We start from the raw sequence: 64,356 nt of genomic DNA on the forward strand, positions 1-64,356 counted from the left end.
ATGGAAGACTAATCTACTGGAAACAACAATATTGATGATAGTAAATTTAAGGAAAAATAATTCCGGGGCCTCTTGCGCCTCCTGTGACTGCAGAAATAAATAATTCAGCAGCCAATAAACCAACATGTCACTTTTAATATCTTCAACCTGCTTCTTTACCGAAAGCACGTGGATGAGAAGTTAGCAATTTTAATTTAAGTTAGATAGAACGAGGGGGGGCGGGGGGCAGAACATACATTAATCTTAAAATCAAACTGTGTTTAATTTTCAGGCTCTTTTTTTTCGAGCCTGCAGAACCTCAAGCTGGCTGCCACTTGAATTACCACCTTAATTCATCAGCAGCGCTACATTTATCATAATTATTCGTTGGACGAGCGGGTAATTATTATTATCGAGCGAGTGTAGGAGAGCAACTGGTTGACGGGCTGGTGTGTGTTTAAGTGTGACAGATTGGGATGAGGGGGTTAAAACCGTTGGATGGAGAGGGAGAAGATGCAACTAATCAAGAGGCACAGTGGGGATAGCGGGTGGCGGAGGGTCACTGGAGTCGAAGTGACAACGATCGCGTTTACTACACAACGTCACAGCGCGGATTTAAGAGCCGCCACAGTCACATGTTCACTGAGGAGGCATATGTGCTCTTTTTGTCTGTGGATTAACCCAATTTAAATGCAGAGCTTGTGTTGAAAATTGTCAGAAATCGAAAAACAAAAAGTTTTTCATTTAAAGCGAACCCTGCTTCTTTTTCTTTTCTGTGGATGCGTCTATATAATTTGTTTACATGAATTTAAAACAAAGAGATATTCGTTTCAGCCATAATCAACTTCCAGTTTTTCACTTAACTAAACAAGCAATAACGAGTTTAATTAAATTTCTAAGTGACTTGTTGCAGCTCTGATGCCCGTGCTTTGTTTGCCTTCATCTGAGAGGGCCGCGGGGGTCGTATAGTGGTAGGGGCAGCTGGAGGCGCGTTGGAAGTTTTGTGAGAAGCGACGTGGGTCTTTGGACAACCAACACGGTGTAAACTGAGCTAATATACGTGCAGGGGGGGAAAAAAACTCACATCTGCTCTCTGTTATTTTGGAACAGGTATCCGGTGTAACACGGAGCCCACGGAGATCAAAGAGAACACGAGGGGCGCCTTCGGAGCGACATCAGTTTTCAAAATTTTCTCCAACTTCAGCCCTCAGACAAACATTAGCATGATGTCGTATCTAAAGCAACCACCTTACACTGTCAATGGCCTGAGCTTAACAACCTCCGGGATGGACCTTTTGCATCCATCAGTGGGTTATCCAGGTGGGATTCGTTTTTTTTCCCCTGAGAAATAACTTAAATAATGCAAGTTTTCTTCAAATGCACTTTTTCCCTTCAAAACAATTAAATCAGTCTGACGTAAACAATAATAATGCACCCAATATGTATTTTTTTCCTCCTGTTTGACAAATTGGTTGATTCTGAAAACTGAATACTTCAATATTAAATCTACATTTTATTATTTTCTATTTAGAAAATTAGTAATTCTGTATTTACTAATACAGAATTACCTTATTTACATTTTAAAATTTAAATATTTAAAAAAATAATTATCTACTCTATTTGAAATAATTATCTACTTTATTAGATATAATTATCTACTCTTTCATCTTGCACTCAAGATGAAAGGTTTGTGCGTAATTACGCACACAAAAACAAAATGTGCGTTTAGATTATTTCAGTCGCAAATTAATTTTTTAGTTGGGTATCATCTATCTTATTCACATCAGTAAAGAAGGTTCAGTTAATTAATATTTCTGTTTTGCTGCAGCCACGCCACGAAAACAAAGGCGAGAAAGGACTACTTTTACGCGCGCACAGCTCGACGTTTTGGAGGCGTTGTTCGCCAAAACCAGGTACCCGGACATATTCATGCGCGAAGAAGTGGCGCTGAAAATCAACTTACCTGAGTCCAGAGTACAGGTGAGCTAACAAACGAATATAAGATGGAAGAAATTTTTTTACGGTATTTCATAATTGTTTTCAATAACAAGCTACTCTGCCATATTTAAGGTAACACATTCTGTAAATGTCTGCGAATAACTGTTAGGGATAATTAAAAATAATAATTTGTATTCATTTGACATCCTATAACATAAACACAAGGGATGAAATTTAAATTTTAGTGACATGTATTCTAAATTGGGCAATAGATGTGTTGATTTATGATTAATATGTAGCAAGACTAACATTTATTTATGTCTATCTTATCATTGTAGAGAACAAGATTTTGTGTTTTACTTGTTTTTAGGGAAAATAATTGTATTGTATTGTACTCTTCTTTTTTAATGATTTAATTAACTTAATTTCAGTTTAATCTCTGTAGGAAATATACAATTATAAGTTTGATATAGAGTTGCAAAGTTTATAATGTGTCATGTTATAAATTATGAAGCCAAAACTATCTGTTGGCTACATAATTTTTTTTATTTTTGTTCTTCCACTGCATTTGGGAAAATGTATAATTTAGCTCCATTTTTATTTTTTATTAATTCGCATTTATATATCTTATACGGAAAACAAAGCACAGATTTATTATTTAGAAATAAAAAAGAAACAAGGAAATAGGAAGATACCTGCAATGTTTATCAAACTAAATTTAGTCAAAGCATAAACCGTTGTCTACTTTTACAACAGTTTTAGGTGGGATCACCAACATGTGAATAAAATCTTTTTCCTTTTTTTTCTATTTTTAATTATAATTTCCTTTTCTATGTTACTTCTAAAGGTTTGGTTTAAGAACCGGCGGGCCAAGTGTCGCCAGCAGCAGCAACAACAACAGAACGGCGGACAAAACAAGGTGCGACCCCCAAAAAAGAAAAGTTCCCCAACCAGGGAGGTGAGCTCGGAGAGCGGGGCCAGCGGCCAGTTCACGCCCCCCACTAGCACCACCACAGTCCCCGCCATCCCCACCAGCACCGCCCCGGTGTCCATTTGGAGCCCCGCGTCTATTTCTCCTCTCTCGGACCCCCTGTCTACCTCCTCTTCCTGCATGCAGCGGTCCTACCCCATGACCTACACTCAGGCCTCGGGCTACAGCCAAGGCTACGCCGGGTCGACGTCCTACTTCGGGGGCATGGACTGCAGCTCTTACCTCACTCCAATGCACCACCAGCTGTCGGGGCCCGGCTCGACTCTCAGCCCGATGAGCACGAACGCCGTCACAAGCCATCTGAACCAGTCTCCGGCGTCCCTCTCCACCCAGGGCTACGGGACGTCCGGCCTGGGCTTCAACTCCACGGCAGACTGCTTGGATTATAAGGACCAAGCGGCGTCATGGAAGCTGAATTTCAATGCCGATTGCTTGGATTATAAGGATCAAACATCCTCATGGAAATTCCAGGTCCTGTGAACAGAGCAGTGACGATCACATGAGACGCAGTTCAGCCATCCTTCAATAAAACTCAACATCAGACTGGTTGAGCCTGGCTGCGCTCTCCTTTTTTTTATCCCGGTGGTCTTCGGTACTCCTAAAGGAGAGGTTTAATTTATTTTAGCACTGGCATATAGATTTTCCCCCTTTCATTCACAACTTGTAGCCCCTCATCCACCTCTATCATTGCGTGCCTCTGTGCGTAAAAACACCTGTTGAGGACAACCGCAGCCACGGAACTAAAACTTCAGTGAGTCCTGCTGAAGTGCAGACCTCTTTAAAAAAATGAACCTGCTGGCAGAGAGACATGAGGATACTGTGTGGACATGGATGCACTACTTTATTTAAGAAAAAGTGTTTATAAGGAATCAATATGTAGTTTCTAAGAGACAATCAGTGTGCGTCTTAAATAAATGGTACATAGGTGTTTTTTTTATCTGTGCTATAGCCTTCGAAACTGTGATCTGTTGTATTGTATGCAATTTGTGAGCCCCCTCTCGCATCAGACTCTCTGCTGTGATTTTAATAGATTTTTAACTTTTTTGGGACAAAAACTGAGCTAAAAGTAAAATTCAAAGTGACACAGAGACGAGATTTTTGTTTTCTGCAGGCACATTATGGAGGGTTAGGCCATACTGGAAAAGACTCTCAGCTGCTTGCTCCCCCCACCCCTCTACTGATCTGATTGTGGATCCTTCTCTCGGTCCCCCAAAGAGAGTGTGACCTCACCGCTGAAAAGACATGAATAAAGATCCTGTGGGCTTACTCTTCTACCAAAAATACATGTGTGTGTATGTGTGTGCGTGTGAATGCGTGTGTGGGGAAAAAAAAGAAACAGCTGTGGATACTTTTCCAAGCAGGTTTGAGTCACAAGGACTGTTCAGCTTTTATTATGCTGTTGAGATATTTGATATATTTTCTGGGGGGAACGGAAGTAGGTCGCCGTTTTGTTGGTTTAAATGCACAGTTTCGCTTTAATTGGGCCAGTAATTGCCATCCAAGTGAGTAATAATTACACTTGTCAGTTTCAACCGAGCTCTGTTTTCTCATGCATATTTTATAACCTCTTGATCCAACACATCTGAAATAATTACATGTTACAGCATGGGGCAAAGAGGCGTTTATTTCAAAGCTGATTTGTAGTTTAATTTGCTCGTCACCTTCACTGCTAGGATGCGTGAACTAAAAAGGCATTTATCAATTTAACCAACAAAACGCAACATATTACTTTCATTAGTATTTTTTGTTATTATGATTGAAAGTCGAATGAATCATCCCGGGAGGCAGAGTGAAGTTAAACCAGGGCCGCTGGCAAACATAAAGTCCAGAATCTAATCCACAATTTTATTTTTCACATATAAACTACATAAAAATGAAAAAAAAAAAAACAGAAGGACTTCTCATCCAAAAAAAGGCTTGTCATGATTTATTTGTAATATATTGCAAATTAGAGTGAAAAAAATATTTTAGCTACATTGTAGATTCTAAGGTTGATGAACTTCCATTTAACGTTTTAATTAAAATAACAGGCTTTCATCAGCACAAACAGTCCTGTACATAATCCTTTAGTCTTTTCTTATTCTTTTATATCTTTCATCCAAACTGCCGTGTAATCTTTTTAAAATAAATCTCCAGGGACCTTTTGTACTATGACAACTTGTTGAAATGCTCACGTTTTTATCTGGAAATTTTACCGGGTAGCATTAGATATATTTTCAGGAGTATCGTGAGGAACATAATGTTCTTATTCAAAGAGTGTGCTTTGAACTTACGAAGAACAAAATAATGGTTATCATAGGCCAGTGTAAGCAAGGAGAATTTACAGAAATATCCAAGAGCATCCATAATATAAAACACGATGGTTCATCTCAAAAGGAGACATTCACTTCTCAAACAAGAAATGCGGTATTAATTAATTAATTAATTGTCATCAAATATTTTTTTGTTTTTTTCAGTGTAAAACCACTTTTAAATGTCCGACGCTTATTTCCCCGCCTTAATCATCCCATTCCCATCTTATTACATATGAACAATATGGTAGTAAAGTTGGGTAATTAACCATAATTTTTTAAACTAGATCATGTCAAAATAAGCCATGTCTCTTGAAAGAGCAAAAATTAAACTTTCAAGTGATACAAAATGATACTTGGAGCAAAACATAAAAGATGGGCTGTATTTGAAAATACTGGACACTGCATTCTTTGAAGGAGCTAAAAATTCATATATTTTACTATATATGCTAATATATACAGTACAGAGACCACTCAATATAGGAATTTAAATACTCTTGTTTGGAGAAACAATAAAAATCTTCAGGTAGCACATTAAAACCTAAAGCCGTAACGGAATATAACTGTTTTATTACAGGGTAACTTTGAGATGAAAGATATACAATACAGACCAAAAGTTTGGACACACCTTCTCATTGAATTCAATTAGAAAGTGTGTCCAAACTTTTGGTCTGTATTGAGTACAGACCAAAAGTTTGGACACACAGTTGTGTCCAAACTTTTGGTCTGTACTGTATATCTTTCATCTCAAAGTTACCCTGTAATAAAACAGTTAAATTCCGTTACGGCTTTAGGTTTCAATGTGCTACCTGAAGATTTTTATTGCTTCTCCAAACAAGAGTAATTAAATTCCTATATTGAGTGGTCTCTATTAACTTTTCATGTAAAATACGTTCCGCCACTTTATTCAGACACACAAAGGTACCTGGATGATATTTGTTGTGTTGCATTGGTGAGAAACATTTGCTACTCCAACTGAGTTTGTTCTTTTCTCTGTTGCTCTCGAGTCCATACTTCAGACTATAAAGTCCGTCTGGGTTTGGAATCCGTAATGAGTCTGCACAACACTGCAGTGCGCTAATTGTCAGAAGTCCAGCATTCAATTAGCATCCTTGACTTTGCCAGTAATCTCTCTTTCATTGGAGTCTCCGCTAATTAAAAGCGTTTCTTGAAATAATCATCGTTAAAAAAATACACTCTGATTCCACCCCTGCGTGGTCAGGAAAAAAAGGAGTGTGTAGTTGTGTGTGCCAAAAAAAAGGGCTAAATATGCAACAGCCGGTGTGACCTATACCAAAGGGTATAGTAGATTATTTTCAGGTGTTGTCCCACTAATTTGTACTACTTTTTTTCTCAGTTAATGCGCAACAATCAACCATATAATTGTAACAACTCAAGTCTACGTTTTAAAGTGCACAGATATGCACCGTTATGGCGCTAAACAATGAAACTATTGAATTTGAAAACAATAGGTTAGACTGAGAGAGGTCTGCATATTCATGAGATCACGTCTGTGCAGTGTCAACAACCCCTCTATACAAATTCCAGGAAGAAGAAAAGTGTTAAATAATAGACTGTAGGGTCGCTTTTAAATGTCACCCTTCAGACTAAGAAACGTGGAAAAACAGGAAAACACTTCAGCACACACAAAAAAAATCTGAAGATGCAAAGTGTGATTAACTCTATCTGGATTTAGCTCTCCTTTTAAATCATTTTTGAACATGCAAGATCCACAAATTCCCACTAAAAATATTAATCAAAATAATAATAAACCAACATTTACAACATTTCCATAAACATTTACAAGCCGGCCAGAATGATAAGCAAACATCGCAAGTGCTCAAGACAAGATAGGGTAACATATGCACTAGTAACAGACATTCAAAGAAAAACCTTAAAAGCTTGAGAGTTATGCTAACAGTCATAACTCCAGTCTAATCTAATAAGCTAAATTGGTGATAGTTTGCACCAATACTGTTCCAATTGATTATGATTTTTCTTTAATTTTCTATTTGCATGCTATTAAAAAAAAGGTAATGCAAGGAAAATCTGAACGTAGATGGTGGGCTAATCTCGAAGTGGACCCATTAGGCCAACTTTGCAAAATACATCCTCACCATTTTAAAATAAGACTGCACTCACAGTTAGAAATCACCATGCTGGTTATAAGAAGGTCTAATGTTTTCAGAGTCTATAAGTTAAAATGATTGATAATCCAGCCTTCAAACATGCTTCATTTACACAATGAGTTTTAATCAAAACCACAAGATGAAGGAAAGCAGAAGCACAAGATGGAGCGTAATGTTTAAATGGGGATAGCTTGCAAGATCTAGCAGGTGCAAAGTTTTTTTTTCCTTCTGAGCTGTAATAAAAACCCTTAAGAAACAGAAAAATAATTTTCTGCTAAAACACAAGTTGAAAATATTTGATTAAACATTTGAAGTAATCTGGGACGGCTTGTTGAAATGAGAGAAATTAATTTAAATGCTATCAATTAAAACAAGCTCAATTAGATCAAAATGAACTCATCAATCTCAAAGCTGCTCCACTAGCCTACTTTAATGTGCTTTAAGGAATAAACAGTCTGATAAAATATCAATAAAAGAAACAGGATGATGATATGTAATATGTGCCAATAACTCATAGGAAATAATATTAAAAAAATAATATTCTAATCCTGCAGTATCCCCTTGAATGTGCTTATCCAGGCTTAGTCAACATTTTTTATTTAAATTATTTAAGTTTGTGACATCATCAATGAATCTGATAATCTTGTCAAAGATTACATTAAAAGGGTTTTGTGCAGCCTACATAATAACAGATTTAGATGTTTAAAAAAATGAAGTCTAAAGAGATTTGAAGTAAGCGCTGTAAAAAGCATGTTATTTTAATTTCTCAGACTGCTCACACAAATCCACGGATTTACACAGATCCAGAACTGATAATGATACCAGCAGCTTGACTAGCTGGAGGTCTGATGAAGCACAGGGGCCACACAGTCACAGAAGTAACAACATATCCTGAAAGAGAAAAAACTCTGGGTGTCTTAGGGTTTCCTTTTTACAACATGCAGTTATTTATGGGAATATGCATGCAACTGAGGAGGCAAGATCCTTTGGAAACACTTCTACACTTAGCAAATGAAAAAAACAGTCTCTCCAAATATGCCCAAACATTTGGCTTATGATGTTCATAAGCCCCACAGGACACAGAGGGCTTATCAGTTCATTAGCCACTTGATGGCCTATTTCAAGTCATAGCTAGTGGGAGGAGGCCGATGGATGAGGATATGACCATCCATTACTGAGGCACATTTTTGTTAAGCTATTCAGAGTTGGAGAGGAAAAAAAAAAACCTCAAACCAATAAGAAGATTAGTGGACCTTAGCATATGTTTAAAAAAAACAAAACAAAACATGATGTGTTGAGTCACGACCGAGTTAGTAAAAGCTCCTACACACATCCATTGATTTTTCTCCAAAACAAAGTGACGTAGAAATTAAATATACTGTACATATTTACAGAACATTTGCCTGCTTTTAAAACTATTCTCAAAAAGATAACATCACAGATGATGTCATTTGGATAATTTTAAGCATGCCATTATAAATATTTCTCTGCAAAATGTAAAACCCAGACGTAAGATATTTTGGATAATGGATAACACATTGACCTAATGGTGTTGTCCTACACTGTGCAACATAGAAAATACACGTGCTAAAACATTTAAGGTGTAATCACCACTAAGTGAAGATTAATAGTCACTAATGCCTGTAAAGTCCAAAATGTTCCATACACATTAAATAGACTACATTTAGCTTCAGCCTGTTTATTTCACTTTATTTTCATGTTTATGTAATTAACGACAATTGAAGCCTCAGATTGGAAGCAGGCAGTCAGTTTGCAGAATTATTTTCATTTAAATTAATTTTCACAGCCTCCTTTGGTCAATGAAGATGAAGATGTAGCGTGGAGATCTGGTGAGTTTGCTCAAGTAACTGCAGCTTCAAACTGCTGAACTGTTTTAGCAGATGTGGGACATTGGTGTATCAACATTCATAGGTTGAGAACTTTACACAACAAAGGAAATATTTTAGCTTTTAATTTTATCTTCTGCAAAGAAATGGCATGAGCAAAAGAGATTTGGCATCACAAGATGGCTGTAATAATGAGACTAGCATGTTGATAGACTCAAAGACACTTTCAGTCAATTTAGTCAAATGTCATCTCAAGGTATTTTACAAAACAAACAGATAAAATTTGAATAAGAAATATGTAACGAATTCAGTTTTATCACACAGACAGATTCAAAGCTTGTGAGTTCAAATTCAATCCCAGTTATGACAAAATCCAGTCACGTTTCGCATTTTGTGCCATCTCAGAAAAATCAGCTGATTGCATCACGTTTCTGACTTCACAACAATCCATTTTCCTGAACAAGCATATTCAGGAAAATGACAATGACAATCAGTCATTGTCCAAAGTCAATGATTGATTGGATTGAGTCATTGACTTTGGACATTCCCTTATATCAAGCATGGTTGTGAAAAGAAAAAAAACCTCTAATATGAAGAATCCCACAGCAGAGCTTCACTCTGACTAGTGGTTTTAAAAGAAGTAATTAATGATCAATTCCATCAAATTGCTTTTTTAAATCTTGGTTTATCAATTTAAATTAATGTTAATTCGGTCATGTCAATACCTTCACCCCCCTGCTACCAATTAGACTCCAGGTAGTGTCAAGCGATGAAAATAAGTATTATTTTTTGTTTAATTCAACATTTCATTGGTTGTTGTACATCAATGAACAACAGGGGCGACATTGTACAAAAAGCAATGGTTTGTGGCGTTTGCTTTTATCCTGCATGCATTGAATAAATGAAAGAAAAAATCTTTGTCGTACAAAAGTTCCAAACTTGGAGCTTTTGCACCCATGTGACTGAGATGCGTTTTTGCCAGCAGAACTACACCCTTATTTCTTCTATAGTTTCACATATTTCCTTAAATATCTAAGTAAGTCATCCTTAAGTAACCGTGTGGATATATGGGGTGACCACTCCACTGTTTCAGATTTACAATGTGCAGAAGATCAGATGCTGAACTGTCCATATGTTCTCTAAATGTTTTATACAGAAAAACATTTAGAATATTACATAGTAACATTTGCTTTAGATGATCTGTAGGGCTTTGTATCAGGATGCCTTCCACACAGTGAACGTCTTCTCATATTGTCACCCAAACCCCTAATGCTGGTAACACGTTAAGAATCTCCTGACTGACATGAAATCTTCTCAGAATAATCAAGTCTTATTCTCATACAGCCAATTTGACAGTTTGAATATCCTCCTCTGATTAGTTTTACCTCTTTTAATCCTCCCCACACCCCTCCCCAGCCTCCACCTGTTAGTCTGGGTCTGCATGCGTGTCTCCCTCTCTCCTGGGAGCATATGGCTGACCCAGGGAGTCGTTGAGTGTAGGGACAGATGCAGCCTCTCCTCGCCTGTCCACCCCCTCCCTCTCCACCCACCACGACCAGCCCTTCCCTCCAACCCACCTGTTTAGGTCACAAACCAGGGGGATGAGTGCTGTGCGCGTGCCACACCAGCGGCTTGGCCACCGCTTTGTTATCCAACCCAAGACAAAAGGGTGCTCAGGGAGGCCTGCTGCCTGCCTGGGGGGAACACAATGCCACGATGCTGGCAGGCCTCTGGACCCAGGACCGTCCATCACGTGCCCGCTTTATGCGAGTAAGCGTCAGGGGGCATCTGTTGTGTGCATGTGTGTGTGTGTGTGTTTCAAAACTTAGGTATTATGCCAGAGGAGAGGGCAGCACACAAAGAGTTTGGATTGTGTATGAGGTGGAGGGTGGTTACTTAAAAACAATTGCCTCTTTTGTAATTAAATGAGGTCCACACTTAAATTCATTGTAGCCTTTGTTAGAATAACAGTTCAACTTCTGCTGCTAATGAGATTCATATGAAGCTACTTATGCAGATATTTTATTTATTTATGCTCTTAACTGAGCTAGCATTTGAGAAATAAACTGTAAACCTGAGGTAGTCGTCCTGAAGACATGCATTCACTCAACATAAATTATAATAGAAGTCCTCTTTAAAATATTAACCAACACTATCTTTGTTGCTGATTATTTATTGCTTTAATGGGCAAATGATTTGGTTAATAAATCACAACTGTCCTCTGTGCACACAATTGTGAACCATTTAATTTTAATTCACATCTAAAAGTTACATTTCAGCTAAATGTAAAAAAAAGAAGCATAAATATTGCCTTATGAAAGTATTCACACACTCTGAATCTTTTAAAATTTTGTCATGTTATGTCCACAACCCTCAACTTAAGAGTTGTGTTACTGCCCAACAGAAAATATGGGCATTAACACAAAATAAGCAATTGTACTTATTTTATTGTGTAGTTTTAGGATGGTGTAATGTATGACTTCTTATTCTGCTGTGTTGATATTGTCATATGTCTGTGGTTAAAAGTTCATCTGGGGATGTGTATTGCACATAAGCTAAAGTTATAAATGTTGTAGTGCTTGGTATTATGTATACTAAACACTTGTCCCCATTCAAATTAACAATTAACAAACACACAAGGAAAATAATACTTGGTTTTAAAATGTTTTCAAATCAAACTTTAAAAGTGTAGTGTTTATTTTCACTCAAGCCCCTTGCCGCTGATGCCCCAAAATAAAATCCAGTGCAAACCAAAGACTTTCAGAAGTCACCTAGTTTATAGTCCACTAACGCATAATTCAATCTGTGCAGCTATTCTGTGAAGGCCTCAATAATTGCTTAGAGAACATTAGTGAATAAACAGCATCACAAAGACCAAAGAGCAAAGCAGAAAGGTCTGGGATAAAGTTGTGGAGAAGTTTAGGACCGGGTTAAAGTGTAAAACAACGTCCCAAGCTTTGAACTTTGATCTCTGTACAATTTGCCATTTGTCAGCTGAAAAACTAGAACTCAACAGCAAATCTACCAAGTCATGGCTGTCCAATTGAACATGAAAGACAGAACAAGAAGAGCATTATTCAGGGATGCAGTCTGTAGGTCCACGGCAACTCTGGAGGAGCTGCAGGGATCTAGATCACTATATAAGTTCAGTCCATTTACCATTTACCATTACTATATGTAGCCCAGGTGGGATAATCTGTCAACAGGATGCCAGTTGAAGTATCTGGTCTTTATGGAGCTGTGACAATCATCACCCTGAGCACACAATTCCCATAATGAAGCATGGTGGTGGTAGCATCATGTTATGGGGATGTTTTTCTTCCACACAGATCCTGATTAGAGTTGATGAGTTGATCCATTAAGCTAAATCGAAGGTAATTCTGGTAAAAAAAAAAAAAAAAAAACATTCAGGACAATGACCCTAAACTTACCCTAAACCAGAGCAACAGTTTAGATCAAGCCATATCCAAGTGCTACAGTCCAGGTCCAGGCCTATGTCCATCTGAGGATCTGTGGCAAGATTTAAAAATCAACTTTATTTACGCTGTATTGCATGAAAAGAATTAGAAGATTTTGGCAATGCTGTTAGAAAGCTCAAAGGACATGTATACTTTTAGATAGAACATATTGACAAGGTTGTCAAGGTCAATTCTTTTTCCAAGCAAATCACATGTAGAAGTCTGCACACTTTCCACACATGTCACATCCAAATCAAGAGTCAGTCAACAGATTTATTAAACTTAGACTCATTAAATGGCTTCATAAGTCAATGAAACCTGAACTTCACAAACGGTGTGTTGCCCTAAACAGGCTAAAGGCTCTCCCTTGACTGGTCTGCAGTGATTTAATGAACTCCAGTGGCAAAGAAACACACTCACACAGCAGGGATACTGAGCTCAGGTCACCAGGGTCAAGACATGCCTGTCCAGGTCCCCAGGATCATGACCTCCACGTCAACAGTGAAAAATAATGTAACATAAGACATGATTCAATCTGTGACGGGACAGAGATGGCATCTGATGACCCTTACCAATCTATTAGATTGAGTCTAGTCACCTTTACTCTCAGTTAAAACTCATAACAACCACATAACTGCAGTTTATTTAGGCCATGGTGCTAAACGTATTATAAATAACAAAGATTTTACTCAACATATTAAATAGGTAAGAACAAAAACAGTGGTTTACAGTATAAAATGTGTTTTACAGCTAAAGGTTTTGTCTGACAGGAGGAAATACATTGTATGCATACAGTAAATCTTTAAATTAAGCAAATACAAACATCTCATAGTATGTGGAGCTAATGATTCAATAGTTTCCAAAATGAATAATTTGAGTCTTCAGGATGACCTCTTCCTCATGCAGAGGAGATTTGAGCTTTCTTATTCTAACACATAAACATCAGCCTTCCTTCAATTCTGATCAGCCTTTCTGTCCTTACTGAATAAAGTCATTGTCACAGCATCATACTTCACTGGAGATGATGCGTTCAGGGTGATGTGCAGCGTTAGTTTTCCTGAACACTTAGAGTTTTTGCATGTAGGTCAACAGGAGACCACCATAAACCACATGTTCAATTAGGCTTGAGCCAAACTTCGAGTGGTAACCTCCAGAGTCACCATTGGTAAGGGCTTCAGAGAAAAGCTGCATTTATTCTTAAATTTAATTACAGAGATGGACTTTGGATTCATAAACAAGGTGACGTCTGAAGGCCGTTGGCTACACTGGACTTTATTTAGGGGCGACAATATCAATATTTGCAAGCTTGTTTTCTTTTCCTTTCACTTTTCAGTTATGCACTGCTTTTTGTTGGTTTATCACCTTAAATTTCAATAAAATACATCAATATTTGTTGTCGCAAGATAAGAAAATGTGAAAAATTTCTACGTTTTTACCACATTAGTGATGCACTGTATTTGACCTACTTAATTTTCCGGTCAAAACTGAATCAGAGTCTTTGATTAAAGACGTTTTCGCTTTGAGAAATATCCATGTGTGTTTTTGTTTAGTCTAGACAGTATTACATCATGCTGGCAGGAGTGTCTGCATGTTATTGTGTGTATTGTGGCTTACTACAGCGTGACATGCTCTCTCAACAGGCACGGTTACACATGGCTTGTGGCACCCTGACCTACAACTCCCCCTCTTGTTTGTCAGCGGTTGTTTGGCCTACTTTCATAAAGACAAATACGGCCATTTGCTTTGTTTTGTTTTTTGCATTTCCATGAAAATGGAATAAACAAGTGGCAGGGAGGGGGCACCTGGCACTTCCTTGTTGGTGGTGGTATTATTGTCTTAATAGAAATGAATAAATACATGAACACAGACAAAAAAATGAGGCACTGAATTTTTTTTTTAAGTTAAAATACTCCTAATAAAATATTACTTGTTTTTAAGTAAAATATAAGTTAAATATTCATGTCCTCTTTAGTTTTTTTTCAATAAAAAGATGATATGAATGTTATTTTTCTCTTTAACTGAACTGGCAGACACCCAAGCTGAATCAGCCCTCCCGTTTTTAATCAGTCAATGGACAGTAAAGAAGCTACAGTTCATTAATGAGTATGCTCCATAGCCCTTTAAGAGTCCTTAATTAGTGGCATATGACACTAGTCCGCCCACAACTTGAAGCTGCCTGCTGGGAGAAAGGGGGAGGCGTACTGGGGGAGGGGAGCAAGGTCCTACTTTTACAAAAATCCATCTTTATAATATCAATAAGAACCTCTAACCCCTCACGAATTATCAGTTCAACCACTTCATTCAAAGAAAAAAGAAATAATTGTCTGGACACAAAGAACTCGATCAAATAAAATTGATTGGGTCTTTGAGCGAGTGTGACAAGGACGGCCTGTAGCAAACACACGTGTGATTGAAACACTTTAAACGGGTGTCAAACAAGCAGGGACGTCGTGTTTGACTTAAATTACCAGCAGTCCCACAGGAGGCGTGCAGAAGCGCTCCCCGGGGCCCGGCGTGCGTGCAGAATACAAACAGGGGGATTCACCACTGACCACCGGGTCAGCGCTGGAAGAGAGACGGGTGTTGGTTGCTCCGGTGGGATTTGGCCACATTCCTACAGCAGCTTTTTTAATTTGCAGGACATGATTCCTCCCTCCCTTCCTCCAGGCAAGCGCAAACAGAACGGAAAACCCTGACAGCCACAGTTGCTTTGACAGTGTGTGTGTGTGTGTGGAGGGGTGTGCGTGTGTGTGTGTGGTGGAGGGGGTGGGCTGTTGTTGGGTCCCAGATGGAGTAATGGGGAGTTTAGCATCAGGATTACAAAGCAATAGTGTGGCTGTGAATGGAATAGTGATTACCCCACGCTATTTCTGGTTACCTAACAACGTCGTTCCTCAAGATCATCATTGATTGAATAATGGAAATCTACATCATTATTCTGTTCTTTTCTGGTTAAAATCAAGAAAATCAACAGGTGCATCTCAGTAAATTTACCTATAAGTGCATTTATCTCAGTAACTCATTTTTAAAAATCTTTGAATTTGAATGTTTGCAGATAGGAAAATTCAAAGATTCAATCCCTCAAAAAATAGAAAATTACACAAGACTAATAAAAATGATCTTAATAAAGAAACAGAGAAGTTTTTTATTGTAGAAAGGACCATTATGAAGTTCCTCACTACACCCACAGTGCCTCAGAAGAGTCAGGCTGTAGCTAATGTAGTGATTCATTAGGTCTCTTCCAACCTGGAAGAGGTCTAACCCAATATTGAGTGCATGTACTGTATAGTACTTGGACATATTTTTCAGAAGACACACATTTCTGTATTAAAAATACTTATGTGTTTAAAATTTCAATTTTTACTGAAGACTGTGTTTTTTTATCAACTGTAGGTAATAATCGTCAAAATAAGGAGAAATAAACGCTTAAAATGCATCAGTTTTAGTAGTGTGTTAGTATTGCATAACGTATAATGTATGTTTTTCAAGTAGGCTCCCCTCCATCTTTCCTCTACCAGGATTCTGGACAAATCAGACACTAGTCTTGCCTCTGAACTCTATTACCTCGACTCCCTTCTTCCTCCCCAGGCAAGACAGCTTCCACAGGTCCAGCTCCAGCACCGCCAGCCGGCTGACCAGCTCGGGCTGATTGAAATGTCAGAGACAACAGCTCCTCTAATTAAATTCTCCAGGTTAATCCCCGCGGATCGCCACACCGCACTCCCCAGCAGGGGCCCTCCAAGGAGACAGGCTGCAGAAGCAACAAGCAAACATTCAGGGCTAAATATGATCACAAAAAGTAAACAAATGGGAAAATATTTGTGAAAAAAAACTCAACTAAACAGACATGGCTTGGTGAGAAATTAAAACTGAAACAAACTGTTGAGTGGGCAGGGTTTCAGCAAGATGTATGGGCAAGCATGTCAGAAGAGGCTGTATTCATAATATCTGACCAAGTATGTTCATTTTTAGCCCTGTTAGATATTTGACAGCAGTAAAAATGTCTGAATAGGGAATATATTGCTGATGAAGCATTAAGCTACAAGATACTTTAAAAATAAACCTCAGCTGGAATAAATGGGTATGCATGCAGCCATATGCATTAAAGCTGTAAGAATATTTTACTGATAGACTGAAAAAATCATCATGAAAAGACAGTAAATCTCATCGACAGAAGAGGTAAATGGATGATGAAGCTGCATGAAAAGCCAGAATGGAGATGTTTTTTTTTTTTGCACATGGTGGGTGTGGTGCTGGAGATGTGAGCGTATTACACACTGTGGGCGTGCTGCGTCACAGACACCACGCGCCTGCGTTGTGGCTTCGCTCAGAGGTGTAATGCCTGATTAGGGGATTACAGGAAAGTGCTTCTTTGCAGTTCTGTGAGAAACAATTATTAACATGTTGGTGTCTCTAATCCAGGATAAACACAGTTTTTCAAGAACAACAGAGAGTCTTTCTTTCCCCCCTCCTTAAAAAAAATTCAGTCTTTAAACCCTGTAGTCACTTGAACCCCAAAGCCTAACTAATACAGCAGAGGAGACGGGCCGTTCGCATGGAACGCCATCATTACAGAGGTTCTGCTCATGGCGAAGACACGGCTGGCCAGCAGATCCTTCAAAAAATACGAGGGGAATCCAAATTTAGCTTGGGGAGAGGGAAGCATTGTGCTGAGCACTGCATGTTGAAAGGGCATTAGACTGAAACATGTTCACAGCCTGTAATCTTTTATTTGTCTGTACACTTGTTTCGTGTAATCTGCTTTCTAGTAACACAGAGATGATTTTCTGGGTTTTGACGGTGAACCAGTGGATGATGGAGCCAGGTGGGCTGCCATCCCACTGGGTCAGGTCGGTGCTGCGCTGAATTTTAACGTCTGCGTTTGTCATACATATTTATTTAAGCCTGCTAACCTGACTGCAAGGCCATAACAACAGAAATGCAGATTTCAGTCATGCATGTATTTCTTTAATCTATTAAACCAGGGTTTGAAATTTGGATCGATACAATAAATGAGCAAAAAGATATAAATTATGTCAGTATCAAAACTACTATTTAGTGCAAATTATGTGTGATAAAAGTCAAGCAGGAAGCAATCTACCCACTGCTGATGCCTGAGCCGTTCCTGCACACATGCACTTTATCATTTCAGTGTTGCCTGTGGCTCTGAACTACAGCACATCAAAACAACTTGGAAGTTTCATTTCTGATATCCCTGCTGAAGCTGCTGACTGTCCACAACTGTCCACATCCCCACACTTTGAAGAGGTAACCGCCTTTCCGTGAGCTCCTCCGAAAACACGATGGATCCACCCATGAAATGACTGAATTAATCAAACCTTTATGCAATCTGCTCTGAACTGCGGATTAATTGACAGGTCTGAAAGATTAAAACACTTCAGAATGCTAAGTCCTGATCAACATTAGTTGCACACATGGAGACAAAGAGCAGAGAAAGAGTTCACATTACTCAAGTGTCTTCATTGGACTTTTAAAATGATTTACAGTCATATTTTCAGACATTTGTCAGATTTAATTTCATTGTACAACCATGCAGATCATGTAGGTCTTCTGATAAAACCAAAAGTAAGAAGGAAAACCAACAGTGAGGCATCATTTTATTATCACAGCCCGGATCTGTGCAGCTTCCTAGAAACCTGAAAGCAACCGAGAGCACAGAAAACAAACCTGAGATGTTCTTTCAGTTTGAATTTTAGCTGATGTTTAGTTTATTCTTAGTTTAAATCTTACTTTAACATACTGATTTACCCATTCTATTCTATCTACAAATTTTATTGCTTTTACTGCAACAATTTATTAAAATTTATATTAAAAAAATGTCCTCCCACTGGAAATAGGACATTAATTTCCTAGTTAATTAAATAAATTTGTTTATTCATCTATTTTTCTTATTTTTTTATGATTAATTTAATTCGTCTTTAATTTTAGAGTCACTATGTAAAGTGCTCTGTAAATAAGATGTGAAGTGAAGTTAATTTATATTTTTAAACGTATTTATTTATTCATTTTTGTGATCTTGGTTTCAATATGATGAACATCAGCTGCACACATGAAGTTGTATTAATGAAAACCGATTTACCAGTTGCTTGATTATTGATTATTCTCTGATTGATGTGAGAATGCTCCAGCTCACCTTTCCATGTGTTTCAAAGAAGAAAGAGGGAGACTGCGAGGTGTCCTAAAGGTGCTGATGTTGGGGATGTGTTGTGCCCATCTGGCAGGGCTGGGTTTAGTCCTAATCCCAGACTCCTAGCAGGGAAGCCCAGACTGTTGATCACCGGCCCCCCTGCTGCTTCCTCCACACGCCTGACCTCCTCATAGGGTCCCTGGTGCGAGAAAACAAAACATCTGCAGATAAATGCCACAGCTCTTTTCAAGATGAGTTTCTCCCTAATTGCTAAAGCAAGAGTTTCGGTTCAAAATGTGTGTCTCAATAGGAGACACAAAACCGTAGAGAAAGCCAGGAGAGGGCCGTGACCCTGAAACCAAAATGAAAATACATAACCACACACATGCAAAGCCATATGAAATAACTCATTTATCGCACACATAAACTAGAAATAGAGTAAATATATACACACATAATTACAAAAACATAGACAGATAGGCAAACACACAAAGACACCCAGAAGCAGTCACCCAGCCATACACACCACACACCTAATCACTGATAATCCCCCAGACACACACACTCACACACGCACATGCACACGCCATCATTATGTTTATCACTGTGAACCAGCCCACCGACACCCATCACTCTAATTCCATTTGTCTGTTTAGATTTGTTTTGCTTTAATCCTCCCTTGTTTGTGCACATCTGCAAGCACTGCAGCGGCGAAGACCCAACCACCGCGGCGGCGACAGAAGCTCGCAGGGAGCGCTCTCCCTCCTGACATCCTGCTCCCCTGTAGCTCCAGCCGCAGAAGGGGCAGACAGGCATATCTCCATGCCCAGGGAGGAAGCTCCCCGTCCCAGCCACGGAGTCGCCGCCAGGCCCGCAGGCCTCCATAATCGCTGCAAACAGTCAGACATCCAGTCACACAGGCTCTTACACCAACACAACATTATAGGCTTTTTACACAGTATTACACCACATCTTATTATCCCATTCAAGTCCCTCTATTAGCTCAATTGGATGGCGGGATTTTCATTTGTAAATTGGGGGGATTTTAGATTAGCTTGTCTGTCAGCGAAGGAATGCCCCCTGAGACTGAATTATGTGACCAATCACGAATCGACGCAGAAGCAAGTAAAGCTTGAATGGACAGTGTCATGCAACAACTCTACCCAGACATAGGTAGAGTAAAAAACTTATCTTAATCTGGTGGAACAATGTTACAGCACTGAACATAACTATCAACCATGTAAAAAAAAATATAAGTAAATACATTTCTAGTGGGGCAATTGGAGTGGAATTTAAAACCAAAGTAATCAACCCATGCAAATACATTAATAAAATTATGCGTTATAAAGTAGAATGACACGAGGAATACGTATTGAGAAGAAGAAGAAAAAAAGGAGGGAAAATGCATAGAAAGCCAAGAAATCCGACACTATTCAGAAAAAAACCTGCCCCCTGTTAATATAAGCTAGTTTCTCATTATTTAACTATTGTACTATTGTATCCAAATTTAGGGAAGCAAAAAAGCTCTCTGAATATCTTCTTGCTGCAAAACACCTGGATGGTGTTGGTTACCGATATTTTTCTTAATGTTTCAGATGTTGCAACTATGAACCCAAAGTGGAAAGAACATCTATTTCAACATAATGCGCTGAGTCACAGTTATCTCCACGCACACTTGCTGCGTAAGTCTCCACCAGTGAAGGAGAAGCAGAGTAAACATTGTTTAATGTCTTATAGATGCATAATCACCTCATACTGCTTTCACTCTAATTCAGCCGAGGTGCCTCTTGATGCATAATCCACACATATGAGAAGCACTTTTCCATCATGGTAAGGTCAGAATATGAAGGTCATACAAGCTATAAATTTACAGTTGATTTTTTTTGTATTTACAGTCAAGTCCAATTTGAATTGTATATAAATAAAAATATATTTTTATGTTACATTCAAGGGAACATAATCTATTTAAACATCATGCTACTAGCTTCTCCACATGGAAGAGATCTTGTAGTTTTCATTAAAAAGCGTGTAATAAATTTCAGTAGGTATGTTCAAATATTCCCACACTATTGTGCTATATTTTATATAAATTGATATATGGATTCATTTGTTTAGATTCATTCATTTATATGGATCAATTTAGTTGCTAAAGTTGATGTGTTAAATATTTTCTCCCTCTGCAAAAACACAACTAACTGCTAATTATTGATAATCGAATTAATCCTGATGGTTCAACAACACTTGACTTCTAGTAGCTCCGTAGATGACAATACGCAGTGTTGGTTTCACATAGCATATAATTTTCAGGTCTAATGGGGAGCTAATAAAGAGATAAATATTTGCTTGTGCACACACCTAGCAGCAACATTATGCAGAACTGATGCTGGTTGGTTGAAAGGAGACGAATGAATTTCCTCCTCTTGCTCCTCAGGCCCTCCATTCAGATACAGAGTGAGAAAAGGAGGGAAGAGGCACCTCGAGCTACCCGAGACACCCGGCAAATTATGAAAATGTCTCTCTGTGTCCTAAATGGAGGCCGAGCTCTTTAATGTGGCACAAAATTAGAACCTGGGGGAGGAAGTGTGGCCCGCTTGATTGGCGAAACCCCTCCTGGCCTAGTGGAGTACATCACCCCTCCCTTCTCAAAGCACACAAGATATTATCCCATGCCTAGTGGCGCTCTCTTGTACTGGGGAAAGTGGAAGACCCCGGAGAAACCCCAAGGGTTTCCATAAAGGTGTCTAATTTGTCAGTTTACTCCTCAATTATTTAAATCGATCTAAAGGGAGCAGAGAATGAGTTTTTTTCCACCTCTTCTCAGTAAAAGCAAAGAGAGACCTTTCTCCACGGTAGCCATTTTCAATTACGCTCCGCACCGCTGTCTTTGATATACAAAAGTGCTGTAGCGGAGAGGGGCTGTATCAAATAAACAAATGTGTGTACACAAGATAACAGCGGGAACTTGCGGATAATATTCGGTTTGCCATGAAGAAGTCAAAGTTATTTCACATTTCAAAATTGGCAGATTAAACAAACTTTATGCATGCGCGCTGAAAGTACACAACACAGTACACATGCGGGGAGGAACTCCAGACTAAAATGTTGTGGTTGACATGCATTTGCACACATCTGGTTGAGGATAAAGGATATATTGTACTCCTCTCTTAGCGCCTCACACCTCTCCCTCAAATCAGCTCCTCTTACCCAGCAGGAGAACCCACTTGGCAATGCCATCTCCCAGTGAGGAAGACCACTGGAGGTATGCGAGGCCGGCGGCCAGAGATTACCAAGAGCTTGAAGATTGATCCTGGAAAAAAAAACTGGATGTGGCATTCCCAAACCCCTGACCTCTAATCCTTCAGACATCAGCCTCTGTTGTTTGGTTTGATTTACTGTAGGGGAGAGGTTGTGTGGGCTGAGGAGGAGGAGGAGGCTGTGAAGGTAGAGGGGTCTTAAGGTGACCTTATCACTTACAAGCGTCTGGTGCAGGTAAGCAACAAACTGTGTCCATGTCTGAAAAGTTTTCCACAGAGATACACCAGAAAGATATACCAATAGTGCTGTTAATTTCCCTATTTAGCATATTTTATGTAATATCATATAATAAAACAACATAAAGCAGGAGACAGTTGCAAAGTGGAATGAAAGGATAAAGCAGACAAGTCAGAGCTAAGGTTGTAGAGAAGGGAAAACACAAGGAAATGGATGATTGTCACTGGAGTTTGTTTAGTGGGATGATAGTTAAGGGGATCAAACCTTTCTTAAGATGATTTTTTTTCCAGTAACCAGGTGGAAGTAGAGTGAAGAACCAGAAAGATGTGGGGATAGAGGGAGTAAAAGGCAGGATAATTCTGGGAGAAGACATGCTAAAAGCTGCAAAAAAGTCTGAACCGAAGATTCACTTACAGCCAATGTTGTAAAGCCCAGTATGTGTTCAGAATGTTCCAGATCTAAATTCAATTGGGAATTTGTGGCAAAAACAAAAAAAAAAACTGGTATTAACAGAGGCTCTCCGTCCAATCTTATGGAGCAAGAGGTACTTTAGGAAAGAGGATGTAGACCGGGAGTTCTCGATTCCCTTTAACTACCTCTACAGGGAGCTATGCAAAGATGTGAGCTGTTGAACATTAGCATAGCCACTTAAATACAGAAAGAACACTTGACAGGCCCAAAGTAACCCAAACACAAGCAGATACACAATGGAGAGATGTGCAAACACCTGTTCAAATAAACCTGAACACATACCGGGCCTGGTATACAAAGACTATCCACAACACAAACAAGAACATGTAACTGGAGAGTGACAGCAAACTGAAACTTGAGACAAATCAATCAGGACAACACAGGCTGATGTTAATAAGCCTATTTCTAGCCAATACACATTGATAAGTTGAGAAAGAAAACATTCCATTCAACCAAACCAATAGGTTTTGGAAAATCCTGCAATTTTGTTAGAAAGAGTAGAATACCAGCAAGCAACCTTTAGCTAAAAATATGTAAAGTTCAGCAGAAGTAATTTGCAACCTTCACAAAGATGGGTGGAACCTGGTAAACATCCTTGAAACAGGTTTCTCATGCTTAGAAAAGGGATCTTGAGGCAAAGTTTTTCAGAGTGTAAGATTCTGTGAAATCTGTTGCCAGCTTAGTATATCATGCCTCTCACACCCTCTATTCTTTTCCCAAACACTAACCAACACACCCGGCCCTCCGCCTCTCTCCACTCCGAGCTTCGATCCAGCCCAGCCAGGGAGAGGAGTGGAGATAGGCCCAGTCGCTAAAGCTGTCTTTTCAGCCCCTGCTCCCGCTCGGTCTATCTGAGATACACAGCAAGCGGAGGTGTCGCTTTTCTGCTGGCTTTTCGGACAGTATCTACTTATAGACGAGAGAAAAGGAGAAAAGAAAAACAGAAGGGGTATTATCAGGGAGGGATGAGAGCAGCAAAGGCATTTTGTCTTTTTATTCCCCTCCTAAGCCCTGGGCTTTGCTCCCAATCCGATTGGTCGATACGGCCAAGGATGTAAATGAAATGCAAAGAGGAATAAGGCTGGCTTCCCATCTCCAGTGTGCCCCCCCCTCACTCCCCTCTTTCTTCGTTTCACTCCGTCTTGCACTCTGGTTGTTTACGGTGTTGTGTTTCTGCCTCCCCATTCACAGACATGCAGCCGCCCCTGTTTCCGTCTCACCCTCCTCACTCTGCCATGCCAACCCCCCACCACCACCACCTCTCTCTACCCTGCCTGCTGCATCCCTGTTCACTCCTTGGCTCGGGCTCGCAGCTCTTATCTCTTCAGACGCCCCACATTCCAGCATTGCTGTGGCTCCCTGCCTGCATCCCTGGTCACGGCGATTCCACGGGTTCCCACAATCCTCGGCAGCTTGCTGATTTAGGGTGGGCAACTGACTCTCGGAAACAGGGGGGAGAAGGGAGGAACGGACGGGTGAGAGGAGAAGAGGGGCAGGGAAGGTGGACAGGAACAGAGCAAAGCAGAAAATTATAATTTCACACTTTCATTTTCTTCTACTGTCAAATCTGCTCCTTTTTAAAGACAATAAAGAGTACATAAAAAGTGTATCTTTATTCAAACATTTTCATCTTTGAAGGAGCGAAACTATTCATGCAACAGCATGTCTAATGTCATCATCCAATCATTGACAGACACTAAACTGACCTGCAAGCAGAAACGGCAGATTACATCTTGAGAAAACCACTCTCGTACTCGCTGTCCATCGCTTTCCAGTTGTATCTCGAACAGCTGGAGAAATAAAATGCAGCGCTGACCAAGAACACAAACATTAAACGTAAACTGAGGAGATGGATCTGTAGATTACATCAGAAGTCATGCAATCATGCTTCTATATTCTCTCAATATGATCAATTTTTAGTGTTAGGATGCTTAAAAGTGAAAAAATCTAAAATTATTTTCACCAAAGTATTTGCTGGGCTTGAGTGATGTCAGGCCGATTTGAGCCTACCATCTTGGTTTACTACCATGGTTTACAGTTTGTCTTTAGTGGGGCTTTGAATTCAAGTCAACTCCCAGAATGGATGATTTAAGTAAAACACATTTTTTGTAAATATTTTTTATGATTTGTAATTCTTCCTAAGAAAGGAAAGGGGAAAAATATTAAATCTGAAAATTAGATTTAGTATGAAAACACTCAAGATTTTCTTTTTGTCATATTTATGTGAATAATAGTACATGCAAATAACTTTTCATTAAATAACTGACAACTGGAAACCAAGATTAGAGAGTCTCCACACTGTGTTACTGTTTTAAACAAAAATAGATTAACTAAATGCAGTTGGACTGCACTGTGCTGTAGCTGCTGCCTTGCAGCAAGATGGTTGTAGGTTCTCATCCCGTCCAGGAAGTTTTTTGTAATTCCGTTTTTATTTCCCAAGCCTCCTCCAGGTCAAAAAATATACCACTTGAAATTGCCCTGACGTAAATGAACGAGTGGCTAACTGGTTTCTGCAGCATTTAGCAGGCTGAGGATGTAATGCTGTCATATGAATCAATGTGCTCAAGCAGAATCCTATGTACAACGTGAAGGACAGCGGACTACCTTAATGTAAACAAACGTAAGTCATCAAAACTAGCTGGTTGTTAATTTTTATTTCTATTAGAAAAAACAGTTTTCAACCATACTTGTCCTGCCATTCATAATATGGCAAATATACTGATGTTTCTTCTGTGGTGTCTACTTTTATATGTGCATGTTTTAAAATGTGAAGCCTGTAATCGTTTGTCTTTATTTTAAAATAATAGCAAAACCCCTGCTGTACGTGATGTCGCCTCTGGTCCCAAGATAAACAATTAGTGACTCATGGCAGGAAAGCAAATGTGCTTCTTACATTGCAGTTCTTATACAGAGATCAGAGTCGGGTAAAACCTATACCAGACGGTCAAAGCTTTACAAAAACTAGACTTTGGAAACAGACTCGTTATTCAGCACATCTCTAAAAAGAGTCTTGAAAAATTTACAAATTTAGTTTGTTTTCAATCCTCTCTCTGTCTGTGTGTTGGCTTTAATAAAAGTGGAGAGCAGCCTATCACACTGTTGATGCATGTCCCTGGAGTTAGCATGAGTGCACCTCTCTAATGATCAAAACATACTGCTTTTCATTATACCAATCTGTTTATCAAATTTGTTTACGTGCCTCCCTGGCAGCTAAAACAGCTTGAGTGCAGATTTAAGCGTGTGTACACGGAAAAATCAACACACATGCACACCCCAACACACCTCTAAAAGGGTCTTTGGCATTGTGACATTTCATATTTCATTTAAATCCAGAAGGGATTAAAGCCCCCCTGTTAGGAAGGAAAAGAGGAAAAAAAAAAACACTTATTGAATCCATTAGTTTTAAACATTTAAAGGACCATCGAAGACAAACCGATGGAGGGATAGAGAGGGGTGTGTGTATGGCTTGTAATGTGTACTGAACACTGCATGGCATGGCACGGTGTAAGTCTGCCCTAGATTAAACAACCGTTTTAATCCCCCATTTCTGCCCCTTAAATTGGGTTTCCCTCAATCTCGGCCTTGGCATCCTAATGTGAGAAAAAGAAAACTAGAGCAGAAGCCGGGGCAATATAATCTGCACGTTAAAAGCTCTGAGAGCAAAACAGCAGAGAGGGGAAAAAAAAGACAACAGAATGGGTTCAGGCATTGATTGAGGTCAGAAAGGCTTCTTCAAGTCCAGCTCCTTTTCTCTTTTGGATAGATATTTTGTAGGAAATGTGGCTGTGAGTTTGTATGCAAGAGTTATGTTTAAAAAGGCAAGAAATTATCTATCAGAATTTCTCTAGAGTGCGTTTCTGACCAAAATGGTAGCATGAAGGAGAAATTTAGCCACTTGATCTGCATCACATTGACTCAGATTTAACACACCTTGCAAAAGTCTTGAGCCACTCTGCTCTTCTTCATAATTTGCTTCAAAAGGTTGACTGGTCTTGATCCAGTTTTTTTAAATTTCTGGGGAATTTTGCCACCTATAAACTCCTGTTCAAAATTAATCTGTTCCAATTTTTGATACCCATCGATCTGTGTATATGTGTATGTGAAATGTGGTTGCTATATGAATAACTCTCATTCACATCTAAAACTAACAATGTAGGTGACCCTGAACCTTCTGTATTTGTGGTGAAACAAGGTAGTGGCAGTGTCATGCTATGAGGATACTTTTCTTCAGCAAGCACAGGGAGTTGTCAGACTAGATGGAGGTAACTGAGTACAAATGAACAACACATTTTCAGAAAATTTCTAAGATTTTTTGAAAACCATGTTATCATTTATCTTCTAATTTACAATTTTGCAACACTTTGTTTATCTGCCACATTTCCATAAAATTTCTGGTTTGTGGCTGCAATGTGAAAACCACATGAGATATGAATGGTTTTGCCAGGCTTGCATCAACTTTGATAATTATGTAAATAACACTAAACCTTGTTTATTCTTCTATTTTTTTTGCTAAAGAACAAATTTGAAAAACTCAAAATAAAGTCACAAAATTAAACATTTAATGTAAAAATACATGATAATTCCCACAGCAGTGCACTTTCATCAAGTTTGGAGCAAGCTCTTGGCATCTCAGCTCCATGACGGTTTTCCAGGACTCCATCATAGAGTTTGTTTCCGGCTCTGGCGCAGTCTGTCTCTCTCCTTGAGCAGGTGGGAAACGGCTGAGCGTATGACCGCCGCCTGGGGATCGGTGGGCTCTTTCTCCAGGTAGAGACTAAAGTGTTGAACGCTGCAGGTCAGCAGGTGGTCTGGACTGTAGCCCCGTTGGGCTGAGCGGAGCAGCCTCTCACATGCCAGAGCCAGGTTCTTGTCCCAGTTTGGAGGGTAATCTGATTGGGCCTCAACAATTTCTTTATACAGCTGCAAACAACAAAGAGGTGTGTGAAACTAGTGACACATTAGACGCATGTTTAATAAGCAGAGTTTGTACACAGTAAAATTCAAACACTTTCAAGGTAAGTTCTCAAACATTTCCAGCACCACACTTTGAAGATTAAAATAACACAAATGAGCTAAAAGAAAGACTACTATATTTCATTTATTACTGTGACAAATAATGCTTTGTGATGGTATTCTGCAGCAAGGATAAGGTAAATTAAAATGTAACTAAATTTGATGTATACACCTTTACACCTGACTGGTCCAAGAATAAAACACAAATTTCAATAACTGTCTTTAAGGTATAAAATATAAGTTAACCTTTATTTCAATTACACAGATCTGTAACTCTCTATTAAATATTCAAAAATAAAGTTTTTTTGTTGTTTGGTAAATAGAAATAATTTTGGTAACTCTAAGTAAGCTAAAGCAAGAAAAGTTTAGTCTGATCTAACTTCAAACAGTGAGAAAAAAATATATTTTTATTAGATGTATGAAAGTATTTGGTTTCAATTGGAAGTAATGTTTTCTAAATGTAGGGTTTTAATCAAACATTAGGCTGCACTTCATTACAAAACTGTCCAAACCTTGAAAGCACCTAAATGAAATTCAAGCATTTTCAAGGATCTCAGGCACCCTGAATAAGGTCAGACTCACAGTGTAAGACAGCTCAAAGAGACGCGCTTTCCCCTCTCCCTGCGTCCTCTCTGCCAGGTCAAACAGAAAGAAAGCCGTCTTCATCCTGAAACAAAGCACGGCGGCTCAGGGCTAAGTGCTGGATGGATGAGTCATGCAGATCCACGCTTCAAACGCACCACTACGATGGAGTGATTTATGTAGATGCAGCCACCGAACAGAATGTACATGTAGATGCTCTACCGCACAAGACTGGTTTATGGAGATGTCGTCGGGACATAGCATGCATCGTGACGCAGCTTTTTATTTGCACTATACTGAGACGTCCATATATTGTGTGAAATGTTTAAACATACCTCGCTTGCCACATCTCCTCGTTAGCAACGCGCTCCCAGGACGCAGGAGGAAAACTGTTCAAAGTCAAGCAGATATAGTTTATTTAAAACAGCTCCAGGCAAAAGTTTATGCGCAATTCCTGTAGCGATAAATGATAATGTTGCAGGTTTTAAGAATGCATCAACATGAAATGACTGAGCAACAATACCAGCTAACACATTAGACATGGGGTTAAACCACATCTTTCTTCGCTTTCCCGTGTGCAGACGCTTGACCTCTTTTTCAAAAGAATATTTTAGCAGTAAGGTCTCTCGGCTAATATTTGGCTTGTGGGCATCTGCGGACACGCTTGTCGTGAGGGCGCGGGAAATAATGTCACAGTATTCAGCCGTGGATATGTGAGTGAAAGAAGGGCTGCTGGCAACAGCAACAGAATATGGAGCTTTGACTAATTCCAGTTTTGACACAGTTATTGACAAAATGCAATAAGGAACTCATTATTTTTCATCTTCAGTCTCATTTCAAATGGCTGAGGGCCTAATGTCTTGCACTGGTTGCATTCACAAAGAGGAGGATCGCAGCATGGAGAGCGCCGAACGAAGTCAATGTGAGGAAACCCTGCATGAGTCTGAAGAAGGGAGACCACAGAGAGAAAAAGTAGCAAGCGGATTTATTTCTAAAGATTTGTCTTTTTTTGTCAGCAGCAGCCCTGCAAAAACTACACTTTGCTAATATTTAAGCCCCTAAGCATCTCTGACACAGGTACTGACTGGCTTTATGGCATAAAAAGATTTCAAAACTGAAAGACTTTTCATTTTACCATTCCTGCCAGTTTTCAAACACATGCCTCGTTTCCACCGAGTGGTATGGCACAGGTCGGTGCTGTTCGGTACGTATTTTGTCCGTGTCCATTGTAAAACTGACCTGTAATGCAGCATTCCTGGGTCTGTGGGACAACGGTGTGGTACAGTTCGGGTGGAGGCGTTTGGGTTAAACACCGCCTGCCCAGTCCACCACCAGCTGGACTCGTTCTCCTAAATAAAAAATGAATCAAGCCACACCTATCTGTGCTGTACCGCTTAGTGGAAACGAGGAATTGAGTGATTCAGTGTTATCCCTCCCCCTCCTGTTGCTGTGCTCTACTTATCAGATGGCTGAAAGAGAGTTTCATTATTTTTACCAAATTCAACATGTTATGGATTCATTATACAGACTGACATATTTTAAGCAGTCATTTCTATTCATTTATAATATTATGCCTTCCAACTAACGGAAACCTAAAATTAAATGTCTCAGAAAATAACCAATAAAAATATTTTAATACAGAAATGTTGGATCATTGAAAACTATACAGCCAATATGTTTAGAATGTGGTTGGAGCTTCTTTTACATGAATTATTGCATCTGTGGCCTACGACCTCCAGCTCCTCTCCATTGTTGGGCTCTGGTGTCTCTCATCTTCCACAGATTCACTTCTTAGTTTGGGTCAGGTCAGTTTCCTGTCCTATCAATCACAGCGATGTTATGGTCACTAAAGCAGGTATTGCTTCCAGGTCCTGCTGGAAATCAACATCTACATACAGTTTGTCAGCAAAGGGAGGAACAGTGTGTTCTGAGATTTAGTGACTTTGGACCACCAGCATCAGATGGCATCAATCCTGAAAAATCCAATCGGTCAGAGCTTAACACACGGATGATGTAGCTTTAGTCTCCGATACGTCTGTGTGTGATGGTCTTAGACTTTGTGAAACTTCCCCAACACTTATATTGGGTTTATTTCACAATCCTCTTAAGGGTGCAGATACCCTTTTATTAAAGCACACTTTTTCCTTCCACTCAACTTTCCATTAATTGCTTGGATATAGCAGTTTGTGAACAGACTGCTTCCTTAGCAATGACTTTTAGAGGCTTACCCTCCTTCTGGAGGACGGTGGTGAATGCTTGACAATGGTCAGCAGTATTTCCAGTTATGGGGTAAGACGTGCTATGACATTTATGTCATAAAATAGATGTTTTTTATTGGCTTTATAATATTATAAGCTCCTGAGAAATGTTGTTTTCTGAGAATTTGGGGTTTTCAAAAGCTGTAAGCCATCAAAATTTTATAGAAATAAATGCTTAAAATATATGACTCTTTGTGTAATGTTTCTATACATGGGTTTCACTTTTGTTAAACTTATTTACTGAATAAATAATAAATAATAAGTAATATCATTTGTTGATGATCAGATTTATTGAGATGGAATCAGGCAGGTATTTTTGCTTTAGTTTGAGAGTAACAGAGTAACAGACAACTGTGCTGTAACGAATATTCAACATGTTAAATTAATTTAGCAGCAGTGGAGATAGCTATTGATTTTTGTTTCAAATAAAAGCAATTAGATCATGTCATACAAGTATGTCTGACTTTTTTGTGTAAATACAGTGATGCAGTGAAACTGTGGTACCATTAGAACAAACTCTGTGGTCATAAACATGGTTTTCTGTTGTTAGTGGTCACCTGTTGTGTGGCTCACTCCAGTTATAGAGGCGGCGGGTGCGCTCGGCCCAGCGTTCTGGGTGAAACTGCCTCTGAAGCGGAACCAGGTAGTCACACACACCCAAAGGCCAACGAGAGAAGCTACGTTCCCAGCTGGGATCTCCATCAGTCAGGCCGATGCAGGCAAACACATCCCTCCTATAACGGTGAGGAGGGTTTGAGGAAAAACAGGTGACTTATGTTGAGAAACAATATACATGCAAGCATTTCTTCACATCCCAGCACCTTGTGGCCTCACTTTATCCCTGTGCTGCTCACCAACCCTGGGGGTTAATCCCAGAGGTCAGTATTACCCCACAGAGGGAGAATATTGTTGGCCTGGCAAACACTGCCCCCTGGTGGGCTTGGTATTAACCAGGCATAAAGCAGTTTTAGGAGTTTAGATCCTCCTGGGGGAGGAGACATAAGAACAGGGAGCAGCATTGAGTCCAGCAGAGATCCTTTAACCAAAGCCAGTTGATTAGTTGACTTTTGTAATTCATCAAACTCTTTTCCAGCCTTAACAGTTCTGTGGGCTTATCTTCTCCCTGCACTCATGGCTGAGTGGACCGTCCCCACTGATCTCTCCCTTGTTAGATCACCCACTTGTTCATTCAGACCATTGTTACCCTCCCAGTTCAGTCGCTCAATTTAACATCTCGCTATTTAGCTTTTCAGCTCTTCCCTATTCTCTCAGAGACTCACCGTGTGTTGTGGGACAGGAACCGCTCGAGACTAAAGGTGTTCTTTTCTTCAGATTGGACCGGGTCCCACCTTCGGCCAGGAAAATGTACCCCAGGAAGATGCTCCCCCAGCTTGGTCACATACCAAGAATATGTCATCATCTAGCAACAAGAAAGATCAACAAATCTTCGTGAAAACCTTTGATTAAGTAGCAACAAAAAAAAAAAAGATTACCAAAGTGTTGTTTATTTATAGAGATGCACCAATCAAGAGATTTTGTGGATGATTTCCACTATAAATAACATCAAATATACTTGTTCGATACTTTCTGGGTAATTAGAAAATTGAATTATCAGAACAATAAATTTAATGTAATGATTTCTCAATCAAAGCTTCCCAAAATTGCATGTCTGTCTGTCTCTCTCCACCACTGAAAGTACAGAAAGTCTGCAAATTCAGAAAAGTCCTCCAGGTGACAATTGAAGAGATCTCTCAATATAAATAAAACCAAATTACCGTAATAAGGATTTTAGTTATATTTCAAAACACATACAACATGATTAGAGCTTTCTATTGAGCAGTTGCTATCAGCAATCCCTGCCTATTTCCCTTGTATTTAGTGAACCCTTAACTCAACAGAGAGGTTTCCAAAAGACTGCCAGCATTTCCTAATTCAGCATGTTCCACCACAGACACACTTTGACTCTTTAAAATGATGAAACAGAGTAACTTGGCTGAAATATGATTAGCTTCCTGTTTTCAGTTGTAGTATCCTGAATAACTAATCAACACATCCATTCCTTTAGAAGCTTCTTAGATCTGCTGTACTTCCTATGACTTCATTTAACCTGCTTTGTTCAATAATTACAGTGAAAAGTGTTTTTCCTCAGTGCGACCTGGTAACCATGTTGTGTGGTGGGTCCACTGATCAGGACAAAGACTGGATATTTATTGACTGACCATCAATTCAAGCATCAGAGTTGGTCAAAAAAAATTATTTTTTGATTAATAGCCAGTTAATAGATGCATCTCAATTTCTTTATGGTTATCAAAAATGTTAGTAAAATCTGTATGGATGTTTAAACACAGGCACATTTAAATCTATGCTCATGTCTAGGAAGACATTTTAGCAACCAAAAATAAATTTTACTTGAAAAAAGTACAAATAAATTTACTTGAAAAAAGTAAAAAAAATTAAAATAATAATAATTAATTAATTTTTAAAACATTAAATTTTAAAAAATTACATTTTTGTGCTGCTATACATTCATCATAAAATCCTCTCTTGCATATGTACTATTAAATAAGAAACAGTCCTTATTTACATACTTCAGAGAAAACTTAAAATCTATTTGGTTTGTGTAACTGAAATTAATGCATAAATAATTAAAAATTATCTGCACTGACTCTTTGATTTATACTGTTATCAGAACTGTAAGGAGAACAGTTGGATAGTTAATAGAGGCAGCAGACATGGAGGTCCTGACCTCCTGGTCGACCAGGCGGATATCAGGCCGGATGTCCTGGCAGTAGTGCAGGTAGCGCAGAGAGTTTCCTGGCAGGTCTCCTCTGGTCAGGATGAGTGAGTCTTTTGGGAAGGAGGCCAGCAGCTCCCTACCGAACCGCTCCACCACATCGTTCCTGCTCTGGTCACACTCCCTGAAATAATTATCATGCATTCAATTCACAAACAAGTGCAGCCTCAGAGATCTGTGTTATAGATACAGATGTGTGCATGTTTGCATGTATACTTTCTGGGTGCTCTAAGGGGAAGTCGTTGGTTTTTCCCCTCCACCCTTTTCCTTCAAACAGCACTCTGACTGCCTATCTAATTGTAGAGAGACAGGTGTGATCGGTTTGACAGCACAGGCCATGCTCTCCTGCTTGATCAAAGCTGCTCAGTGATGGCTGTCTGGCATGCTGCGGAGCTGCGCTGGTGTAATCTGCCTTCTCGGACAGCTAACATCTCAGACTGAGCCCTGCGAGTGGAATCTGCATGCTAACCGAGTCTCTCTTTAGCCTTTACCAACAGCCACAGAGGGAAAACCTGACATGTGGAGTTCAGACCTGTGGGATGAAGTGCAGGAGAAACAAATCAGGTTGACTCAGAAAAAACATGCACCTGGGTAGGGATTTTAGACAGAAGTAAAAAGGGAGTTTTTATTCTGCCCGAACTTTAAAAAGCAGAAGGCTAAAACTTTGAAGTTTTTCACATTTTACAGATTTGTCTTCTACAACCATTTTAGCTGCAATTAGAGCTGCAAGTCTTTCAGGATAAGTTTCTATCGGCTCTGCACATCTAAATTGTTCTTTTTTATGATCAGCCTCACTCCGGAATGATGGAGCACATCGATAAATATCATGTTTTTTATTTTCTTTTTAATTTCATCTTATACTAGATTTTACTTAGGTGTATTTCATTGAAGCAGGCTGAATAAATATGTTTAACCCCCTTTTTAAAACCTTTTCAGAGTTTAATTCATGTGTGACTTTACCTCCACTTCTCAATGATGCTCTACTTTGTGTTGATCTAGCACATGAAATCTCAGTAAAATATATTTATTTAGAAAGTTAGTTGTTACAACTTGATTAAAACTGAAAGAATTATGGGGAAATAAACCCTTTTTCAAGGCGATGTATTTGTTTGGTTCCAGAGTAACTTCTGCAGCAGGAGCACTGTTTAACTGACAGATAAATGCTCAAAGATTGTGCAGAATTAAAAAAGCCTGCCGCTAAAACACAATTACAGCTTGGAATTACTAATAGCCTGTGGAAGTGCAATACAATGCAGCTATAATAATTATGTCCACTGTGATCAGAATCTTAGCTGTTGTAAAATTGGTTCTGTAATTGTCTGCAAACTTGAATGTTACAAAGCTGAACTGGAGTTTGAGTCCCAACAAAATAGGAGAGTTTAACAACGAATCTACAGGACAGAAATGATGCCAAACAGCAAACTCTGAAAGGAAGCTTCGAATGCTGACTTTACTTTTATTCTTGTCCTCTTTAACTAAAAGGCAACAAATTTAATCGCTTAATGTTTTATCAGGATTAAAGTCTGTTATTTCACATCCAATAAAATAAATATTACCCCGCTTTATCATTAGAAGATGGCACTGGTACATGTTTGTTTGTCTCATAAGTCAATGATAAATGTTCACCTGTGGTTGGTGCGTCCCATTTGTCCCAGCAGAGCTAAAGCGAAGACCCAGCCGATGGTCTTCCACAGCCCCCCGTGTCCCAGCCACCTCTCCATCTTACTGTGAGCGTGGCTCAAACCGAGGCCGGCCAGAACACAAACTGCAGCATCGCTCTGGAGCCAAAAACGCTCCACCTGCAGGAAGTCAAACACACACGTAAAATATGCATCAAATCTACTCATAACAATAACATTACATTTATTTATAGTGCTGCAGCAAAACACTTTAGGCAGCTGATATCTTTCAAATTGGATGTTGAAGAGACGTGTTGTTGCATACCACTCCAAGCAGTAACGGTCTGCTAATGTCCAGGTTAGCTCTCCATGCAAAAAACAGAGAGTAGACAAGCAGCATTGCAGTCAACAGCCAGGAAACTGAGCAGCAGGTCCTAAACAGGAAACAACACAAATCATAGAGTCAAGTATATCATCTGCTTTTATTTCCAATCAATCAATATTCAGCTATAATGCAAAACTATTTCGTTTCCCCCTCATTCTGCCTTAATATGACCAGCAGCCTGAATGTATTCTACTCTGATTTTATCAGACAAGCCAACACAAAACATGCATCATTTTGACATGGAGTAACAATGATTGTGGTTTAAATAATGGTTTAAAAGTATTTAAAAATGAAAATCTGAAAAGTTGTTTTTTTGTTACATTTCTGAATAAAATCCAATTGATTTCATAAGTAAACAGAGCTGAGAGGTTTGTTAAAAACAATTTTGAACAAACAGCATTTTAAAAACCAAAGAACACAACAGACACATCAATTAAAAAAGACGAAAGAAAATAAAACCTCTTAAAGGTTGCAAAAGTCTTGCGAATGGAGCCGAGGTTTGTTTGTAAAAAAAACCCAATAATAATAGGTAAAAATAATGCATATTTTTTACTTCCACTTCACAGTTATCCACAACTTGTTGCTCATCTTAGTGAAATTCGCTGAACTACTGAATATACTATTCAATATCATGTTTATCTATCATAATATTTCTTCATTAAAAACAAAAATATTTTTGAAAATATGTTGAATGACTATTAGTAGTAACAAGCTACTTGCAACCTGAGAGGTGCATGATTGATTTCCTAATGAGTCATAAAGAGCTGCCGCCAGCCTCTGAATCACAAAGCTGTAAAATATACTTAGATTACTAAAAAAAAAAAACACATGTTGCTCTCATGGCTAAAACAAGTCATTATCTGAACCTGAAAAGAATCTTCTCAGTAAGACCACGCTCCCCAGCAACTAGATGTTGATGGTGTTTTATACATTAAACTACTTTTAAAGGGGCAGAATTATGCAAAATTTACTTTTTTGAGCTTTGCACCATGTTATAATGCTATTCCCTCATCAAAAACATACTTGGAGAGTTGCCTTGATTCTTTTATGTCTGTTTGAGAAATCCTTTAATCTCCTATGGCAACCATTCAGCTGTGCCAAACACCTGAGCGGACCTTGCACCGCCTTTGAGACACAGCTCCTCCTCAGAGGTGCAGTTTCGAAGCTTCCACCTCATAGAGCAGTCCTCTCCCACCACATCCCCACTCAGATCCTTCAGACTAGTCAGCAGCAATTAGCAAATACCTGCCAAGAACTGTGGATCTGCAAATTATATGAGCTATGTCTCAGTGTAACGCTCCTGAAAGAGCAGGGGTTTTTAAGGCATTAAATTACAAAATCAAATTTCTTTTAAGTCATATTTTATGTATACTGTATAGCATTTTATAACAACTGAAGGAAACATAGTTGCTTGACTGTGCTATAAAATGGTACTATGATCCAGGAGAATACATAATACTTAATCATAATCTTTAATCATAATTTCCTTATATCTATACAGAGTTAAAAAAACAATTATTTGCAAAACGACTTTTGGTGCGTAACACAGTACAAACTAAAATTTGCAATGCTTCCCCTTTGGCACGCCAAAGGTTGACCTTGGTCTTCTTCATTTGTTTGTGTGTGTGTGGTTTATTAAAGTGCACCTCAGGGGGAAGCTGAAAACGGCTGGTACCCTGCAGAGCTTCAGGGCAGCACCGGGCTTTTATCAGTACCACCCCACAGACCCCAGCAAAGCCACCACTGTAATAAATTACTGGATCCCAACGACCCACACATACACACACACCCACCCCCCCACACACACAGTGACTTACTGCCACACAGACACATTTGAAAATCCTAAATAAATATCAACCCCTCTCAATCTGAATGAGGAGCGTCGTGACAGCCTGACAGCGAGGTGCCTCAGCCCCGTTTTGTGTTCTCCTTTTTCAGGATCAGCGTTTTGTCAGTGGTTTTGTTAGCCATCTTTCACTGCAGGGGATTATATTTTTTTTCATTGAGAAGTGGCTGCTGAGCGTTGTGTGTTGTGTGCTGCCATTTTGCTCATTCTACCTGTCCCACAAGGAGAAGAGAAGGCCTATTCCTGCCAGAACCAAAACAGGAGGAGAGAGATCCGCCAGGCAGTGGTCCAGCTGGGCCCTGCACACACAGAACACACATATACGGATATGTAGCATATGATGGACACCAAAGACAAGCTCAATTACCCTTCATGATACTAAAGTCAAGGACAGCAATTATCAAACCGTGTGAAAACAAACTCCCTGGACTGTGTGCTTCCTCTTTCAATCGGATTGACAGATACGAATGACTGTGTCATCCGTCCCCGGCAACCCTGTCCTCTCCTCACAGCGCCTGTCATTCACAAAGCGCTTGCTCAGTGCAGAGAGATAGTTCCCTGCCTCTTCCTTAATACCCATCTCTATTTGACAGCTTATTGAGTCTCTATATCTCCCAATGAACGCTGTGTGTGATGTGGTGGTGGGTGTGTGTGTGTGAGTGTGTGTCAACGTCTCCGGCGGGTTTACGTCTCCGCAGCGACATGCCTGTCATGTTCGTCTCTTTCCCCCATATTGAAGGTGTGCATGTCCATCAAGCAGCAGGGGTGATGGGAAAGGGTGGGTGGCAGGCAGAGGGGGGTCTGGTGATGGGGGGGGGTCCTAAGATGAACATGCAACCCCCCCACACACCCTCTCATGTCCCATCAGTTGAAGAAAAATAGCAGCAGAGGGAAGACTGTACCGGTAGCGAAGAGCAAAAAGAGGATGTTTATTGGTAGGGGGAAAAAAAATAAAATTTCTCCAGCTCTGCTGCAGTGTTTGTCATCACAGCTTGTCACGGTTCACCACCAGAGCTGAGTGATCAGTTCAAACTGCAAGAGAAACAGAACACAGCGTTTTTGGCCCCGTAAGCAGGTTCAGCTCTTTGATGGGAGAGAGTGGAACAGGAAGAACAAAAGCTGCCAGACTGAGCGGCGAAGGAAGAAGGGACTCTTGGCTCTCTCTCGGAAGATTGGCGTGTCTGCAGTTAAACCTGAGTAAACCACCATAACCATAAAGCATTGAGTGGCTGCGTCCTCCATCTTCAGAAACTAAATGTGCTCTCAGTGTGTCTGAGATCAAAGCCAACACTTTTTACAGTTTCTCTTTTGCTCCATCTTACAAACACAAGTCAAATTCACACAGACTCTGCACATGAACCAGAAAAATGTTAATAAACATTTAGCCATGTGTATATATAGAACGATGCAAAATGTGAATTTTAAGCATAACAATTTTCTACAATGACTGTGATTATAAAATATCTATACATGAACTTGAAATAACTTGTAAAAACTTTCATTGGCATTGATCTGTGCCACTTTTTGTCACTTTACTATTACAAGTGACATATTATTGGGATTTTATGTGATAAAAAAAAACATAAAGTAAACATATTCTCTACTGCAATAAGGTCAGAGTTTGAACCAAACCACTTGACTGTAGCTTTGGCTGTATTCTAAGAGTTTATTTGTTCCAAAATCAGTGTGGATGTGTGTCTAGGATCATTGTTCTGTTGCAACACTAGAGTGTCAACTAATTTGAACATTGAAAATTCAAGGAGAAGACAGGGTTCCCATTTTGTAGTAAGTACTATTTAGTAGGAACATTAACATGCTGGAAATAAAAGTAAAAATCACATCAGTTACATACTAAGATACTTGATAATTAGGGTAATGTTGATAAACTCACTGCAGCATTGAGCTCAGACTCACAGAGGTCTCTGTGTTTGCCTATAAAACACAGAAAAGTATAGATAAAAACCATAAAGGGCAAAAATATCCAGATACTACAACAAGAACAAGAAGTTTCTTTTTTAAAACATGATGTGCAGATCCAAAAACCAGCACGTACAAGGCTAAATGTCCCATACTCTGCCCTCAGTAGATGAGTCAGCAAACCGGAAACGGTAGTTTGGTCCCCCCAGCTCCAGCGGGCGCTGTTGAGGTAGGATGAGATGGGTAGGTAGATGTACGGGAAAAAACCAGCGATGAAACAAAATCCCAGAGATACAAGGCCCAAAAAAGACAGCTCCTGTTTAAATTGGAAAATGAATACTATTTTTGAAGTATTCACAAATATTGTTTGTTTACTGTATGTATGTAAGAGTAGTTTTACCTTTAGAGTAAAGAGTCGGTAAAGGACCCAGGGAATGATGATCAGCACATACATGACCAGAGTGTGTTGATTGCACAGCCCCAGGCCACAGCAAAATGCGCCCCAATGCGCAATCTGAAAAAAACAATCGCAACATTTCACCAATGTCAGTTTAACATCTAACACCTAAAGAAAAGGAAGATGACAGATTAGTAAGGATGAGTTTGATAGGACTACCTTCGTCCTCTGCCAGGAGTTTTCAGCACAGTGGAAGCTGGCCGTCAAGAAGAAGAGAGCGCCGACGAAAAGGTTGTTGAGGGTGAAGACTTCTGCCACCATCGACCACTGCCAGCTGAGCCTGGACACAGCGAACAGTCCTCCAGCCAGGACCGCACCGGGTCCAGGACCTGTCAACCTAACAATGAAGAAGGGCCTTTAATTAATTTTTTAGACATGCACATATGAGAGTTTCTTGGCTAATTTTTGATCTTGTATTTTGTAAGGCTTTGACCAATTTTAGGCAGAACTGTGATTAACAGGATTAAAAGTTGTTTTTTTGTTGTTTTTTTTTATGCTTTCTGAAGTAAACGATCATTATCTATATTAGAAGGATCTCACGTCTTGTTGCTTCCCTTGACATTATTTTGAACACCTCAAACTTTATTCCCTCAGTAACAAATACTTCACTGAAGAATGTGAGTGGCAGATATAGGTGTGGTCTGTTCAATAAGCAGAAAAAGAACACCAGATGGTTACTGAGTGCATAAATAATAGTTATGAAGAACATTCTGCACTTGTAAGAGTTGTCAGAATACTGGTATATTAAAACACACTGACTCATAGAAAAACACTAAACAGGATCTTCTGTGAAGACTTATAATAGAAAACACAATAATAAGCAGGATTACAAAACAGTGTTGTCAGCTAGCTAAGAATACTTAGGATGTTATTGAAAGTGACAATCTATAAAAAAGTGACAGATTATTTGTACGAAATGAGTAGAAATAAGTTGAAATATTTTTATGGCAAAAGTTTTCTTTAATATACATATAAATATATTTCGTCATACCTTTGTGAAAAATATTTTATCCTCACAAACTAAAATATCTATTAAAGATATCATTATTAGACAATTCTACAAGCTACACATCTTTATAATAGAGTTGCAGCCATTGGACTTTTTTGGCTAATTACCATTCTACTGGGTGTCATCTTTCAAATACAACAGAAAATGAAGACATTATAAGATTATCTAGATTTATGCATCAAAATACACATCTCTAATTTTAAAGTCAAAAAAGCGCACTGAAGTACATGCTGCTGGTTGATGCATTCATAGGTTGAAAAGGAGGGAGTTTTTAGGTTTGATGCTTTAACAGAAAGTTTTTAAAAAAACAGATTTTACACAATTTAACCAGGAAAAATTGGCCGTGTAGCCCTACTTTAGTTTAATTTCCTACAGATTTAAGTTATGCTGAACCACTGTGTAAAAAAGTAAAATAAAAACAACAAAGTCAGCAACTTCAAACTGCATACAAATTTTCCGGTGAAATAAGCTCCTACTTCTTTCAGACTAATTTAGGAACCAGCGATAATCTTCCTTCTGCCCAATTTTTGCTTCTCGGACCAGACCTTCAAAAAAAAAACACACACACACTCGCTGTGAAATGAGGTAATTCATCAGAACTTCGTTCCCAGCAGCCGGTTGATCTCAAACAGAGAAACCACCGTGGTGGAGATAGCACTTTATCCTCCGCTTCTTAAATATAATGTACGCACAAAAGTTTTCCCTTCCCTCCTCTCCTGTGCCGTTCCCATCTCCTCTGCGGTAATTGAAGCAAACTTGGGATAATCTGTCATATGCTAAGACCCAACACTTACTACTATGAGAGACAGAGAGAGGGGGGAGAAATTAAGGGGACAAAATAGTGCAGAAAAGTGTGCATTAAAGGGGGGAGACAGCGTGCGGGATGTAGGATGAAATACAGGAAAAGGAAAGAAAAAAAGTTCATGACGAGAGAAGGGAAAGAAAGGAAAGAAAAAAAGCAGCCCAGTCCCCAGCATGCTGGCTCTGAAATATGAACAGGCTCGACAATTAGGGAAGTCAGGCAGTATGGCCCTTTCCACTATTGTGTGGAGTGGCTTAGAGTCCTCATCAGCCTATCAGCTAACTGACAGGCAGAGAGCTGCTCTATTCAGCACCGCAGATACAAGCTGCAGGCCAAACGGCTGCCAGGTCCCTTATGACCCCACAATCCCTTGCCGGTGACAGCTTCAAGCTCCATAGCAAATTAGGCGCTCTCACATTACAATCGCAGAAGACAGATTCCATTAACGGTATCTGAAATTGAGTAGAGAGCAGGCCCGTTATCAGACCTGACTCATAAGCACCGCCATTAATCACAAGGCATGATACCATTTATACATTTCCAGCTCTCTGCCTGCCGCTGTGATAGTCAGTCACAAAAGGCCTGATGAGACTTAGGCTAGGGGAACAATGGAGCTTTCTGAGGAAAGCACGGCAAATCAGGGAAAAAAGGAAAGGGAGAGCGAGAGAAGGGTAGGGAAAAAAACTCCAGCTTGCTGACTACTTCCCATTTTCTCACCCACCCTCTACTATTTTCCCTCTGTGTTCTCTGAATGAGACTGTACAGTATATGTGAGAGTGTGTGCACTTAAAAGGGGGGATGGGATGTCGAGTCGTGGGTCTTAATAAGAGATAGCAGCGTCTTTCTCGCTGCACCGCTCCAGGAATTAGTTGTAACTTGCAGGAAGGATGAAGAAGGGTGGCAGCGCGAGGGAGGGGAGCAGACGGGGACTTTTGTTGAGGTGCAGAGACCTCCCGCACCCATAATTTTACCTCACTGCATGACAATTAACCCACAGCACATGGACTTAGCGGGGGTGGGGGCTGGTTTAGGGGTATAGCACAGGGTGCAGGGTAGTCATGGGGGGTCCAGCAATGTGGCTATTAAACAAAGTCTGCCCCTGCTTCTGAAGTTCGTCTGATGGCCACATTTTCCATCACACTCAGTCCTGTTTTCACCTTCTTTCTTCTCTTAAATGCCCAACAAATCTCTCTGGTGGATCTTGTCAGTCATTAGGAGTGCAGTGATGTGAGTACAGAGCAGCTTGTAATGACCTGTCTGTGTGAGCAGGACCACCTGGGTCCCAGTCAGCCTCCTGGGCATTTCCACAGCTCACTCCTGCAGGCTGGGTCCTCCCGGGTCTTCTTGGGTATGAACAGGACACATCCTGACATGGGCATGGCCGTGTTCCCTGTTATCAGCAGTCGGTGCAGAGCAGGCTGCTGCTCAGTGACAATGGGCTGGTTGAGACTCAGCAGGAAAGTGACAACAGTCAACAATGAGAAACTCATACAGCAAATAAATTCAAAGCCTAATGAGAGATATATTTTAAGTATTTATTTCTGTTATTTTGATGTGAATATTGCATAAAACCAAGACAAAAAAACAGGGTTTCATCAACTCATATTTAAGGCTTTTTAAGACCTTTTAAAGACTAATATGAAAAACATTTAAGACCTGTTTCACGACTGAAATGTACAAGAGAAAATTGCATATTTTACATTGTAGTAGTACCAAGCTTTTTTTGCACAGAATGCACATAACATTGTATAGGTTGGCAAGAAGTAAGCCAGTGAAGAAGACAAATGTTGTCCAGCAAACAGTCAATAAATTTAAACCTACCCAACATAGATGCAAAAATTAAAAAAAATAGCTAACTAGATAAGCAGCCAGTTTGAGGGAGCCTCAATCTCTGTTGCTGGTGCAATTTGTTCTATCATGGATTTCCTTCCACTAAACTTTCCATCAAAATTCTTGGCTCTAAAAATGTAAGAACAGCAGTTACCTTTTGTAGCTTACCCTCTGTCAAGCCAGCAGTATTTTCCATGATTGAGGAGACCAGAACATAATTTTGAATTATAGATATTTTTTATTGGCCTTATGTAATATTCTAATTTTATGAGATTTTTTTTCTCATTAGCAATACATTGTGATCATCAAAATTAACATAAACACTTGAACACTCATTACTATGTGTAATGAATCTATAGATCACAAAACTGGCTTCTAAAACTGAAATACATACATTTTTCAGTGATAAATTTGACTGTCATCAAAAATAGAATTAGATATGTTGCTAAGTTTAAAAAACCTAAATGAAAGGATTCAATTAAAAAATTTTTTGAAGTGTTGTAAATTACACTTAAAACGAAACAAAAGGATTGCAAAAAAATATATACTTTTTACTTCCCCTCAAGGATGCAAGAAAATCTCTGAATAATCACCTTGAAGAACCAAATGAAACCTGCATGTTTACTCACTCCGTTCTACAACATCGGGCGGACGGGCGCCAGCATCAATCGTCGGCTAAATAACAGCATACAAAAAGCCTACACCAGCACTCTGTAGTGAATGAGGATTTACAATGGAGCTGGCCAAGCAAGCCGCTGTCACACACCACCCAGGGGAGCAGACAATACCACAGCTGTGCTACTGTGGATCAGAGCTGCGCTGCTCTCTAACTGAGTAGTGGCAGCGCTGGAAAGGAATCACACATTCCTGAAGAGGGTAGAAAGCCCCGGAGAGGAGGTGGCCAGCTCAGGCTGAGGCCGAGGTTTCCAGCTGGCCCTCGCTCACACACCCCGGGGGCTCCCCTCTGGCCAGGACCCCAGCCAGGGTACTTAGCAGCTATTATATGAAGGGTAAGTGTGTGATGTACTGCTTTGAAGTTTCAAAGCCAAGCAAGATAGACAAACATTTAAATGATAATGTATGTCATGAAATCAAAGGCTGGGCTAAATCAAATACTGCAAAGTGTCAGTTTGTCATTATTGAATGATGAACTGGTACATGTATATAACACCATTATACACTCTTATTAACAATGAGTAGCTACATATATATTGAGTCTTCTAAAAAGAACTCATACTTCTTTTAAGGAGAACTATAGTGAGTTCTTAATTCATTTATTTTCATTTATTTCTTTTGAACAATTTGAGTTATTGTCAGAAGAAAAACATAAATAAAGTAAAACTTATACTCAAAGAAATGGTCCACACATTTTTTAAATTTTTATTACATTTACTTTTTGGTTTTAGAAATTTAAAATTTAAACATTTACCATAATATTTATCTCTACTTCAAGTGAGAGATGACACAAAACATAATATATACTTCTAGATGGGAAACGTGTTTCAACAGCAGCTGAGTATTTACAGTTTTTTTTTTTAGAGGTTTACCTTTAACTGTCAACTAGTTAATTGCCACCTGTATCAGTACTCTTCAACAGTAGTTCAATTACATTATGGGGTTCTTCAAGGTTCTATGTTAGGCCAGCTTATGTTAGGCCAGTTAATCATCATAAAGATTAACTCTAGAGTTAATCTTTATGATGTATACTGTATAACATCTCTTCTTATTGCTTAGTGGATAGCAAACAAATGAGAAGACACTCTATTGTACAAAGCTGTTAAATCGGGGACTAAATATAAATGCTGAGCCTCAATGAAAATAAAACAGATTATTTTCTTGATGGCATTGATAGGTTTGTCGTCCACCTACCTTAAAAAAACTACTTTACAATGGCTGGTGATAGGAGCTGTTCTTGATATTATACTTGCATATTTATTTATCCATAGTAATGTGCCTTTAATTTAATTTCACCTTTTATCTATGATTTAATTATAATATTATTTTACTCATATTTTTGTTGCTCTCATTGATACTTACTGTGTGTTCCTTTAGGACAGCAAGAAGTTGTTTGCAGATCTGTTATTTAACTAAACTTAAACCCTGACTTTTGATGTAGATTTAAAATATTTCCTCACAGATAACAGGTCACTGATATATTACTGAAATAACAAAGGATTTTTTTTTCTGCAGTACTTAAATACAATATATTGAACATGAATATATAAATATGTAAAATTAACCTAACAATATAAATATTTTTGCCAATTCAAAACATTTTTCCTAGAATCTGTTATTTAACACATTTTTCACCAATCGTAGATCCTGGAGCCAATCCCTGCATTCCTTCTTCCATCCTGTGTGCAAATGTAAGGCTGAAGGATAAACGAGGGTCCCGGGCTCCTTCCAGGAGAGCCCCCCTGAGCTACAAGTGCATGTAAAATTAATCACCACAATTCTCCACAAACAATACAGCCACTGACATGACAATTTCTCCCAGAATGCCATCTTAATCTCCACCCCACACACAAAAATTATGGGAATAAAAGAAAAAAAACAATTTAGAGAAACCCTCCTGTTTATGCAATTCCCTGAATACCATTTCTATTGCTGCTTTTTCCAACAAAGTCATTAGGCACACACCAGCAATATATAAATGTTGCTGTATAGATTCCATTAACTAATTCTGGGTGAATTGTAATTGCCGAGTCTGATCTGTCTCTGTGCCTGGTGCCTTATTAAGGCAGCCTGTGGTGGGCGAGGAATGTAATATTGACGTCCGAGACAGACACAATCTCAGGCCCACGGGCGAAAGGAATATTAAACCGCTACTGTATTCTGCTGCCTATCTAGCCCTCCTCTCCGCCACCCCTCAGCTCTATCCTCACGCCGTAGCCAGTAATGAGGAAATAACATCTTCATTAGACATCTGTTTAACTGTATTAGAGGATAAGTCCTGGGGGAACCATTGGTCATGCTGAGGATGGGGAGAGCAGAGGAGGTCTGTTGGACTACAATATGACACATGAGATACAGCAGAAAGAAAACAAAAGGGTCCAGAGGGCTTGGGGGGCAGGGGGATTCTGGAAATGCACAGTGACTGGAATCAGCAGGGGTTGTGCTCTGCCGACCCAGATCAGCGATCACCTGGTTGAAAGCTAAAGATCCAGGCTTTTTTTCAGACAGTGAATGTACCATATGAACAGGTTCCACAGCGCTCTTTTGTGTAGAAGTTGTTACTGAGGCAACAACTTTTTTTGTGTAAAAGTTGTTCCCTCTAAAACACAAACGTTTAGCTATTTCCAGTATAGGAAGGAAGCACAAAAGCTGCAAGAAGCTTCTAGAAAGGAAACTGTCCTGTATTTGTAGATTTTAACTCCTGAGCCGTTTTTGGAAGATATTTTTTATATTACTGTAAACAAAACAATTGTATTTTTGACACTTCAATTTATACAAAAAGATTTTTAAAAATGTTTGCATAAATATATGTTATGAGGTTTTAATATGTGGTGTGATGTGACAAATTAATTTAATTAACATAGAATAAAAGATTGGAAAAAAATTTGTCACATTCGATGGTCACTGAGCAGTTACCTAGCAACCCCAGCTGAGCTCCAGCACATTTGGTCAGATGGTTTTATTGCTGTATGTGCTGTAGAATGGCTGCTGGAAAAGACAAGTGTTTTGTTGTTGAGTTACTATTCAGAAACAACTTGCTGCATTCTTGTTGGTTGTGCAGGAAGCTCTACTTCTGCTTTTCAAAGATGTACGGTTGTATTATTGAGCATCTATTTGCAGCCATTTTCACATGCGAGTGTAAATGGTGACTTAAGGCAGAAGCCACTTATTTGGATTAAAAGTGACAAAAGGCCCTAAAATAGCTCATTCTGGAAAGAGCTCAAAATAACAGTAAAATCTCATCATCAAGAATGACTTTGTACATAAAATGTCATTAACATGTTTGGTTTAGCCCATTGACCTCTTCTAACCCGTTCAGGGAAGCATCAGAGGTTACCTTAAATAGTTTTTAAAAAGGAACTTCCTAAAATCCATGTCGGATGTGGATTTTACAAAACCAGTAACTGGAAATCAGCCTTTATCTCTCAGTGCATCTTTAGAAAAACTCATTTTCTTATGTCTGCTTGGGATAAAGATTTCACCCGAGCGCAGCAGATGTGAGAAGGAGGGGCAGCCTGGTCACCTGCAGGGAGAGGTGAGAAAGGCATCTAACAAAACAAACCTATTCAGCTGTTCTCACCAACACGATACACCTTACTCCTGTGGAAAAACAGCCCACCTGAGCGAGGAGAAAACGTGCCATCCTGACCATATGGTGAAGGTCCTTATAAGGAGCACGAGATGGCTGAAAACCCATTCTCCTGTCCACTGAGGCATCAGCTGTGCCACATGGGCTCTCTCTGGAGGGAAAGAGAGGTCAGACGTGTTTGCTTCCGCAGGTCTGTTATGTAATCAAGTGATCAAACCAAATGTGCTGATGACTGAGTGTTTTTTTTGCGTATTTTTATTTCCCGATATGATGGCTGTCAGCTCTTAACGCACCCGCTCCGGGTTTCTCAGGATAAGCTCAGGAACGGAAAGAGATTCCTCTCAGGTAGCAGAGATTCAGAGCAGCTTTGGCAGATAAACTGTGAAATGAAAGAGAGTGCGTAATATGGAGCTGTCTGGATTATCCCGCTACGAAGGGTGCATTCCTCCACAAACTCACGGCTGAGACCTGTGGCACTTCACCCAACATTTCCTCCGTGAAAACTCTGAGTGCAATCAATGGTGATTATCATTACGTCCGGCATCCTCAAAGGCTTGTCAGGCCGCGGTGTGAAAACATAAAAAGACATGCAATTTGGCAATCAAACCGCATGATCGAGCCAAGAGGGCTGTAATTGACAAATCAAAGGAAGGCTAAAATGCTGCATTTAAACTTATGCAAGAGAGAGAATTGGCTTCCGAGCCTATCAACTTACATTCCCTCCACATTAACCACGGCAATCTGGCCAACTAATTTAAACTGATACATCAAAGGCTTGCCATGTTGGGTGTATTCCAGACAAATTTCAAGGTCTTACAAATTTATCATTTGATGGAAACTGCCAACAAGTACCCACATTAATTTCAATATTTCTTCCCATCTGAACATAATCACACGACACAATCGTTTGATTGAGGTTGGGTATATTTCTGAGCTGAAGAAAAACTGCATAAAATGTAATAGAAAGAGACAAAAATAATGTTTCTGAATCTAATTACTGAGGGAAAAGACTCAGAGAATTTGTCAAAGAATGATCAGCTGGTCATTTTTCTAATGAAGAAAAGGTCAAAGCAGAGTTTACTGACAGAAACTGAACCAATTTTAAAATTCTGGATTCATCCAGAATACAGGGGTCCATTATGTCAAAACTAGTTAGTTTTCCAGACTCAAATTTCCAGAGTTCTCAGTCGCGTCAGTCCATTTTGAAAGTATAAATGTAAGAATTCATTACAGCTGGTTGTTAGGTTGTAGCTCCTTCTTAATGCTTAAATAAAGCCTGCAGTTTTCCAGACAGCAAAGGAACTCTAAAAGTAACTGGTTTTCTGCAAAAGTGCATTTGACCATTCTTCTGGACCTGTCAATAACTCCCTTGCTACACAAAATGTTCCACAGAATCATAGCCCAACCTAAATAGGTCCTGGACAGATAATAACTAAAGCTTTTTAAGCTTATTTTTCCAAATTGAAAGCATAGATTATACATTCTCACTTCAGCTTATGTGATGAGACTTTGCTCTGGCTCTTCTCTATTCCACTGAACCGGGTTGAGTGGAGGGTATGGTTTTAGCTCCTCATAATGACCATTTATTGGAATATAATCCATAACTGAATCTAAATCCTCAGAGATTACAATAAGGCTACATGCAGAAAGCTAAACATCACCCTGACATGTTTTCTGCCAATGGAATAAAAAAAAAACAGTACTCCAACTCGCTGCAATATTGCAATAAATGCATTTTTTGGAGTCAGTTATTCTATTGATTATTCTGACGAGTAATCAAATATAAAATTGTCACATTCCACAGATTTTTCAAAAATACATTAAAAGATGCAAATAAACCAATTAAATTTCTTTTTAAATAAGAAAAAATACTTTTTATTACCTAAAATGCAATGACCAAGTTAAGCTAATGCTATGCTATCTGTGAAGTTTTGAATAAAACATATTTACAGAGAAAACATGTTTTCTCTGTATTTACAATAAATATATAATAAATATATTATAAATATACTTATTGTAAATACATGCAAAAGGTTTCTTTTCTACAGTTTTGGCCTACTTACTGTTCTAAACATGTTTTTATTCAGCAAATGACCTTTTTTGAGTCTGTATACTACCGTTGAAAATGAATCAAGTACTAAATTAGCAGATGATTGTTTTAATAATCAATTAATTGTTTCAGTCCAAAATAAAATTGCAATGAAAGTGGTCAGAATGCATTGTTCTTCTTTTAAAGTAAATAGAAGATTGCTGGTGAAGTCTGAACTGAAAGGCTCCCTATTTTGTGTCATAGCCTTGCTTTTTGCTGACAAACACACTTATAGGCAAAGCACCACACATCTGGCACTGTCACAATTTCATCTTCGTTTGCCCTCCTGCTGCATACTCGCAGAAGTTACATCATGCTCCCATCACGAAAGAAGCAAATTAGACGTGGAAGACTGGAAATGTTTCGGTTTGCATCAACTGGGACAAAAAAGTAAAATGGTCACACTGAGCCACCACCAACAATGCAATGTGGAAAATGACTGTGATGCGCATAAGGGTGATGTAAGGCCAACCACAAGGAGGAAAAAAGATGCACAACAAACGCAAACAAATCAGATGCTCCTTACATGATGGAGTCAGCATGCAGGCGAAGCTGCATGGTGGGTAGATGACAATGCAGAGACTGTAACCTGTCTTCACGGTTGAGTGAGGGGAGAGGTGGCTAAACAGAGGCGAGAGGGAGGAGCACGGTTAGTGATCCTGCTCCCCTCAGACACTGGAGGCAAGAAGGTGGAGATTAGAAATCGTGCCATGTCAGGATTGGGAGCATGCTGGGCAGCACTGGGGCAGGGGAACATGGGACGTCAGGGGGGGGCGGGGCTGCAGGGCACCATAATTGTGATATACATACACACACACGCACCATCACGACGGGTGGTTGATGGGTAAACAGGCAGGGAAGGGCGGTGGGAGGAAAGAGGGCGGCTGGGTTCTGCTGCTGAATACTGAACAGAGGATCAGGGATGCCACTGCATGTCAGTCAGGACCTAAAAATACTGCTCCATGTTACAGACGGCATCAAAAGTAAGCAGAGAAATGTTGAGATGACGCTTCCGTTCAGAACTGGCTAAAGTGTACTTTACAACGCTTTGAAAAAAGATTCAGGAAACTTTTTTGTATCTTCTCAAATAAAAATGTGAAAATGTGACATTTGTATTAAGCTTCCTTTAATATAACAACCCAAAATGAAATCAGCCTCAAAAGTCACCAAATTAGTCAACAAAATCAAAAACCAAATTTGTTTCTCAGAACAGACAACCCACTTAAGTAAATAATGATTATAAACTGAAATCTCAATCTCGTTGTAATCTGTTGATGACAATGACAAATAAATCTTATCTTATCTTATCTAAATGCAATTGACCACACAGAAAAAAATAATGATCAGGACAACAAACATTAGTGATAAAATACCACTGTATAAAGAAAACTATAAAAAGCTTCATTTAAACCAAACATGTGGAAGAAGGTGCTCTGCTCAAATGAGATCTGAGTTAGACTTTTGGAAAAGCAATAATGCACATCGCTCCACACACACCATTCCCAACAGAAAACAGAGTGGTGGCAGCATCATGCCGTGGAGAGGCTTTTGCATGTGTTCGACAAGGTCCACAACAAAATCCACTGAGGATCTGCTGGCATACTGTTAAGGGATGCGTTAGCAGGACTGCAGATTAAACATGATTGGATGGATGAGATGTTTGTATTTCTACAATTGACTATATCGAACAGGAAAAGATTTTGCTTTTGGTTGTTTTGCTAAAGATGAATCTAGTTCTATGGATGTCTTATAGGAAACTGCATAATAATAAGTTAATTGTACAGATGTAATTTAGAAAGAATAGATATTGTGATATGAAGTAAAAATTAGATTTGTAAATATGTAGAATCCAAGATACCTTCTCTTTAAAGGAAGAACTCCAAAAATATTCAGAAATTGTAAAATTTACTCAAAAAGACAAGGAATACATTTACTCTGAGGTTAAAAAAAACCCCAAAATAAAATCAATGTACAGTGATGAAAAAACCATAGAGCAGTTAAGTATGTATTTTCATACCTGCAGACTGTCAGAGTGAAACAACCACAAGCTGCAGCTCCTAGAAGGCTGCACATAAGGTTGACACTGTGAGCTGGAGACAACCAGGGCAGCAGATACATAGACAAACGGGCCAAGAGTGTGAAGACTGGATATCCTGGAGGATGAGCCACCTGAGAACGAAATGACAAAATCTTTCATCAAAACAGCTCAAGCTCAGTCAGATTAGCTTGAGTAGAAAAGAAGACAATTTTCCAGAAAGAACAGTTCCAGTTATAGCAGGCCAGATTTGGCCCACAGACCTTGAGTTTGACACATGTGGTCTATCACATCTATTGTGGTTTAACGTGACAAAATGTCAAGAAGTTCAAGGGGTATGAATACGTTATAAGGCACTGTATGTTGAACTAGCAATCCTTTATAGATAATGCAGTCATATACAACAGAAATAAAGAAAAACTAGCTTGGTATGACGGCTGCTGACTTTACTACTACAGCGCACATCTCCTCCTGCTTCTTCTGGCCTCTTCCCAAGGACAACACAGCTCCCCTGGGCCCGTGATGAAGCACGTGGTGCTCAACAGCCTCAGCCCCCGAGCCACCTAAGAGCCGCAGTCGCTCTCGCCTGGGGGATCTCGGCAATCACAGCAATTAGCCGCTAAGTCTCCTCCACCCAGATAAAGGCTCAGTCATTAAACACAGGCTCATTCCCTGGCACTGATAACACAAGCCGTGCAGGCAGGGAGAAAGGACAGCTCCTCACAAATGAGCACAGAGCTGAAAGGTGAAAAAGTGACTGCTGCCACAGTCACCTCAAACAAGGAGAAGTCTTGGTGGGTAATTTCAGCTGTGAAAAAGGGAATAAATCTGAGTGAACATAAAAAGATGGCACAGACTTGAAGATGCATCTAAAGAAATAAAAAAAGGCATAATGGGGGATTGTTTGAAGGATGAAAGAAGAGCTAAACAACTGATCTAAGTGTAGAGACGTGCAGCTAAAGGCCACTGTTGGAGCAAATGGAAGCAGATCTCTGCAGCTCTGGGGACCATGAGAGGGGGCTCCGGCAGCTTGGGGCAAAGGGACAGCCTGCGAGGCCCTGGGGAGGCCTGAACGGCAGACAGGCAGGCCACACGGACTGCAGCACTAACCACAGGATTACTGGCATAGTGACACCGACACAGCCTCCCTAAAAGGATCACAGCGGCGTAATAAACTTTATTAAATAATAAAACTTATTATAACTGTTAACCCGATTTAGTTCATTCTTTGCGGCTTACACACACACACAAAAAAGAGGGGTGGATATAATAAGCCTTATACCGTACATAAGGCAAAGCCTACAAAAGCCATCGCCTTACCATTGACTTTAATTGGATTTGAAAAACGGGTTGCAAATTATAGCATTCTCTACTTGCAACTTAGTAAAATAAGTGTATAGAAAAGCAGGGGGAAAAACCTGTGGACTGAAAGTAAATTAATCTGCTTTCTGCCCATGCTTAATTAAACTTCCCTAATGCTTATAAGAGTTAATGAGTGAATTGATTAAACAATACGGCTAATACTTACCCCCAGCTCACATGCGGTGGTGATCAGCTCTCCTGTGGAAGGAAGAAGGGAAGGAAATTAATGTAAACCCAATAATTATTATTAAGAGACAAGTCTGCTCCCAAAGTTTTCCCAAATCAAATACTTGCACTGGGGTTTTGCATTAATTTGCCAGGATCAAAACCTGCAAATCTTCCCAGTGTGACATTTCTTAAGCGGCACGCTCATTCTCTTCATCTTGCGCGTCTCCCCTGATGCCACCCTCCCTTCTTCTGCACACACACACACACGCAGATATAAACACACGCGCAAACCATGAGACTCCCTCTCCAATGCCCTGTCACACAAAGACACATATGCAGATCTGAGAATAATGCTTCCACTTCCATCCTCCCCGTGCATCAGGGTCCCTTCCCTTCTTCCTTTCTTTCACCGTTCAATGTGCCTCTCTGCCGCTCCCACACTCCCAGTGTCTTAGTGTCTCCTTTAGTCCGTTGGGCACAAACAGAAAAGGCTACGTCGGTGACAGTCACAGAATGAGGTAAGCTTAAAAAAAAAAAGGAGCCGGCTGCGCAGTTTTCTGACAAGCTCTGTGTGAGGCGCCGCACAAAGTGAAAAGAAAACCCCTAAAAGCTATTTGAGGCAGCTTTAATGTATCTGGGCGCAAACCCATTTGTGCCAGAATACACCCAGAGCGTTTCAAATTATACTGATTTCTCACCCAATGTTTGCATCTCCCACTCATGGAAATTGAAATTTGGTTCAGATTAAATGACATTGATAAATGCTTGGGGGATCAAGATGGCTCCCTCTACTGGTGCTCCAGGGAAAGTCCTCTTCTCGTCACATTTATCCAGTGAGAGTGATGTTTTGTTTCCTTTAAAATTTAGAAAGCATGTAGGTGACGTTTACTCAAGATTTAGGAGTCAAACTAGTTCTCAAAGTTACCAAAACAGAGAAATGTAAAACCACAAATGTCAATGTATTATTATTGAAATTTTATGTGACAGACCAGCACTAAGTAGTAGGTAAATGAGGTGGAAGGACGTTTACATGTTATTTTTTGGAGGGGTTAAATAAAAATTTGAAAAGTGTGGCATGCATATGTATTCAGCATGTATAAGCAGTCAGAAGTCACCTAGTTAGAAAATAAAGTCTGCCTGGGAGTAATTTTTAGCACAAAGGCTGTTTTGGCAGTTCCTGAATCAACCACCCACTAACAAAACATGGTGGTGGCAGTGTCATGCTGTAGGAATGATTTTCTTTAGCAGAAAGGGAAGATGTTAAGAATTGAAGGGAACTAATATTGCAAACTGAACCTTACAAAATAAATACTGCTCTAAGAAAGGAAAATTATGCATCACCAGGGTAGACTTCTCAAGAACAAGCTGCACAACTTTACAGCTTAACAGTAAAATATTTGCATTCATTCATATTTTGAAATGTAAACACATAATTTATTATTGTTTTTATGAAACTTTAGTGGAAAAAAAGTTTCAAAATTCTGTTTTTTAGATTTGGAAAAAATATTAATTTGAGTTTTTCCTTTTTAATTACAAAAAGAATCAAAAACAATTATTTTCCTCACAAGAAAAAGATAATAATTGTGTATAATCTCTAAACCGCAGATTTAGACTCATCTCCAGCTATTTGCCACCGCAAAAATGTCAGTGTCTAGATGTCCAAAGCTGGTATCTACACCTGTAGTTGTAGTGAAACAAAGGTTTTACTCATTATTGACCTCATAAACAAAGGTCATCAACACCTTTTATGATTTTTATTTATGAAAAATATTCCAAACCATCCAGAATATTCCTTTCACTTTGCAATTATTTAAAATCATACCAAACCTCATTGAAGTTTGTAGTTGTAACCTGACACAATGAGAAAAAGTTCAAGGGGTAGAAATACTTTTCCAAAGCGCCATAAAAACATAAATGATTATTTCAAATGCAAGCAGCGGCAAGTGTGTTTACATATCACAAATAAACATGTGCAGAGCAACAACATCGTCCACAACAGACCTCCATTTTAGAGCAGAATGGCTGAATTTCAGATGGCACTGGTTGCTATTTTGCAACCCTGTCGATACAGCGAATTACGATGCCTAAAATTCTGCCACACGAGGAGCCCAAACACTTATCAGTCTAATGGACCATGAAGTCAGAACTCCTCCACCTGCACGGCTTAAATGTTTTTACAGCTCAGTTTCACCTGGCATCAGCCGCCAGCTACCAGCCATCATTCCACATCACACTTTCTCATCCTTCATCAGTTTCTCAATTTCACTCATTTTCCCGCAGTAGTGGCACACTTTTACCCCATTCAGCACAGAAACTAGCACTAAGCCAAAACATTCATCTCAGTGCCACAGAGATGCGGTTCTGCAGCCCCAGTACTAAAAAGGGAAAATATTGAGTCTACAGGGATGCAGCACGGGTGCCAAAAGTCTTTGTGATTGTGGAGCATGGGCACCCACATCAGTCTTCCCATAATCCCCATCATTTCCACACTTCACATTCCTAGACAACAGCGTACCCACGGGGCTGCGCTCAAGCCTCTCCAGGGCACATCACACCTAAAGAGATTAGGACACAGAGACGGAGACCTGGAGAATTCGGAAGGGTGTTCAGCTGGCACTATCAGAGCGGGCATCCTGCACCGTCCCTAAACACTGTGGAGAAGGGGCTGGCCGTTTTTTCAAAGACCCTGCTAGACAGCAGCACAACCAGCAGGGCTACTCAGCGCTCCAATTGCCCGCTCCTCTCCTCAGCTCTTTTTTATGTGGTCGAGCTTTCCTTATCCTTTCATTCTCGAGAAACGCTTTCCCTTCTGCAGCTGAGCAGTGCACACCTAACAAGTAGAGCCTTCACGCCTCCAAGTCCACATTTATAAGTTTGTAACCTTGCTATCACTCCTAAATAAATTAATTGTATGAGGCATCTGAGTGAGACGCAACAGAGTTGCAAATTAAATAAATATATTTCCATTACAGAATGTGTCTCTGTTGATGTCACAAGTGTCATGTTTTAGCTGAAATATTTAGTTATAGGGACAATAAATATAAATTACATCATCTTTCAATTTTAGGATTTTACACATCAGGACATAGTAAAACTGATCTCACCTTAAGGTTTAAATCTAACCGCAAGTGCAAAAACTAACTTCATCCTTGCTACTTTTGTTGGATTTAAACCATAAACTAGCAGTTAGTCAAATACATTCAATTAATTCATCTTAATTACAATGATCACCTGAAGGAAAGCAGGAGATTTGACACTTAGTCACTTTCTGCAGCAACACAATGCAAAGGAGGAATGACATTAGAATGACCCAAGAGAAGCAACATTTCTGCACCAACCAAAGAGAAATCACAGAAAACCAAGTACTCTGTGTCAGGCTGCACAATTAGAAAGGTGTAACACCAGTTAGCATGTAATTGGTGTTACACAGTTAGCATGTAAAATGCTGAAATTCATCCAAAAAAAAACAAACAGATTTTTATAAAAGATCAAGGGAGGAAGCCACTTCCCTCTAAAAACAATATGGTAACATGATGTCTGGTCTGCATCTGAATCAAAACAACATGTTTGCTCAAAATGCACAGCATCACGTTTGAGAGAAAGTATAAACCCATAATATCAGGATAGCTGAAGTTTGATCCAAACATGGTCAAAACAGGACAATGAGTCCCAAAACAGCAGCACATTTGTCTTTGCACCAGTCTCGTTGCATCATACCCACAAAAATATAGATTTTATTTGCTGTTGTGGGTCGCAGCTTCAAGAACTTCTGTAGCTAATGTAAAGTACATATAAAAATTAACATTAATTTTTATTAATGTTCTACTGGTCTACTTTTTTGTTGTATTTATAATACAGCAGATGCTTACTGTTCTAGATTAGGTTCAACAATATAATGCTTAATTTACCTAGAGATAAGTAAAAATTTCTGTATCTGTTTTTAAGATAAAAAATATATTCTACAATAATGAACCTGATCTATTGGATGGATAAAAGGACTTTTACAAGCCATGTACTTGGCTTTTATTTTGTGTATACCACTAAATATCAACATATTGACTAAATATTTTCCGTTGAATGAACATTGTATAACTAATTAACATTGTTTTACTATCAGCAATTGTTTTGTCCTTTTAGTCACAATTTTCTAGCTTCAATGTAAACAAAATGTGAGCTTTTCTAAACAGTGCAGCTGCCTTATATTTTGAAGTATACATTAAATTGTTTGTTTTGATATACAACTCTTAAACATTTCACATACAACCCTTTTAATATAACCTAATGCTGTAAACGCTGAAAGAGAATTTTATTGCATTTTAACCTAATAGCACTTAAATTTTTCAAATTAATTATCAGACATTAATAAAACGATTTTAACACTCAAACTTTCAATAATCTATATTGTTTTAATGTTGCTTGGCTTTTTCTTTATAACTGTAGATTAACAAGTTTAGTTTAGAGATCTTCATGACAGATCTACTGTTTGAATCAATGTACCTGCAGCACCATGGACAGCACCATCTCAACAAGGCGCAGCTCTATTGGCTGCCGCCGAAAAACAACAACAAAGCCACGTGACCTCAGCAGCACGAGTTAGCCCGGTAGCACCAACCTGAGTCTCCTCCGGGTACAGTCCTCTGCACACAGGGTATATACACTGCCGTTACGAAGGCGACCGTAGTCCCGGTCAGTATCCAGCCGCCATTCTGTTTCGCAAACATTTTTATGCGCTGTAAAATCCAGGAAGATGTCAGCCGTGTGTTGCTTAGCTAGCAGTAACACTTAGCATGCCTCCACATTTAGAGCCAAGCATTTTAGACTGAACTCTGAGCTATTTCCTGTTGTTAGCGACACAACCACACACGGACAACGTGTACCTAAGTTTAGATTTTGTCTACATAAATGGTTTTCGTTTTAAACGCATGATAATTAGATAAGTTGAGGCGCTTTTGTTGCCTTGGACATAGCATCCGGGAGCTTCACACGCCGTCTAGCAAATCACGCGATATTACCGAACGGGAAGTAATGAAAGGAAAAGTCAGAAAATCTGGAGATATAATCCTATCGCGTGTGGCTCGAGAGACAGAAAAAGCAGCTGTTACTGACTTTACTTCCGCTCATATGGAGAAAAACGGTCAATTTATGTTCTGTGTTTATTTGTGTTTACTTTTTCCACATCCTTTATACGAGACTCCAGAAGCAAAATAATTCTTCATGTGTTTAATGCAGTAGATAATTGAAAGATGCCTCATTTGCAATGTTCCAATTACATTTATCGTTTTAACACATCTGGCATTTTTAAATCAACACTTAAAGGCATCTTTACAAAACATTTTTCGCTTAGTCTGAGCCAAAAATTAAGTATTTATTTTTCAAAAACGGTTAATTTCCACACATGTGCTCTTTAGGTTTGTCATAGAGGCATATTGAATTCCCATTTGCACTCCTGATCAGTATCTTAGAGTAATTGTGGATGCAACACACAGCTACCAGAATTTGGTACGCATGTTTGTGTTCATTGTGGGATTTCTTATGCACACAGAGCCTGTTATTCATACATACATTATGTCTTATAGTAAGTTGATTGTTGGCGTTGTTAGTCTGCTTTTTCAGAACAAGTTTTGATACTGTTTGGGTATGTTTGTCAGACTATCCAAGTGTCCAATTTTCAACCAGCAAGCTGTTGATTCGAGGTGAAATTTTAGAAGGTACCCCCCTATTGTCATTGTTCAATCAAGTTTGAGCAATGCACTTGTATCTCTGGCAGTAAAACAGACCTACAACTAAAAGGTTTCTTCAGCAGGGATGTAAAGTGAGCTTAACAGTATGGACTGAGAAGGTGCAGACAGTTAGAGATGCCTGGCTGTTCCAAAATTAACAACTTTAAGCATAAGTATTTGCAGGGCAAGTCAAATATTTAATGTGGATTAGTATGATGAAGCAAAGATTTGATGTATTTGGCCACAATAGCAAAAAGCATGTTTTAAGGAGTTATTGTGAGGCTTTAAAACATAAGAACATCATATTAACTGGGAAGTATGATAGTGGTAGCATCTTGCCAATGCCCCAGAAGCAAAAACAAGTTTCTCTATAACTTGCAAAGGATCATTTGCCCATTTATTAGAGTTGATGTGTGTATATATTTGAGCCTGCACCGGTAATTTAGATGCTGTGTGGATTTGGGAAATTTCACTAAAACATTCAAACATTTTCACAAAATTCTTGTATTTAAAAATTCACTGAATTTGTTTCTGAAATACAAGTCCAGCCTAAAAATCAAAAATTCAGATTTATCATTAATAAACCAAAATGAATACAATATATGCATGAATATGAGGAATCTATTCAAACATCTGACCAACACAGTATCACTGAAACATTTTGGTTAGTTTTACATATTCAACAGCATTTCTTGACCCACAAACTGCTTAAGAAACAAACATCACATATATTTAAATTTAACTCCATACATTTATTGCAGCTTTTTAAAATCTCACTTTTTTTACTTTATTAAAGCTGCATCTTATTACAGTTACTCATTTTCTTTGACACTACACCTGAAATGAGATACTCAATCTCATAAGTGTCCCACAAGCGCCCATATTTCAGAGGTCAAGAGGTGACTGTACGTAAGAAATTGGCCTATTGAACTGATAATAATCCCGGCTCACCATAAATGAGTCTGATCCCCCAGTATGTTGAGCTCTCGATGAGGTGGAGTGGTGTCAGCACCTAACTAACTCTCCGATGGCTCTCTAATCCTCCTCTTCCTCTCGCCGCCACCCTCACTGTCTAATCAGCCTCCAACACACACACATACACATACACAGGCAATGCTCACATCCATCTGACACGCAGAAACCAAAGCACTCACCCTTCCTGAGACGGGGGGCTCGGTGGTGGCTCAGCCCTCTCTTCAGTGTGATGTCACTGCTAATCCACGCTTGGTTATCCGCCGGGCTGCAGCGGCGGCAGAGGCACGTCAGGCAGAGATGGGTGGGGAGGTTAATAAAGCATGTCATAAAGACTTCTATTTTCATTTCCTACATCATATGCATTAATGCTCAATAGAGGGCTAATATAGACACAAACGTGGAGTTCTGATAGCAGAGATAAAACACATTCATCGAGGCCTGTAGCCTCCAATTCAAGGCTCAGAGGAATCATTAGAGTCTGCTGGATTAAATCCCTCCCCCCCTTGCATCCACAACATGCAAGGCCTTTTTTATTGACAGCTTGTCCAAAGAGAGGAATTACCCAAACAGTTGAAACTCTCATTCCATATGGCACCACACTATTAACATTAATAGCAACTGTGCTAAATTCATTATCTTTTCAGATTGTGTGCGAGGTGTATGATAATGTATGTGTGTGTTTGCATGGCAGTGTGTGTGAGTGTGTGATTAGAGAGTTGTAATGTTCCAGCTCTGGGGATTTATTGCATAAGATAAGAAAGGGCATTAATAGTAAAATCGTGATGGTCCAGTGGAGCAAAACTGTTGGAGAGGAAATGCCGCCTTTGTCAAGACCTTTCTACACTAACAACCAACATGTCGTTTGTGATTTTTTTATTTTTTTTTGCTAATGTTTCATAACAAACAGAAACAGCGGAGGGATGCATGAGCAAATGGCTTACAAGGCAACCGAGTGAAATTCCATCTATTTGGTTCTGTATTTTCCCCTACTTACCCCATATCTGTTTTAATCTTACCTTAAGCATCCTTGAAATGAGGTGTAATCCAGTTAAGCCCTTTTGAATCTGCTTCAGAGCCATTTTACACCCATTCATCACCCCGCAAACATTCTCTGCTAAACACATGCTCTGGGTCCACGAGCCAAAATGTTCGTACTGGAGACACCAAAAGATTAAAACGCTGCACTATTTGGGAGTGCAAAAAGCCAACCAAACACTTTAAACCATGCAGCTGAGATTTGTCTCATTAGAAGGTGACAGTGAATAAGCACAACAATTACTCATCACCTACAGTATAGAAGGATACACTATAGTGGATATGATTGGTGGGTACAAAAAATAATGAAAATTTTTTTGTACCCACCAAATTCTAAATATTTTTGTTTTCAATTGCTAAATTTCAACCATGTGAGCTTTTTGAGGGCTAATCGATGCTCCTGCCTTCATTAAAAAGCAAAATAGTAATACATTTTTGAAAAATTGAGTTTGGAATTTGAACATCTTACAGAGGACTGTTCAGTCTGGTATCTGAAAATGGAAAGTATTTGACACAACTGCAAACCTACCGAGACATGGTCGTCCACCTAAGCTTACAAGCCGGGTAAGAAATAAATACACGGTTACCCCTGGAGCGAAATCTGGAACAGGCTGCAAAAAACTTGGGATTGGAGAGAAGGTACATCTTCCAGCAAGATAATAGCCCTAAACATACAGTCAGAGTTACAATTTAATGGTGCTGATCAAAGGATAAGCTTGTGTTAGAATGGCCTAGTCAAACTACAGACATAAATCTATCTGAGGATATGTGACAAATCTTAATATTATCAACACTTTCCATCCAATCTGACTGATTTTTGACAAAGAATTGTCAAAACTGTAAATACGTGGGTGCTCAAAGCAATTATACATTAAGTTGAGATGGTCAGTTTCCTAAAGGGTATGAATACTTTTCCATAGAACAGGTGGTAAACATTGTAATATGTGTGTCTGCTTAGTGGTTACATTCACTAACTTGTGAAGGGTGTTACTATTTCTTTAGGACTAAATATTAAACCTGAAAACCTTTGCAAGGCTCAATTTGTATCAGTGCAAAGGACAAAATGGCTCCGTCATCTGTGGAAGACTTTTCAAATGTGTGTTTTTGAAAGAGTTAAAAAACACACACATTATCATTCTATTATTGTGGATAAAAAGGTCCACATAGTGAGGCCTTGAACCAGCGAATGAGACTTCAGACAGATTAATTCTCCTTTGTGATCCTGTTCTCATTACAGGAAGCCGGGGACTCAAACACACATAATAACAGGGCTGACTGCTGTTCCTTTGTAACATGTGGCTACCTAAATGATCCTAAATAAGATAGATGACAGGGATACGGCGATTCATAATCTGTGTTTTGCACAATGGAGTATAATAGTCTGTAGAGAACAAGGGACAACACACAGAGCTCACGTTTCCATGGCCCAGGGCAGCACACCTCGTCGAGAGCAATTAAAATGAGAGGATTCAATTTTGTCAAACACCAGGAACCCCAGATAAATCGTGTATCTCATTTTCCAGCGCGGGATACTCCCTCACATCGGTCCTATCATGTTTGTTACGGTGTTTTTAAGACACAGCTGGCTACAGAGTTGGCGAAACCACCCCCTTTTGCCGTTTCCTGCTAATCCCAATCATTTCTGGGAGACCCGGTGGTGGAAAAACGTCAGAGTCCGAGTATGCGGCGACTCAACGGCGGCCTCAAACAGGAAATTTAGCCTGAGCAGAAAAGAGGAGGGGGGGGAGCAAGACAGCACGTCGCTGCGTGGTTTCCATGTGGGAGAAATCCACTTACATTAACTGATAAAGATTTAATTAACACCAGACTCTGCAATTACTCCATAATTAAAGTCATTTGGCCCCTTGTTTGGATGAGTAGGCAAGACGCCACATGTACCTCTGTAAGAGCAGAAGACCACAAAAAGGACATGAGGTGCTCAAAGAGGAACCGCTTTAATGTTTGAATTTAATGCTTGATTTTCCAAACCTCTGCTCCCCACCATATGTTCTGATGATGTATTCGTTTCTGGTTATTTGTCTTTTATCCAGAAACTCATTTGTTATTCATTGAGATGTAATAAGCTGAGTGGCGTGAGTACAAAGCATCATCAAGAACCACATGAAATAGTAAATAGGCGTGATATAATCATAATCCTCTTCAAACGGCACCGCATACAGCTTCTGATTGTATTATTCTATAGCTAGAAATAAATATATGGATTCTGAAACGAAACATGAACACTTTTTTTGTCCAACATTAAGACAAAAACAACAGGAAACCCGGTTCGCTTACAAACAGCGAATACATTACAAGCCTGAAACAGTGAGAAATCAGTAGTAACTTGGGTTTGGGTTGTATGTGCCCTGCAGAAGATTGTGAGGGGAGCTGAAACAGTCTTACACATTTTATCCTGGATATAGTTCCTACCTCCTTCAGGATCAGAGCTCCTTCACAGATCCAAAGTGTTTTATCTGAGTTAATGATGAATAAATGTTTTTAAGATTGCATACTTGTGATGTCTTTAGTTCGTGTTTTTATAGAATTACATTATGTTTTGTTTCTGTCATAGGGTGTAGTATCTTGTAAATGTTACGTTTTCTATCAGATTTAGGACTGGACTTTGACTGAACCAATTTAACATGAATATGCATGATGTTTAGTGCTGCTATCTTTCATTGCTTTCCAGTTCTAAGTTTTTTTTTGGGGGGGGGGTTACAGCTTCTAACTGGTTTTCTGTTAGAAGTTATAAGATAAGACCTTGTCTCATCTGTTTGCTAAATCCACTCCATATCTTTCGTCATACTCTAAACCAGCGGTTTTCAGTCCTGGTCCTTAAGACCTACTGTGTTTCTGGTTTTACCTGTTTCCCAGCTGCTATACATTCAGTGAATGGAAGGTTGATTCTTCAGCACTGATTGGCCTGCAGAGGAGACGTTCCTGTCATTTGAGTTAGGTGTGCTGGAGCAGTAATGACAGTACACCCCGAGTGCCTGGATTTGGTGCAATAGCTAAAATAATCTTTTTGCTGTTTTCAAAAAGAAAGAATGCTTAATCATCATTTACATCAGTTTTCTGTAAGAATATGACCAAACCAAGTAGAAAAAGTAAGAAAAATAATGCTGCTAAATTACTAAACAGCTCTAGCTCTTGTGCATTTATAAACAGCAGCATCAGTCCTGCATGCAAACTTTCTCAATAAAAAAAGAAAACCACCACTATTCCACTAAATTTGCATAACCCTGCCCTGCTTAAGGCAGAGAAGTCACTGAGTGATCCCAAAATTAGCATGCTGTCACCTTCGCCGTCTCTTCTGTCATTCAGGCAAGTGTGCAGACATGTGAACCCATTTCCCATCTGCTGGAGAAATGTTAATCAGGACGCATGCCACTGCACAGCTCCAGTCCTCTCCCAGCGCCGAACCGGCATGCAGTGTATTTAAGTCGCTTTCA

The 64,356-nt window shown here is 39.4% G+C and overlaps 2 protein-coding genes and 1 long non-coding RNA gene across 8 annotated transcripts in view; 1 reads left to right on the plus strand and 2 right to left on the minus strand.

The window, feature by feature from the left end:
- The window catches only part of otx2b (orthodenticle homeobox 2b), a 5,110-nt gene extending 919 nt beyond the window's left edge, over positions 1 to 4,191 (plus strand). For both annotated transcript variants that reach the window (XM_032547880.1, XM_032547881.1), the window contains exons 2-4: positions 1,090 to 1,299; positions 1,808 to 1,959; positions 2,765 to 4,191. In XM_032547880.1, coding sequence (XP_032403771.1) covers positions 1,203 to 1,299; positions 1,808 to 1,959; positions 2,765 to 3,388 — 873 coding nt within the window. In that variant the 5' untranslated portion in view covers positions 1,090 to 1,202 and the 3' untranslated portion in view covers positions 3,389 to 4,191. The remainder of the gene's footprint in view (positions 1 to 1,089; positions 1,300 to 1,807; positions 1,960 to 2,764) is intronic.
- LOC116709388 (uncharacterized) lies at positions 4,140 to 9,617 on the minus strand. The gene is made up of 2 exons (XR_004336864.1): positions 5,932 to 9,617; positions 4,140 to 5,639 (listed from the first exon to the last, which is right to left on the minus strand). It is a non-coding gene; the product is annotated as an uncharacterized LOC116709388 (long non-coding RNA).
- A 17,664-nt stretch (positions 9,618 to 27,281) lies between these two features.
- Positions 27,282 to 58,180, minus strand: tmem260 (transmembrane protein 260). 5 transcript variants are annotated; one of them, XM_032547813.1, is made up of 16 exons: positions 57,787 to 58,180; positions 53,173 to 53,204; positions 51,627 to 51,778; positions 39,775 to 39,952; positions 39,559 to 39,672; positions 39,295 to 39,474; positions 39,133 to 39,173; positions 37,454 to 37,540; positions 35,336 to 35,444; positions 35,018 to 35,190; positions 33,344 to 33,515; positions 31,878 to 32,017; positions 31,155 to 31,331; positions 28,675 to 28,728; positions 28,340 to 28,424; positions 27,282 to 27,664 (listed from the first exon to the last, which is right to left on the minus strand). In XM_032547813.1, the coding sequence occupies exons 1-16, from the start codon at positions 57,893 to 57,895 to the stop codon at positions 27,404 to 27,406; spliced, it is 2,064 nt and encodes a 687-aa protein (XP_032403704.1). In that variant the 5' UTR covers positions 57,896 to 58,180; the 3' UTR covers positions 27,282 to 27,403. The 5 variants fall into 5 exon arrangements, with proteins under 5 accessions (XP_032403704.1, XP_032403706.1, XP_032403705.1 ...); XM_032547815.1 differs by lacking the exons at positions 53,173 to 53,204; positions 57,787 to 58,180 and adding exons at positions 47,551 to 47,671; positions 47,814 to 47,899 and having other exon boundaries at positions 51,627 to 51,737; XM_032547814.1 differs by lacking the exon at positions 39,133 to 39,173 and having other exon boundaries at positions 39,314 to 39,474.
- Between the last annotated feature and the right edge of the window lie 6,176 nt (positions 58,181 to 64,356).

The sequence above is a fragment of the Xiphophorus hellerii genome, chromosome 19 (genome assembly GCF_003331165.1).
Source record: "Xiphophorus hellerii strain 12219 chromosome 19, Xiphophorus_hellerii-4.1, whole genome shotgun sequence".
NCBI classification, from domain to species: Eukaryota; Metazoa; Chordata; class Actinopteri; order Cyprinodontiformes; family Poeciliidae; genus Xiphophorus; species Xiphophorus hellerii.

What these genes read in the sequence shown, in the direction of transcription:
- tmem260 (XM_032547813.1), bottom strand. Translation starts at nt 57,895, where the DNA reads ATGTTTGCGAAACAGAATGGCGGCTGGATACTGACCGGGACTACGGTC. An exon ending in TGTACCCGGAGGAGACTCAG is followed by an intron (nt 53,205 to 57,786) that starts GTTGGTGCTACC and finishes TTCCTTCCACAG; the next exon opens with GAGAGCTGATCACCACCGCA. An exon ending in ATGGGACGCACCAACCACAG is followed by an intron (nt 33,516 to 35,017) that starts GTGAACATTTAT and finishes TAATTATTTCAG; the next exon opens with GGAGTGTGACCAGAGCAGGA.